At 41.4% G+C, this 55,851-nt stretch overlaps 2 protein-coding genes across 3 annotated transcripts; one reads left to right on the top strand and one right to left on the bottom strand.

Moving 5' to 3' along the window:
- The first annotated feature begins 2,544 nt into the window (after positions 1-2,544).
- On the top strand, positions 2,545-3,917 carry cdc26 (cell division cycle 26 homolog). 2 transcript variants are annotated; one of them, XM_060912231.1, is made up of 3 exons: positions 2,545-2,605; positions 2,947-3,083; positions 3,522-3,917. In XM_060912231.1, the coding sequence occupies exons 2-3, from the start codon at positions 3,003-3,005 to the stop codon at positions 3,699-3,701; spliced, it is 261 nt and encodes an 86-aa protein (XP_060768214.1). In that variant the 5' UTR covers positions 2,545-2,605; positions 2,947-3,002; the 3' UTR covers positions 3,702-3,917. The 2 variants fall into 2 exon arrangements, with proteins under 2 accessions (XP_060768214.1, XP_060768213.1); XM_060912230.1 differs by lacking the exon at positions 2,545-2,605 and adding an exon at positions 2,624-2,799.
- Positions 3,918-9,089: 5,172 nt separating this feature from the next.
- On the bottom strand, positions 9,090-52,746 carry slc31a1 (solute carrier family 31 member 1). Its single transcript, XM_060912238.1, has 5 exons — positions 52,607-52,746; positions 19,347-19,452; positions 17,461-17,533; positions 10,258-10,426; positions 9,090-10,063 (listed from the first exon to the last, which is right to left on the bottom strand). The coding sequence occupies exons 2-5, from the start codon at positions 19,446-19,448 to the stop codon at positions 9,862-9,864; spliced, it is 546 nt and encodes a 181-aa protein (XP_060768221.1). The 5' UTR covers positions 19,449-19,452; positions 52,607-52,746; the 3' UTR covers positions 9,090-9,861.
- Between the last annotated feature and the right edge of the window lie 3,105 nt (positions 52,747-55,851).

Below are 55,851 nucleotides of genomic sequence, written 5' to 3'. Positions count from 1 at the left end.
AATTAAAAAACATATAAAAAGGAATCATTTCGACTGTCATGAATGAGTGACCTGTCAGAAATAGGGGTACAGTAGGGGTCCATTATTTCTGTTCCCCAAGGTGCAGTCTATAGTAATGTACCTCCTAGGGCTTATTATTGGACCTCAAGGTAACTATATGTGTACCTTTTTAGGGATATATATATATATATATATATATATATATATATATATATATATATATATATCACACAAGAAACTATCTCATCCGTTTGCACATCACACTACAAACATTTGCATTGCTGCTGTATCTGCTGCTATTGCTCATTTGCACTACTGTTCATATACACCTCATAAGCTACTCTTCTAAGCATCTCCTTCGTTAGATATTGTACTGTATTTGCACTACTGCTATTTTGTACATTGATTTTAGAGTGTATTTTTATCTATATTATCTATATATATTGTTTTTCTTATTTTTTTTGGTAATATTTATCTGTTTTTACAAGTAAGGTGAGAGAGAAACGGCATTTCAATTGTCCTGGAATTTGTGAATTGACAATAAAATTCATCTCATCTCATCTCATTATCTCTAGCCGCTTTATCCTTCTACAGGGTCGCAGGCAAGCTGGAGCCTATCCCAGCTGACTATGGGCGAAAGGCGGGGTATACACCCTGGACAAGTCGCCAGGTCATCACAGGGCTGACACATAGACACAGACAACCATTCACACTCACATTCACACCTACGGTCAATTTAGGGTCACCAGTTAACCTAACCTGCATGTCTTTGGACTGTGGGGGAAACCGGAGCACCCGGAGGAAACCCACGCGGACACGGGGAGAACATGCAAACTCCACACAGAAAGGCCCTCACCGGCCCCGGGGCTCGAACCCAGGACCTTCTTGCTGTGAGGCGACAGCGCTAACCACTACACCACCGTGCCGCCCGGACAATAAAATTGACAATAAAAAATATTTGAATCTTTGGATCTTGAATATATTTTGAATATATTAATATTAACTTTGAAACTAAAAAGCTCCTAGTGTCTGCTCTCATCCAGAGCCATTTTGATTATGCCAGCGCATCTTGGTACACTGGCCTTACTCAGAAGCACAAGAACAGGCTGCAGTGTACCCAGAACAAAATCATTCGGTATCTTTTGAATGCACCAGCTAGAACCCATATTGGGGCACAGGAATTTGAACAGGTCCGTATGCTGCCAGTTGAGCTAAGAGTCCATCAACTAAAGTTAAATATGGTCCATAGCATCATCCATCATCAGGCACCAGACTATCTCAATGATAATTTTATCAATATTAACCAGGTTCACAATATCAATACCAGATCCAGTAACAATGCTCTGCTCGTTCCACATGTAAAATCATTTGGAAAAACATCATTTTATTACTCAGCAATCAAAATTTGGAATCAACTCCCCAACAATATTAAAAGTATTCAGAACAAGTCCAGTTTCAAACTGTCAGTGAAGAATCACCTTTTTAATGGTCTTAGACAGCAAGAAAATAACACTTTTTTATTTTACTAATTTTTTAAATTATTATTTTATTATTATTATGGGCGGCACGGTGGTGTAGTGGTTAGCGCTGTCGCCTCACAGCAAGAAGGTCCTGGGTTCGAGCCCCGGGGCCGGCGAGGGCCTTTCTGTGTGGAGTTTGCATGTTCTCCCCGTGTCCGCGTGGGTTTCCTCCGGGTGCTCCGGTTTCCCCCACAGTCCAAAGACATGCAGGTTAGGTTAACTGGTGACTCTAAATTGACCGTAGGTGTGAATGTGAGTGTGAATGGTTGTCTGTGTCTATGTGTCAGCCCTGTGATGACCTGGCGACTTGTCCAGGGTGTACCCCGCCTTTCGCCCGTAGTCAGCTGGGATAGGCTCCAGCTTGCCTGCGACCCTGTAGAAGGATAAAGCGGCTAGAGATGATGAGATTATTATTATTATTATTATTATTATTGTGGTTATTATTATTATTATTATTATTATTATTATTATTATTATTTTCACCATTTACATAGTACAGTGAGTCAATATTAAGTCAAATCATAACGTTGTCATTGCTGTTTTATGTGTTTTAATGGGACCACAATGGAAATAAGTGCTTGCGCTTTCTTGTGTAATCCTGATTTTAATGTATTTTGTACTTCATTTTACATTGTGATCGAATCAAATCAAATTCCTTTTTTTTTTTTTTGCCCTAAAAAGGTAAACATAGTTACCTCGAGGTCCAATAATAAGCCCTAGGAGGTACATTACTTTTTATATATATTTTTTTAAATTAAGGTATAGGTCTTGCAAAAAATATTAATTTGTATCACAGATTATTATTATTATTATTATTATTATTATTATTATTATTTCTGTCATTATATATATGTGTGTGTGTGTGTGTGTGTGTGTGTGTGTGTGTGTGTTACCAAGCAGTATATAAAGGATACTGCCTCAGTGACAAGTCATTGTACCCCTAAAGGTATAATAATGTACTTTATTTTCTGAGAGTATGACCTGTTTATGTTCACAATTTTGTCCGGAAGTTTACAAAACAAGAAACTACATTTCCCAGAAATCCAGTGTAAACTTCCGGTTGAGGAAACAACCGCTAATCTGGGGTGTGTGTGCGCAAAAATGCAAGATGTTTATAACATTATATTAGATATATTAATCAACTGAAATATTTTAATTTGTTTCAGAACATTGGTATTTCTACTTCTACTATTGTTTTTTTTATGGTCAACACAGAGCTACATGTACAGTTAAAGCTGGAGAGCTAAGCTAAGCTAGCTAACTTGCTATGTCACAAACGGCACGTTGGAGTTGTTCTTATTCAGATGATGTGCTTTAATTATTCTGCTTCAAATAACACAATTACGACTGGACAAGGTAAAGCTGTGTTCCGTAATATTACTGTAACGTTAGTAATGATTTCCCCTCCTGATATTTGTATTTATAGGAGTTATGGGCTGTATTTCGTCATTTTAATATTTATCAAGTCGCCAAAACAAAACAATGCTTCGCCGAAAACCAACTCGTCTGGAGCTGAAGCTGGATGATACCGAGGAATTTGAGAGTGTGAAGAAAGAGCTGGAGGTTTGTGTTTGCTTTCTTGCATAGTATTATTACTGTATTGTTTTTAAAATGCACTCTAGTTCCTCATCCTGAAGAAATGTCGTACATAGTACTAAATAACCTGAACTAGATTTGAAGTTTCATGTTCCTACTATATCTGTCTGCTTGGGGTTTCATCTGGGTTTTCCAGTTTCCTCCCACCTTTGAAAAGAATGCTGGTAGGTCGATTGGCAACTCTAAACTGACCCTTATGTCTATATGTGCGTGCCTCACATACTGTTTTTGTGATAGACTCCGTATCCTGACCAGGACAAAGTGTTTACGAAATGAATGACGACTACACATGGTTCACGAAATCTGCATGATTTGCACAGAGTAACAGACCTGTCACAGATGAACATGGCAGCTGCCACCCCTATGGCCTTTACTCATAATGACACTCTTATTTGCTTCTTGCAGAGCAGAAAGAAACAACGAGATGAAGTGGACGTGGTTGGAGTTACACCGAGTGAGATGAGCAGCTCTGTCGGAGGTTCTGATGGGAAAACCAGAGAGCAAACCATACACGAGCGAATCGGGTACAAACCTCACCCAAAGTCAAACACACTTCCATCTTTCTTTGGGAACCTCCAGTTTTGAGCAATTAATGACCCCAGTAAAATGACAGTGACCTTCAACACTGAAAGTTTTGCACTGATGTCATTTTGACTGGGAACTGTTTTTAGCGTTCATCCAAACCGAAGAGGATGGAACCCAGAGACACTCCACGCTGAAGTTTTCACATGGAAAACTGTTCTTAATATGTGTTTTGTAATCAGAGCTATAATTATTATAAATAAAAGGAATGTACATACATCATTGCCTCATATAGCTTCTTGGGAACAGGAATTAATGTGGTCTTGACTGAGAAATGATTACTGACGTGGTTATTAAAGACAGGTGTGTGACCTCTAGCTTCAGGAATCCATGATACAGTATATAGTACTAGTCAAAAGTTTGGACACACTTGCTCATTACTATGAGCGTGTCCAAACATTTGACTGGTACTTATATGCACCCCTTGTAAGGATTAGGGGGGGAAAAAATCCACCTTTTGATGAATTTGCTTCATCTCACACTGGAAAAAAATGAGAAAAATCCAACCTTTAATTGAAATAAATGTATTCAGAGAAAAAAACAAATCCCTTCTCAAGAAATAATTATTTACAACAAAAACACATGTGGCACTATGATTGTCAGCCCTGCGTTTATTATTTTGTACAACCTCTCTTTGGCAGTGAAACAGCACTGAGTCTCTCCTACAACATTTTATAAGGTTGGAGATACAGAGCAGGGCATCTGAGCCCATCTCTTTATGTAATCTCTCCAGGTCATCCAGGGTCCTCGGCCCTCTCTTGTGCTCTGTCCTCTTCAGCTCAGCCCACAGGTTTTCACTGGGGTTCAGATCAGGGGACTGAGATGGCCATGGCAGAAGCTTGATTCTGTGCTCACTAACCATTTCTGTGTTGATTTGGACATATGCTTTGGATCATTGTCCTGCTGGAAGATCCAATGACGACCCAGTTTTAATTTCCTGGCAGAGGCGGCCGGATTTTTATTTAAAATGTCCTGGTATTTCATGGAGTCCATGATGCCATGTACCCTAACAAGGTTTCCAGGACCTTTGGAGGAAAAACAGCCCTAAAACATCACAGAGCCTCCATCATATTTTACAGTTGGGATCGGGTTCTTTTCATTATAGTCATCCTTCTTTTTACACCAAATCCACCTTGCCAAAAAGCTCCATATTTGTTCTATCAGACCAAAGAACACCGTTCCAGTTAAAGTTGTAGTCGTGTTTTTGCAAACTTCAGGTGCTTACGTTTGTGGTTAACTGACAGAAAAGGCTTTTTTTTTTCCTGGCATACCTTCCAAATAACCTGTTAGCATGGAGGTGGAGTCTGATGGTGGTTTTGGAGATTTGGAAACCCCAAGGTTTTACTTTTTCTTGTAATTCACCAAGTGATCCTTTGCCTCTCTTACCCTCCTCCTCACTGTATGTAGGGGGAAAAAATTAAACTTGGGTCCTCTTCCAGACAATTTTGTAACAGTTCTTGTTGGTGTCCACTTTTTTTTTTAATATTATTGCCCTAACAGTAGAAATGGGCGAGTCACTTTTTTTTTTTCTCCAATATAACCATTCCATGACTTATGAAGCTCAACACACTTCTCCCTCATTTGGTTTGTGTGTTCTCTTATCTTTCACATGTTGATGGATGACTAAAGGAATTTGGCCTGTCACCTCATATTGTAGCCCAGTTAAACAGGAAGTTATAGATTACAGCTTGAAAATTCCTGCATGCTCCAATCAACTCAAAAAATGTACATTTTAAATGGGAATTTTTTTTAATTAATGCTTTATTACATTTTTCAATTTTTGATTTTTCTAATTTTTTCAGTGTGAGATGAAGCGCCTTAACCAAAAAGGTGGATTTTTTTCTTACCCTTTTTTTTTTACTAATCTTCATGAAGGGCTAACAATAACCACAGAGGGCACTCTCTCTCTCTCTCTCTCTCTATATATATATATATATATTAGGGTGCATCAGTTGCCCCCTAAAAATGAAAAGTTCCTCCAATCATGATGCATTTTTGTTTTTGTGTTCCTTTTGGTAAGAAAACACACTGGGTGAAATATTTTGACAAAATGCAAAAGTTTAATGGTGGCACCAGGAGCTCAAAGTTATGGAAAAAGCTGCTGTTTTATGACAATTTCGATCACTTTTCATGAAACATTATGGCACCTTCTAGAGTATACCAAATATCTTAGATACACATTTTTAGTACATATTCTAAATATATTCTCAAGCAGTTTGAGTTTTAGCTGTTCATTGAATCATTGTTCAACTACTTTTAAACAATACAAATGTATTATGAATCACATTAATGCTTCTCAATCCCTTGCAAAGGTTCTTAACATGATCTCTGGGTCACAAGAAATCAATAAATGGAGTCCAACATTGTGATCCAAACCTTACGCGAAAACATAAAATAAGCGGTTTTTGGCAAAAAATGAACCTCATGGTGCCACCATTAGACTTTTGAATATGGTCAAAAATTTTTACAGGATGTCTTTATTGGTGAAAAGGAACACCCAAACAAAAATGCATCAGATTTTATGAAAGTGACGGCAACTGATGCACCCTAATATATAAAATGTGTGTGTCAGGCGTGGCTAAAGTGATTGTCTTAAATTAGGTCTATGGGAAATAAATTAAATAGAATTGGAAATTGTGGTCAAAAGTACTCATCCAGTGCTTGTGCATTTGTGTGATATATGTAAACGAAAACAAAAGAGCAATGATAAAGGAATGTGTAGTGTAGTATGATTTAAATAATCACCTGGGTATTTTTACTAAAACAGTTATCTGCATCAGGCTCAGTAAATATCGGTGAATGATAACCTCGACTTTGTCTCAGTTATTATTCACCGATATTCACTGAGACTTCGGCAAATAATTGTTAGTTAATAAAAATCTGTTATTTAGCAAAGGAAACCTTATAATTGTTGACGTAATGAAGTTTTCTGTAATGGGATGTTTATGTTGCATTTATGGAAGATGTCTCCAGTGGTAGTATAACAGTCAGGAAGTTTTCCACCATGGGTACATTTTCAGGATCAAAGTTCTCTGCTTTCAAATAAATTATTCCTCATTTATTATTATTATGGCTGGGTTCTTGCCCGAACTGATACCGCATTATCAGGTTGGGTTTTTTTTGAGCTACTCCGACACAAAGTACGCCACCACACTTGCCGGAGCCGTTGGGTGTTAGGTGCCCTGCTTAAGGGCACTTGAGCCAATCCTGCTGGTTTAGGGAATCAAACCAGCTACCTTTTGGTCCCAACACTGTTTCTCTAACCATTTGGCCATGGTTTCCCCTCATTAGATGATACAATTCTGTGTAATTTCTCAGGTCTTCCTCTCAGAAGCAGTTCTGACAAAATCTAACTTGACCTTTACCTGCTGTCGACACCTGATACGTGAGTTGGTCAGGATAAACGTGAAGACATGCAGCACAGACAATTGAGAAACCGTGACCTGATAAAACCTGCTTTCATGTCCAAGCATTTACTGCCTGTAAATTATGTTTTATGACTGTGCCCTTTACCAGCTGATGAGAGATAATCAGGGTACGTGCATTGTGATGAGTATACCTCAGCAGAAAAGGAACAAGGCTCAGTTTCATGCAGGATGAAAAACAGCCAATTTAAATTAAATTTAATTTAATTCTATTTCATCTAAAGAGCATAATTACATTTGCTGAATACATACATGTTACATAAAAGCTAATGTCAGTCACTAAAATAACAATAGACTTTATGTAGTTGACAGTAATAGAATATTTCAAATACAAATTATAAAAAAAAAAGTCTTCATGGAGACACTGTAGACTGGTACCAAAATCCAGAATTGTGACACCCAAAAGCATTTTTGAGACAAAGTCAGCAAACAGTCTTATTTTGTCAATTTGGGTGTGCCGAATTCAAATCTGCAATATGCAGAGCTCTATCTGACCTCTGTTGACCTCTAGAGGTCATTGAACTTTGGGCCTGTAAACGTCTCAGCTGAACCGTTTCTCAGCTTTCTCATCTCATTATCTCTAGCCGCTTTATCCTTCTACAGGGTCGCAGGCAAGCTGGAGCCTATCCCAGCTGACTACGGGCGAAAGGCGGGGTACACCCTGGACAAGTCGCCAGGTCATCACAGGGCTGACGCATAGACACAGACAACCATTCACACTCACATTCACACCTACGGTCAATTTAGAGTCACCAGTTAACCTAACCTGCATGTCTTTGGACTGTGGGGGAAACCGGAGCACCCGGAGGAAACCCACGCGGACACGGGGAGAACATGCAAACTCCGCACAGAAAGGCCCTCGCCGGCCCCAGGGCTCGAACCCGGACCTTCTTGCTGTGAGGCGACAGCGCTAACCACTACACCACCGTGCCGCCCTCTCAGCTTTCTAAGGAATGAAATGTACTAAAATGATTAATGAAGTTAGCAAATGGCCTTGTTTGTTAAACGTTTGGGTGCTGAATTCATTTTTCATTTGTAAAACGACATATGACCTCTGATAACCTCAAGGTCATTAAACTTGGCCTATAGGCCTATGCATTTAACGGCATTTTTAAACTGACTTTACTCCCCCAAAAAGAATATGAACAGACAAAAAACAAATAGAAAGGAACAAATACAACATTAAATGCCAGTCCATGTACATGTGACTTACTTTTCACAATGCGAATGCCTAGGCATGTTTTGTTTTAAACGGGGTAAAGCCTTTACAAAAAACAAACAAAGAAAAAAACTCTCATATATACTAACCCTGATTAACCTGTATACCCTGTACGCCCCCACATTTTGTATGCTGCTGAATCTGTCCTTTTTTCAGTAGCTTTGTATAAACAATAACCGCTAAATGTAATGCAATGTTATGCAAGGTGATCGCCTAGGCATTCTCATTGTGAAAAGTAAGTCACATGTACATGGACTGGCATTTAATGTTGTATTTGTTCCTTTCTATTTGTTTTTTGTCTGTTCATATTCTTTTTGGGGGTTGTAAAGTCAGTTTAAAAATGCCGTTAAATGCATAGGCCTATAGGCCAAGTTTAATGACCTTGAGGTTATCAGAGGTCATATGTCGTTTTACAAATGAAAAATGAATTCAGCACCCAAACGTTTAACAAACAAGGCCATTTGCTAACTTCATTAATCATTTTAGTACAATTCTTAGAAAGCTGAGAAACTGGGTTCAGCTGAGACGTTTACAGGCCCAAAGTTCAATGACCTCTAGAGGTCAACAGAGGTCAGATAGAGCTCGGCATATTGCAGATTTGAATTCGGCACACCCAAATTGACAAAATAAGACTGTTTGCCGACTTTGTCTCAAAAATGCCTTTAACTCCTTAAATAAGCACTTTTTTAATTTTGGTACCAGTCTACTGGCATCAGATAGTCTCCGTTTCATGGACCGTTCTGTGTGTTTATTTATAAAAAAAAAAACTCCACACGGAGTAAACTTCAGTTTCAGCTTTGTAAACAGAGCGCCAAAACTGGGCAGCTAGCATGCTCCCTTTTCCTCTCCCTTTCTTAATGTGAGCATTTGATAATTCATCAATACACTGCAGTATTCTGTCCGAGCTGGTCACTGATTAGCGTTTTTGATATCCTGACAGTAAAGATTAACATGTCTGCTATTTCAGTTATGATGATTTAAAAAAAAAAAAAGACACCATGTGTTTTCAATCAGATCTCATAACAGCAACGCAGATCCATCATAATTACTTTGTACTGTTTTTTTTTTTTTTTGGATTGTCAGTAAATCCTGTAGTATGTCACCATGTATGTTCCCTCCTCGTAAATATTTCCGTTTTAAGGCAAAAGGTTTACTTGGGTATCCCTTTATCAGCCATAGATGTGATCATTTTACAAATTAAGAGGTAGAATATAAGGCTGTGCATATTATACTTCCTGTGATTGAACGAGATCATGAGGATTGTGAACACGTCCACGTTGATAGCAACTGGGTGGGGTAAAATTGGCTAAAAATTCATACTACAGGAGTAACAAAAACTTTAAAATGATACTCATTTGAGCAGCCTGACACTACTTTTATGAAGAGTGATATACATATTTAAGAAATATAATAATTTCCGTGTATTTGTCTGGTATGTTTTGTGTTGTTTTGCTTTTTTCCCCCCCCCACGCGTGTATGTGCGTGGGGAGAAAGAGCGAGGATGTGGCCGATTAGAGGCTTAATGACAGTGTTCTGTAATGTCCACAACGACTGCCTTCTTCCAGCTGAACAGGAAGTAACCTACGCCGGCTCCCAGTGCCACGGCTATGCACAGGTAACCATTGTAGGTCATGAACACCAGCATGAGGAAGTAACTGATCACCACCTGGATGATGTGAAGTATCGTTTGGAAACCGTGTGCCAGACTCAGCATCCGCTGTCTGAGAGAAACACAAACAGAGAAGACAAGTGTCTCTTATTACACACTTTACACTCTATTGTATTTTGGCAGTTGCTTGCCAGCTGCTGAGATTAAAGCAGGAGTTACAGAAAATCGTTAAGGGAGCATCTTGAGGATTTTAGTCCGGCCCAGATTCACTGTCACGATGATTACGCTGTGTGAAAAGCATCTCACCCGACTGTTTTGTGCGTCTCCATGAGCACTGTTCCATCAGTGCCAGGAACTGGCATGGAGTTGTAGCGTACGCTGATTTGGTTCCTCCTCAGCAGGACCTCACGTCCGATCTTCAGTCCTTCATAGAACGCAGCCAATAGAAACACTCCGATACAGGCACCTACCATCTCTGAGATGAGGATACGAGCAGTTCAGAATTTGATCATCATCAAGGATAATATAGCTGAAGATCTTGATCAAGTATTGAGGTTTTTCACCCACGTGACCAAGTCATGTGATGCATCGTTAGGCTGCCATTTTGTACGTCACGGCTCGAATCAGTTTGAATGCGAGGAAGGCGACAAACGAAAAACACAAAAGAAAAAGGAGCGAGATGCAGAAAACACCTTCACTATCCAGCGACGTAGGGCATTTACAGGGCGAGCAGAGGGAGAGGTATTTGCAAAAATTGAGGTTAGCAGGCTTAGAGAACGACGTTTACCTGCTTCCACCAGGATTGTTCACTGACGTACGGAAGTACACGAAGCCCTCGTCTTTACCTGACTTCGGCCCACATGATCTGTATACCTATGTCGTTAAAAACCCATCGCCATACACAGGTATTGATCTGAAAGCGTATAAGAGTTTAGATGCCTACAAATATTTTGTGTCAGGCTGGGTAACATGCCTACATCAGCGGGTCGTCCCTGGAGCCGGTGGTCGCCATCTTATTACAGCTAAGGTTTGTTCACATTTTCATTTACTTTCGGTCCTCAGGATAAACAAAATGTTATTAAATGTCATTGAAATAACTTCTTAGTCTGTTGAGACATGGCCCGTTATAAATTTGCTGTTACCAGGCAATGACCAAGAACTGTATTATTAGGGTCGGTGTCTGTGTTGTAGCAGTGTACTAGCAGCTAGCTGTTAGCACTAGCTAATGTCAACAACATAGCTGGTATGTTACTGTAGCAATGTTTACGTTCAGTCATTTGGATGACTGTTAAAACCTTTCAGTCTCAAGTTTTTCCTTTACTGTATTTACTAGTTTACTGTAATTATGATCCGGCAGCTATTTACACCGGATCCAGTGTAAATAGCTGCCGGAGCGCGCTCCGGAACCTTGGCCGGAGCACTCCGGGAGCAAGCCGGAGCGCGCTGCTTAATTTGAGGGGGAGCAAGCCGGAGCGCGCTCCGGCAGCTATTTACACTGGATCCGGTGTAAATAGCTGCCGGATCATAATTACAGTAAACTAGTAAATACAGTAAAGGAAAAACTTGAGACTGAAAGGTTTTAACAGTCATTCAAATGACTGAACGTAAACATTGCTACAGTAACATACTAGCTACTATGTTGTTGACATTAGCTAGCTTGACCTTCAAAATGGCGGACACCGGGGCGTCACGTGACCCTGTGACGTCAGGTGAAATACCTCAATTCTGCTCTGTTCTAACGGCATTGTTCATTTTAGCGTTGATTAATGTGCAACCTGAGATTCTCATCCCTCCTGGCAGTTTTCTCATGAGAAAATACACTCTGTGACCACAATATAGATTCTTCATGTATGTAAACAACTGTATCTACTGACTATCTTTAAACCACTGTGTGGTGACATGGTAATGTGTGTCGCACTGGTACAGCAGCGCGGCTTGGGTTTCAAACACCGTGTGTACTTTACTGCACCTTATCTTGTCAGTCATTGTGTACAGTTAGAAAGTATCATGTTTGTGTGTTAGTTGCTTTCTCTTCATCAGTGTTTGTTTCTCTGCACAGCATGGGCTTGCTCGATGGTTTATTCTCACCTCAGCGTTCAGATTATACCTGGGGAGCTTTGGCCCTGTGATTGACGAGGTAAAGCGAAGCCGAGTGTGCACATCAAAATCTGCACTACAGTCACTAATTAGGTATAAAGTAGGTGATCTAACAACCTGGTAACTGAATCAAGAGACCAACGTTAAAGGGATAGTTCGGGATTTTTGACATGAATCTGTATGGCATCCCCATCAATAGTGTCGTGCAAACACACTGACTTACCCCTGACAGCATCCTGTGAGTCCAGTTTTGGTCCAGATGAAAAGTAGTCCGGCAAGTTTGTTGGGGTCACGAAAGTAAAACGTTTTTCGTCTCAAAACAGTATGTGTTCAAAAGAGTGATATATTTGCATCACAAAACCGTTGCCAAATAAAAAGTCAGACCTCGAAATCGCTTGGCACTATTTTCTCTCCCTCGGTATCACTGCGCGCTGTCATGTTGACATCTGCGCAGGAATCAACACCTTTCCCATTGTTTGGCAGTGATTAGGAGTTCAGATCAGCGGCGCTAACAAGCTAATTTGAGAGCAAGAACCGCGACAAATTTATCACCTTCTATATAATAATATATTTGTGAAAATGGTGCGCACTTGCGACTATCCAGGCTGTAGCAACAAAGATGTGGCTGAATCTCCGCACACATTTCACCATCGTAGTCAGACATGTTGTCGCTAACTTTGCTAGCAGTAAACAATGTAGTGATGTGTCGGTCACAAACGATCCGGTTCAAAGAGCCGGCTCTTTGAAGTGAACGACGGGAGCCGGCTCTTCGGTGGGAGCCGAGTTGGGGAGCCGAATTAGTTTTTTGTCCTTAGGTGCCTCAGAGACAGAGAGAGAGAGAGAGAGAGAGAGAGAGAGAGAGAGAGAGAGAGAGAGACAGAGTTCAGCTCAGCTCAGCTGAAGGATGATCGTCTGTTTGACAACCATGATCATTGTTTTGTTGCCGTGAATTCCTAAAGCTCATGATATAAATTGTCGCTCATAAATTGACAGGTTCGCTCGGCAACCGCCTTGGCATGGCCAGATTAATCTGCGGTATACAACGAGACAGCAGTCATTATAACAGGAGCATATTTGCTGTTCCAGCGGCTTCTCATTACTGGTGGAGCAGAGTGCGGCACTTTTTTCTCTTTTTACATGCGCTCAAGGTGTCACATTTTGTTGCACATTGTTCTGTGTTTGTTAAAATAATTTCCAACTTTGCTTCATAGTTTCTTAGGCCTGATTTATACTTCATAATTTATTTTGTGGCATTTTGTTCAAGGTCGAGTGTGAAATAAAGCCATAAAGGATAAACAGTTGATGTCTTCTGTGTATTTTATATTGGTAATATAGCACAGTTTTGCATTATGTTTGTGAAAAAAAAATTTATTAATTGGTAAGTTTTATTTCGATAGCTAGAACATTGTTACACTGCTATACTTTACAAAGCTTTACAATGGCTACAAAAACTAAAAAATAAAATGGAAAACATCCTATTGATAAAATATAAATAATAATGTAATTAATTAACTAGTTAATTGCAGCAATTAAATCAAAAATAAAATCTCAGGAGCCATTTGGGAGCCGAAAGAGCCGGCTCCTTATAGTAAGAAGAGCCAAAAGAGCCGGCTCCCGAAAAAGAGCCGAAATTCCCATCACTAAAACAATGAATGAAACAGCCGTGGCTGTCACCTGGCGGCAGCGCGCAGTGATAAGAAGGGAGAGAAAATAGTGCCAAGCGATTTCGAGGTCTGACTTTTTATTTGGCAACGGTTTTGTGATGCAAATATATCACTCTTTTGAACGCATACTGTTTTGAGATGAAAAACGTTTTACTTTCGTGACCCCAACAAACTTGCCGGACTACTTTCGTCTGGACCAAAACTGGACAAGAACTGGACTCACAGGATGCTGTCAGGGGTAAGTCAGTGTGTTTGCACGACACTATTGATGGGGATGCCATACAGATTCATGTCAAAAATCCCGAACTATCCTTTTAAAATGATAACTTGGAGGAGTGCACGTAGTGCGATATGATCAGGACACTTTTTTTTTCGATGGAATAAAAACGTGTTCTATTCCCTTCTAGCAGCTTTTGTTAATTTGGTTTGATAGCATGCAATATTGTTAGCGTATCATTTATCCTACGTGTATTACGTCACTCTACCCAGTGGAGAATGAGTGTTGAATATGGTTTATGATATTGCATGGTTGTCAAGACAACATGACGTCACACATCAGAGGCGTAAAACTTCCGCACTAGTGAGCGACTGACAATTTGTAAAAAACAAAACATGGCTGCCAGGTTTACTTTGTTAAATACGGAAGATTTTGAGAGAATTTTGAAAGAGAAAGACAAACACCTGAAAGGAATGTGTACGTATTATAATAATAATAATAATAATAATAATAATAATACATAATATTGGCTGGATTTTTTTCATGGTATTTCAGATATATTCCATTCAGCTAACATGATATTGAACTATTCTTCGATTCATTCAATATCATCCGAGCTGAATGAAACATATCCAATATGGCACGAAAAAAAGCCAGCCAATATCATTTAAATACAATACAGTGTTGTCTAGAATCGATACAGCAAAAATAAGAATTGCCTTACATTTTCATTTTCAACTGATTAAAACATTCAACATTATAAAAGTAGGTACATAACTGAAACTTAATAATGACAGCACGACGTTTTAGAAGCAGTAGTTCAGCTTTTGGAACAACTTTAGGACAGCAATTTCCCTTAAAAGCCTTTTAAGTGGACTTCTATGGATGTTTTGTCAACGAACAATAAAGTCATTTAAGAGGTCCACTAAGGCTACGTTTACATTACGTCGAATCAGCGGATCATCAGATTAACGTTCTTAAAACGATTCGCGTTTACACTAAAACCGTTAGCCGTGCACACAGCAACGCCAATACGCGGATACGCTAATCACATGACTTTAGACGGCGCGTAACATGATCCCAGTGCATTTCAGACGGCGCGTAACATGATCCCAGTGCATTTAGGGCATGCGCAAGGCTCACCACTTGCAAGTAGAAGGATGGCAAGCCGCGCAAGGCTCACCACTTGCAAGTAGAAGAATGGCAAGCCTAATACACGGATACGCTCGGCTCCGCAGGCATCCTGCGCTCCAAATCACTCCGCCCTGAACAGCGAGTGCCCTCTGGAGGGTGCGCACTCCGGCCCTGCGCAGCTCACACAGCACGCGAGTGAAGTGCACAAGCCACAATTCGGGACTGAGCCGCTGTGTGTGAGATCCCAGCGCATATCACTTATTACTTGCAAGTGGAAGGATGGCAAGCCTAAAGACAATCATAACTACACAATGGGCAGTATTTGCATCAGTATTTGCAGCACACACGGACTGGCCAGCGGGAGTTTTCCCGGTGGGCCGGTGGTTCAGTGTGGGCCGGCGGAGAAAAAAAAAAAAAGTTGCGCGCTGGCCTTTAATATGATAAGCAATGTTAAGTTTCTTTAAGAAACTGTTAACATTGCTTGTCATATTAAAGGCCAGCGCGCAACTGTAATAAGCAATGTTAACTGTTTCTTAAAGAAACTGTTAACATTGCTTATCATATTAAAGGCCAGCGCGCAACTGTTTTTTTTTTTTTTTCTCCGCCGGCCCACGCTGAACCACCGGGAAAACTCCCGCTACTCCCGATGGCCAGTCCGTGTGTGATTTGCAGTATTTTCATACTTTTATACTCTTTAATGAAAGGTGATACAAGGCGGAAGTCCGCGCCGTTTTTCAGCAGTCGCCTCACATGACCAACGCCAGCGAATCAGGAAGGTGGATGTCACAGTGACGTTGTCCAATGAGACGCCAGCTAGAGCTCAGCACAGCGTATCCGCGTATTCTCAATGTTTACACAGCACCGGAGCTGACACGATCTGGATTGAATACGTGGATGCTGGCGGATTCCCGTTTCCTGGCTTTTCCAGGGGGTTTAATGTAAACGGACAGTGCATCCGCGAAGAAAATGAGACAGATACGGTCTAATGTAAATGTAGCCTAAGGTGACAGTCAATTTTTTTCACTATACATCTGAAATAGTGCATTAATGAGCTGCAACCCTGACTAACGGACAAACCCAAACTCTACCTGTAAAACGAGGCTGAAACTATACGTTATATCACACTTGCACGGAAAAAGGCGGAAATATCGCCGGAAACACCTGAGCTGCTTTCCGAAGGGTTTCTGTAAAGTGTGACGTCACTCACAGTACGCGGCCATATTCGAGAAAAGAAAGAACAGTGAGGATCATTTGCGTCCGTATTTTTTAAAGATTATTTGAGGTGATGGTTGGATTCAGGTGTTGTGTGGGAGTGTAGCGTAGAATATCCCAGCCAGGTTAAAGTTATTTAAGTTTTTGTTTTCTTTTACGTTCGTTAATCCAGGGCTGCCACCATTTCCTACCACTACGCTCTCGACACATTCATCAAAAACTTCATCAAGACATCACCAGGCTAGCCTACTGTAATTACCGTGGTAGACAGGTCAACCCCCGCGGCAACGCAGAAAGAGGGTAAACAAACACTGAGGATAGGATAGTGTTTGTTTACTCTCTTTCTGTACTGTGTGTACTGTGAGTACCCTCTTTTTACCTGTCGTCACTCACAATACAGAAAGAGGGTAAACAAACATTGAGGACAGAATAGTGTTTGTTTACCCTCTTTCTGTGTTGCCGCGGGGGGCTGGGATATTCTACGCTACACTCCAATACAACACCTGGCTCCAACCATTACCTCAAATAATCTTAAAAAATACGGATGCAAATGATCCTCACTGTTCTCTGGGCGGCACGGCATGGTCGCCTCACAGCAAGAGGTTCTGGGTTTGAGCCCAGCGGCTAGCGAGGGCCTTTCTGTGTGGAGTTTGCATGTTCTCCCCGTGTCTGCGTGGGTTTCCTCCGGGTGCTCCGGTTTCCACCACAGTCCAAAGACATGCGGTTAGGTTAATATGGGACGGCCTTGGGCTGAGGTGCCCTTGAGCGAGGCACCTAACTCCCAACTGCTCCCCGGGCGCTGTTAGCATGGCTGCCCACTGCTCTGGGTATGTGTGTGTGCTCATTGCTTATGTGTGTGTTCACTGCTTCAGATGGGTTAAATGCAGAGAGGAAATTTCACAAGTGTGTGATGAATAAAGTTGTGCTTCTTTCTTTCTCTCTCCTCTCAAATATGGCCGTGTGTACTGCGAGTGACGTCACCTGTCGGGAGCTTACAAACATTTCCGATCATCAACTGAGCATGTAAAATATGCGAAAGTAATTGGCTAACTAAAGTCGTTTACTATCGTAAACAGTCAGAAAATGGGCTCTTATGTGGTTGAAAACAACCATTTGTTTGCCTAAAATAAGAAAAACAGGTAGAGTAATTCTCATCTTAGTTGGCTTTTAAAAGTTTAGACTCACCCCCAGGTGTGTTGATAACCAGGCCAGCAAACAGCAACTCGACATTTTTGTAATCGAAGTAAAAGGTCATTTGCTGCACACAGAGAGAGAGAGAGAGAGAGAGAGAGAGAAATAAATACATTGTTTTATATGACCAATTTCTTAACACATCTATAAACTGCCAGTAGAACTTTTTCTAAATATCTGGAGTTTCTTACAGCTCATTACAATTTATACCACAACGATGTTGAATTCTCAGATGTGATTAGTCAGCATAATCTACAGCATAGATTTATTTTATGAAAATTAGTAAAAATAATAATTATTATTATTATTATATTTTTTGGAGCCATAGAACTTTCTATTCCTGAAATTTACACTGATAGAACAAATTAGGTTTGAGTTGACTTTGGTGCTTGGACCCCTAAATGTAAATTTTTTTCGCGGTCCGGTTTCCATCAAATCCTGTGCTCTGATTGGCTGGCGAGCGGGTCCGTATCCTAGGATACGGACCCCGGCTACGGGCCTCTGGTGATTCGCTCGTTCACAACAACAAACACACATAGTAGCAATTTTTGTCAACATTTATTTTCGCATTTCTCAGGAGAATAGCATTAATTTTACAGCATGGATAGCGATAACGACAGTGTTCACAGCGAAAGTGAGTTTTACTACCCTGAGGAAGATGAAATAAAAGAAAATATTTCTGGAGAGAGCTAAAAAAAAAAAAAAAAACCTGTAACTGTTGCTAACGCCGAGCAAAAACATGGCTGAATTCTGAATGACTCAATTTTGTATAAATAGGGGACTACATAGGCGGCAAAATGTAGTTTTTTTTTCCTGCCATGGAAGTGCACTTGTATACCGAGGAGGAAGCCATTTGCATTACAGCCGTGAATGAGGATTCAAAATGGCGGCTCGGCTCGGTTTTCCCTTTCGGGCGTTCTCGTTTTCTGTTAGAATTTGGTAAAGAAAAAAATAAATATATTATTTACCAGCTTAAGGTCGGTCCGTATGGTGAAATACCGTGACCTCGGCCTTGAATACTGACCTCGGCCCAGAAGGCCTCGCTCAGTACTTTCAAGACCTCGGTCATGGTATTTCACCATACAGACCTCCCAGCTGGTAAACAACATTTTTATATATATATATATATATATATATATATATATATATATATATATGATGCGACATTTCCACCAATGTTAAAACAAAACACAAAAAATTTAAATCAATTAAATCTTGGACCCTCTGGCTACGCTTCACAGGCTTGTATGCGTCACTGTGCCACTGTGATTTCCTTACATAACCACTATTTTGGTCAGACACCAAACAAAACACAGAATAGTAATTAAATAAGAAAAAATACATCTTTGTGAACTTATGAACTGTTATATTAAAGGAAGGGACACTTGGTAAGCAAACATGCACTTGGTATTAAGTGTAAGCTATAAATATGCGGTGTACCTAAAGTGCCTCATTAGAGTGGAAATGATTTTAAGCCTTTTTCCCCTTTACATTAGATATACAGTATATTGTTTCAATAAACTGAAGTCATTTCCAACGCCTTTTTCCAATTCACACATATGGATCCCTTGACTGGATTTTCAAATTTTAGTATATAAAATAAGCACGTTTAAAAACAAATGCCAAAACATACATTGTTCAAAAACCACACGATTGTCTATTTGGATTAGTGCATGAAAGAGCGGAGTCAATCCTGCCTAGTAAAGCTGCGACCAAAAAAAAAAAAAAATCAGGCAAATCATTGCTAATCCTATAGACTAGTTCTTTTCTTTATTTATTAAATATACCATCTGCACTGATCTATTGCATTCACTCTGTCACCATGAGCACTAACCAACTAAATAAATGAATAAAATAATAATAATAATAATTTCACTGACCATCATCATGTGTGATCCAGAGCCAGGCTCCATGGTGTGAGGTCCTGTAGAGTGAGTGCTGCCTGGGGAAGCCATGACGTGGGTATGGTTATGATGTGACATCGTCCTGCGCATGTAAAAACAAAAATGATATTGGTAAACCACTTTTGACTTCACCTCATAATATCTGCAATGTACGTAACAGGCAAGTCTGGTGAAAAATTGCTGGCAGAGTTCAGCATCAACAGCCAAACCATTTCTGCTGTTATAATAAACTGTTCTGTAGTTATCAGTTCTATGGCTTCACTGTCAAAGATCAGACTGGGAAGTTGGCTAATCAGTATGACCTGCCCTTACATCTGATCACCGGGTGCAGCGTGATCACACGTGCAAAGTGAAATTGAGAAATAACAAATCGCTTAACCTTTACTCGTCGAATCCCATCGTCAACCTCAGGCTATGCAACATTCAAACACTTTGCTCTCTAATAATCTAATATGTGGCCATTTAAAGCAAATGGAGCCCAAATGGAAGAATAATACACTTTTCTAAAGGCCAGATCTCGCCTGAGGAGAAAATAAAGGGGGGGAAAACAAAACCAGCCCTGACAGAGAGGGCAGATAATGAAATTATAAAAATCCAGGCTCTTTTTCTGAGAAAACTATGGTACCATGTCAGTCTCAGTTGGCTTCCTTTCCCGAGTGGACTAATGCCGCTTTTCCACTACCAACGCGGCTGAGTGGGCTGAGCCGTGCCGTGCTGAGTCGAGCTGAGTGGGGCTGTTGGAGTTGCATTTCGACTACAACCGCGCTGAACCGTGCTGGCTGGAAGTGGGTGGGCACATTGGGTGGAGTTAGCGAAAGTGGGTGGACGTCAGGTGATGTCGTTAGGCGGCGCAAACAGTGACATCAGTGACCTTTTAAGCGGTAGTCTCACGACCCGGAGAGTAAACAAACATGGAGGACATGGAGTCGTTAGTGTTGCTGGTCTTGGTGCTGTGGCTTGTTGTCACCGACAACGCCAACAGATACTGGCAAGAGCGTATAGATGAGGCGAGGCGCATAAGGCTTCATAATTGTCGTAATTCGTAATTCTCCTTCTTCCGGGTTTACGGTGTTTACAGATCCCAGCGTGCTCGCGGGGCGTGTGTGGGCGTGTGAGGACACTCCTCCTCACCAATCAGTGTACAGGGGAGTGTCTGCTCACGCCCCCAGCCTCACTCAGCTCGGTTTGGCTCGCTTCAGCCCCACTCCAAAACCGTGCAAGTTTTAGGGGCTAAGCAGGGCTGAAGTGAGCTGAGTCGTGCTGTTTTTAGATAGTCGAAACGCGAGCCGTGTCGGGCTGAAGTGAGCTGAAGCGAGCTGAAAAAGGGTAGTGGAAAAGGGCCATAAATGTACATTTTCAAACAATGATATTAGCCTTGTAAGTTAAACACAATTGATGGAGACAGAAGTGATGTTGTACAGTGTGTATATCAGGGGGTATTCTATGGTTCAGTATGGGGCTTTTCATAAAATAGCGTTTATATTACGAGGCGTAATAAACATTTCGGCTTAATCAAGTCCCTTGCGTTCTCTCAGACAGCGTTTCCTTGTTGATTAAGTCCGGGCTGAAGAAATGAGCGTGGTGATTGAGAAGTTCCTAGCTGCAGATATGATAATGTAGTCAGTGTTGCTGAGAATCTACAATTTTAAAGAAATCCCTCCTTATGCCTCGGTCACAACCGTCCATACGTGCTCCTACGGCCGGTCTACGTGCAAAAAACGCAAGAAACGCACGGAGGGCGCACGTGTGACGTGCTGATTTTCGAGCCGTAGACTGGCCGCAGAGGTTCTTTGTCATGTCAAACAAACTCTACGGGCGCTTACGTTTTTTTCAGGTTGCAAGACAAACTTACGGCCAACGTGCGTCTTTCTCCATGAACAAAAAAAAACGCAGCGATTTGGGAAACGCCAAAAATTGCACGGCCAAAAAAAAATCATATGTCCGGTTGTGACCTAGGCTTTAAGTGTCACACTAGCAAGATTACCAGGGTTGTGTTTTTTCATGCCAAATTAGCTTGGTATAGCTTAAGATTATCTTAGTTATGGTACAAAAGCTTAGAAAAACAAGACCACATATCTGTTTTTTTCTGCTGGAATCATTTCAAGTCCTTTTGAGTTGTAGGCCTGAGAGCTCATATTTAATTAGTCATGTTTCATTCTCTTTCTAATGCTATTCTGTTATATGCTGCCGAGAGTCTGAATGGATCACAAACTGTCTCACTGTGTGTCATTATTACCTTATTGTACTTTTATAACGTTGAATGTTTGTTCACTTGAAAATGGTAAATGGTGTGGTAAAGCGCACATTTACGCAATGCTTAATTTTGCTGTATAAAAATGTCCTGCATCAAGACTCCAGTGTATAGATAGTTTTCACATGACATCACAGAGTCGGGGATTCCCTAGTGGCGGCCATCTTGCTGGTCAAGCTTACCATACGGGTGACTGGGCACACATTGTAACACGCGAGTACAAAGTCTGCAAAAGAACCCAAGCAGGCTATTTAAAGCTAGCAATGGTGCACACCTGTTGTATTCACGGCTGTCGTAATAGGTCAAATGATGAAGTCAAGCGGAGCTTTTATGAAATTCCCACTGTACGGGAGCACGAAGGCGAGCAAACAAAAACTCAGCATACAAAGGAGAAATCTATGGCTTGCGAGAATCAACCGCAAGGATTATCAGCCTTCCAAACACAGCAAAGTCTGCTCCGATCATTTTATAAGTGGTAAGTTGTTTAAATAAATAATCAATTGTGTTTAAGTTTGTTTTTGGAAACCAAAACATCATGTGAACAATCTCTGGAGAATGCCTAACTGGAACTGCTGAGTGTACGTTTACATTGTAATGTACACTTAATATCGCTCGTTTGTCACGTTTCTATTTGAAACTTGTCACTTCACTCACGCAAGGGTCATTTTTGAAAAACATTTTAGGTCTATTCTGTATGATTTGATTTGTGTTTGGGATGCAAACAGCGCGCCTTTTGGTGGATGCCGCCTGAATCGCGCAGATCCGATTTTTTTTTTTTTAGGGGGGGGCGTTGGAGTGTCTGATTATAATTTCAAAGTAAATTCTGTATTAAAATTACTAAATAAGCAAATCCGTTACAGTACATGAAACAGGAAGTATAAGGATGAGAAAAAACAGTTTAAATCAGAAAGCTGCGCACATTTGCGCAGCCCGAGTGGTGTGCAGGACTGCGCAAATGTGCGCAGCTTTGCGATTTAAACTGTTTTTTTCTCATCCTTATGCTTCCTGTTTCATGGACTGTAACGGATTTGCTTATTTAGTAATTTTAATACAGAATTTACTTTGAAATTATAATCAGACACTCCAACGCCCCCCCCCCCCCCCCCAAAAAAAATAAAAAAATCGGATCTGCACGATTCAGCCGTGAAAAAGGCGGCATCCGCCAAAAGGCGCGCTGTGAATATATAAAAGTTGTATACATCAGACAGCCTTTAAAGTTTGATGAAGTCAGTTTCAGGCTTTGGAGCAGGCTTTGGCAGTTTCAGGCTTTGGCAGCCCTGCATAGTCACTTGAAAATGCATCTTTGTCCACTTCGTAGGGGTCAATTCCCCCAATCAAGGCCAGTTTGGCTGCATACCGTTGTCGTGAGATGTCGTCTAATGTATCTATATACTTCTGTTTGCTTGATTTTGCCGACATTGATCTTTATTTTAGAAAACTGACTATATAACTTCATAAATTCGTCCGAGATAACGTAGCCGGTAATGGCGATGGTCCGTTTTGTTTGCCCCACAAGATGGCGGCTGGAGGGCGTTCCCCGGAATGCCGTGACGTCAGTGAAAACTATCTATTCTGTGTGTCATTACACTCCGAGTGAATATGGATCATCTCCGATAGGCGATGGCAGTTTTATTCTCTATTTAACTAGAGACCTGTACAGGTCTGAGCTCAGCCTTTTACATTCGAACCAACATTGCAAAATCTGTTTCTTTCCTGGACAGTGGTCTAGACCGCTCAGCCACAGAAGATTACATCATGAACTGAGACTGAAAGCAATTCTCGAAATCTACGATGACACCTTTGAAAACAGAAACAATGGCTTTCAATGTCAGTGAAGATGTTAAAGGACAGGAGAGCCTTGTCTCTCTCAGTGGTAATAAGATCAAGAACGTGCGCAATTTTAAATATCTTAGACACATCATCAGTAACTCAAATGCAGAAACCTCTCACTTTTTTGGCACAAGGATTGGTATGGCGTTTCAGAAATGGAACAAACTAAAGCATGTTCTAACAGACCACCGCGTCCTACTGTCAACTCCTTGTAGCTTGTATTCGATCCCGCCTGTTATACAGTGTACAAGCATGGTGGATGTCTGCTGATGATGTCAACAAAATTGAGGTCATATGGCACGGCTTCCTGCGTTGAATGGTAAAGGGTGGCTTCAAGCGAAAGAATGCTCCTGACTCACGAGACGTTAATGTCGAGGGGGACGTGGACTGGAGCTTCAGACTATCAAATGCAGATCTACGTGAGATGACCAACACCCCACCTATTAAGCTGACGTTACGAACAGCGACTTAAATATATAGCGCACATCTGTAGGATGGGCAATGACTGCTTGCAAAAACAACTTCTCTTTGAGGTCAGATCACCAAGATGGACTAAGGTTGAGAATCTGTTGGGTATGGATGCCCAGCAGATAAGACGGACAATGATGGATAAAACGGACTTCTTGCGACTGTTGGAAAAAGTGATAACAGGAGCACCCTAAGGGTTTTTTTAAACCCAAATGGGGAAGATGATAATGATGATAAGGTTACGTAACATGGCACTTACATAGTCAGTACACAGTGACGACACACCGCGACTGTGAAATCGTTACCTGAGGCTGGCACGCCAATGGAGCACTTGCATGTGACGTCACAGCCGATCCAGATTGTGACAGACGCCATTTTGTCGGTCAAACGCCATATTTCCACCTTCTACTTCTGGTTCTACCTTTTCTTCTGGAAAACCCTACTATATACAATTCTACTACAACGGCTGCGGCTACAAGCTCTCCCTACCTGTGCACGTTTATGTTTTTTGTGTGTATTTTTGCGTGTTGTTCGTCTGTATCGGACTTCAATATCCACTACAACCGTATGGACTTACTGGACATTGGTTTCCAGCAGAAAATGACGGTTTGTAGCGATTTCCATCGCATGCACAACATTCCGGACGAGATAGCGAGACCAGCGGGGTCTCCGTGGATTGTTATCAGAAGCAAAGCGAAGGAGGTGGCGCCGGGAGCGGAAGCAAAAGCGAGGCTGCAGGCAGAGCCTGCCTGTTGACTAAGCTCAGAAAACAGCCACTCAAATCTCCACTGTCAAGCCTCTATCTCTCCAACGCCAGATCCATGGTAAACAAGACGGACGATTTGGAATTACAGCTGGAATTACCTTATTCTATTCTATAATCGGCTGGTCAGTGCTATACTCAATACTTAAGTGACTTACCCGTCCAATGAGGATTGTTATTTTCTTGTTTACAAGATGCCACATCTGAGTCGCTGACAAATCCTGAATTTCTGTAAAGATAACTGTCCAGAGATTTATAAGCACGCAGTGCTTCACCACTGAACAGCGAGGGAAAGTTGATGAGGTAATTATACACGTCTGGGTATTCCACCTCTGGCAGGTCAATATCCACTGACACGGTCGTGAAAACTACGTCCGGTAAGCCATAAGGGTCACTAAACTGTAGATCGTTTATTTTAGACATATATCTAGTTATCTGTTCATTAGAAAAATGAGCCGTGTAGTCCGTCGGTTGAAATTGATCCATTCTGTACACGAGTGCAGCAGTATTCAGCTGTGTTTTTTACCGACAAGATGGCGGCTGTTAACTTTCCGGTCACGTGACTGCAAGATCTCTATTACATTCTTAAACATGCTCTAACTTGGTTAAACATATGCATACAGACAGGTGCCTCTACAGGCTTCAGCCAAAGGCTGAGCCAATAAGCTTAACAGTTCTTAACAGTCAGTGCATTTCTCTATAATTCTGTAGAGATATCCTATCAAAATTATAAAAATGGCCCAGAAACATTTTAACATTTCTATCCTGACGGACTATCCACAATTCATTCAAACTACTCTGTGTAAAGATCACAACCTTTATTAAAGTATGCGTTTACCGTACCGTATAACCGCTAATATTTTGGGAAAAAAAAAAACAAAAAACTAACAGTCTGAAAAGTTTTACATATCCCAGGTTTTCTATCCAAGTCCAGTATCCAAATCGAATATGAATTCAATGTCCTGAGCCGCACTGCCTCCATTTTCAGCGCCTTGCCTGTGACCCTTACCCCAGCTTCCTTCCTTTGAAAGAACCACTCAAGAAGTTTTTTTTCAATGGCCGCATACTGCAGAGGCCGACCTGCACCACTAGCCTTTTTCTGCCTGGCTGCCAAAGTTTCAATTTTGCATTTTTGTTGGCACCATGCCCTGTGATGACCTGGCGACTTGTCCGGGGTGTACCCCGCCTTTCGACCGTAGTCAGCTGGGATAGGCTCCAGCTTGCCTGTGACCCTGTAGAAGGATAAAGCGGCTAGAGATAATGAGATGAGATGTTGGCACCATTCACGGACTCGTTTACGATCGATCTTGTAAAGTTTAGAAGCAAAGTGCTTTCCTTTCTCCTCCGCCGTTTTTACGACTTTAAGCTTAAAACTCGCAGTGTAGGATTTGTGTTTTTAGAAACAGAATGATCAGATCAAATTATCTGGGAGGCGCGTGACTTCTGCAAAAAGGGAGCTTTATGCAAAGTGAGTGACGTAACAGTGGTCGGCGAAAAGATCAAAGGTGTTAAGCCAGCTGACATGCGAGCTATATCTGGGCTGTTTCCTTGCAGAATGAACACCTGCATTACCGTATACACTCCAGTAAGCGCCCCAAATAATAAAAAAAATCAATTTTTACCCCTAATAAACGCCCCCATTTTGAAAAATGTAACACCCCCGGGGGCGTTCATTAGAGGTTATACGGTATATGTATCCTTATATATGTATCCTGGCAGCAGAATTTGGGCTTTTTCCATCGTGATACAGGGTAATTTGGGTGGCACGATGGTGTAAGTGGTTAGCACGGTTGCCTCACAGCAAGAAGGTTCTGGGTTTGAGCCCAGTGGCCGACGGGGGCCTTTCTGTGTGGAGTTTACATGTTCTCCCCGTGTCTGCGTGGTTTCCCCCACAGTTCAAAGATATGCAATTAGGTTAACGTGGGACAGCGTTGGGCTGAAGTGGCGGCGTGCGTATGCGGCGGCTTTGCTCTTCTATGATGAACTAAATTTCGTTGTACGTTTGTGCAGTGACAAAGCTATTCTATGGAGCACTTGCATGTGACATCACAGCCGATCCAGATTGTGACAGACGCCATCGTGTCGGTCAAACGCCATATTCCGCCTTCTACTTCTGGTTCTACTTCTGCTTTTACTTCTACCTTTTCTTCTGGAAAACCCTACTATATACAATTCTACTACAACGGCTGCGGCTACAAGCTCTCCCTACCTGTGCACGTTTTTTATGTTTTTTGTGTGTATTTTTGCGTGTTGTTCGTCTGTACCGGACTTCAATATCCACTACAACCGTATGGACTTACTGGACATTGGTTTCCAGCAGAAAATGACGGTTTGTAGCGATTTCCATCGCATGCACAACATTCCGGACGAGAAAAAAAAAAAAAATAACATTCCGGACGAGACAGCGAGGTCTCCGTGGATTGTTATTGGAAGCAAAGCGAAGGAGGCGGCGCCGGGAGCAGAAGCAAAAGCGAGGCTACAGGCAGAGCCGGCCTGTTGACTAAGCTCAGAAAACAGCTACTCAAACCTCCACTGCCAAGCCTCTACCTCTCCAATGCCAGATCCATGTAAACAAGACGGACGATTTGGAATTAGCTGGAATTACCTTATTCTATTCTATAATCGGCTGGTCAGTGCTATACTCAATACTTAAGTGACTTACCCATCCAATGAGGATAGTTATTTTCTTGTTTACAAGATGCCACATCTGAGTCGCTGACAAATCCTGAATTTCTGTAAAGAAAACTGTCCAGAGATTTATAAGCACGCAGTGCTTCACCACTGAACAGCGAGGGAAAGTTGATGAGGTAATCATACACGTCCGGGTATTCCGCTGGCAGTTCAAAATCCGGTCGTGAAAACTCCGTCCGGAAAGCCATAAGGGTCACTAATCTGTAGATCGTTTATTTTAGACATATATCTAGTTATCTGTTCATTAGAAAAATGAGCCGTGTAGTCCGTCGCTTGAAATTGATCCATTCTGTACACGAGTGCAGCAGTATTCAGCGGTGTTTTTGACCGACAAGATGGGGGTTGTGTACTTTCCGGTCAAGTGACTGCAAGATCTCTATAGTATAGCACCCTTATAGTTTCCTCAATAAATCACCAAAAAAAAAAAAAAAAAAGACAATACAGGTTTAATATTGTGTACAAGAGAAATCTTATGATAAAAAAAAAAAAGATTGGTTGCTTCAATAACAGCACACTTACTCTCCCTACAAACTAGCCTTGTCTAATTAGGACTAACCAAAACCAATTTTTTTTCGACATCCTCTCTCCTTTTTTTTTTGTACGTTTACATGTTTGTCTTTGTAAATATGTTCTGAAAACCCCAATAAAAAAAAAAGTCGTTTAAAAAAAATAAATGATGACTTTGTCGTGCTGCCATCAGACTGCAGAAACAGAAACAGATGATTAGCATCACACAAAAACAATCCTGGTCAGGAAATCTACTCCTCTATATTATTTTTACTTCTATAATTACATCTAGCCTGCAGTTGTATTTGACATTTCGATCAATTTTTCTTTTTAGAAAGCTGTTTTTCTTCCCCACAATAACGTCCTTTGGAAAAATAAGGAACTGAATGCAGTCACACTTTCACATCACATCTAACAGGCATTACACAACAGTTTCCTACCTGACCACTAGGAATGAACATGTTATAGTATTAGTGTAGTTTAGATAACAATATTGTAAATTTTTAAACCCTAAAGAAACACATCTGTTCCAAAAAATCCAGGCTCTTACCTCAGTAACGGGCTCGACTCACCCTGACACTGCTCTGTCTCTCCTGTACGACTTGCACAGCGATCAGCGTGCACATGAAACAGGACTTTAGATCGAGAAATTAAACTTCGCTCTTGGGTCTATGCAGATGGAGAGTGAATGGCATGTCAGCGACCTTTAAGGAACGATCCCTCGTGACTAATCTTATCACATGATCTTTCTCCTACCACTGATTTCTTATGGCAGATACTAAGCCAATCAGAAGCCTTTGTTCACTTTTATAACACAATCAGCAGAAAAAGGCTCATCCTCCAAAAACAAATTCATTTCACTGCAGTTTGAAGCCAAGAGAATTTTATATCGAGTATATAATCCATTGATGTACTCATTTTTAAACTCTAGCTATCCAGAACAAAAAAAAAATGGTTTTGATTAACCACACACTTAGGGAAGGAAAAAGCCTGCATTTCTTAAGATATAGACACTTGAGTGGGGAAAAAAAAAAAAACCTTTATGTTAATTAAATTTGTTTTCAATATTTCTAGCAGGCCAATAACATGAAGAAATCAAATTCTGTAGCGACTGTAACATAATAGAATACGTTTTCGTATCTGCCAATGTTCCACTGTTTGAAAAACAATCCGACGACATCCTAAGCCACAGCTCATAAATGAAACTCAAGATATTTCTCATCTCATCTCATCTCATCATCTCTAGCCGCTTTATCCTTCTACAGGGTCGCAGGCAAGCTGGAGCCTATCCCAGCTGACTACGGGCGAAAGGCGGGGTACACCCTGGACAAGTCGCCAGGTCATCACAGGGCTGACACATAGACACAGACAACCATTCACACTCACATTCACACCTACGCTCAATTTAGAGTCACCAGTTAACCTAACCTGCATGTCTTTGGACTGTGGGGGAAACTGGAGCACCCGGAGAAAACCCACGCGGACACGGGGAGAACATGCAAACTCCGCACAGAAAGGCCCTCGCCGGCCCCGGGGCTCGAACCCAGGACCTTCTTGCTGTGAGGCGACAGCGCTAACCACTACACCACCGTGCCGCCTCAAGATATTTTTTCAAAGCAATTATATTTTATATTATTCTTTCCACATTTACTGGATATGAGAAACGCGTGCTCTGATTGGCTACTCTACTACTAGGACATCAGCTCATATTGCTGGGTTTCACATGACGTCACATCCGCCTCATTAGTTATTCAAAACTTTAGCTGGTGGTCTACCAAAACTCAGCTGACAAAGCGTTTGTACGGAGAAGGTCCATCACTCGCATGAAAAATGCCTTACGCTTGCGTTGTTTTAGGTTGTTTGAATCGATCAAACCGTGAAACTGATAAAAGTTTCTTCAGGGTTCCCCGTGAACTAATAAAAAAAGGGTGAACGAACACAGGATTTCACAAAAAGACGTCGAGAAAGGTGGCTTTTGAACCTCTCAGTGAAATCGAAGGGAGTCGAGTCGAAGCGCGCTCGAGTTTGCAGTGATCACTTGGTGAAAGGTTTGTATTTCCCTCTCAGCTCTGTCCTTAGTGTTTTCCAAGTACTTTTCTTGCTATGTGTCGTTATTTTACGGTACTTTTTTTAGTCACGAAGCGCTAAAGTCCCCAGATGTTTCTTTGTTTACTCCTCACAAAGTCCATATGCATGAAGGTCGCAACAGAATTCTTCCCCAGCCGTACAGTTACAATGCGCCGTGATCACTTCTCCGTCTTGTTTAACTAAGATCCAGGTCTTTAAAGGGGTTTCTGATGATCTTTGTGAATGATTTACCTGAGAGATAAGAGCCAACACAAGTGACAGTCAAGCGAACTGTTTGTTTACACTTCAACTTGCAGCGCTTCGTTGTAAAGACGCGAACGAAAAGCTTAAATTTTTTTTTTTTTAAATACACGGGCAAAAACAATCCAGGATTCATTCGGGAGCGACTTGATCCCGAGGTCCTTTACCCAGCCACATACAAAAAAGTTGTAAGCCTCCATACTCTTCCACGCTTTCATTTGTTTTGCGGTGTAGAAGGACGTCTGCAACACCAGATAGTTTGAGATGTCGGGGAACTCGACTGAAGGGTAGTTTTCGAGATTGTATGACAAATCCTTCTTTCCCAGACTGTAGGGGTCGATTCCATTGCACGTAGCGATCTTCTGAGTATATAAAGCGACCAGTGGCTTCTAGATTATGAGCGTACTCTGATAAGTTATTGCTAGTTGTTTGCACTATGGCAGCTGTTTAGACCACCAGCTATTTCACTTCCGGTAAAACCGCGAAGAAAAGTAACGTGACTGAAACCCAGCAATACCGTGAGCAGAGAAAAACAAAATGGCGGAGTGCGTTGCTGAACCATCTGGGGACAAAATAAAAACTCTACTCAAAAACAAAACTCAAAAAAAAGGGGATAAAAGTATTTGATGGTAAGAACACTTTTTTATATTTTTCAAAAATTATTATAGCATTTTTCACAAATTGCTACTGTCATTTCGCTGGTTTATTTACATTTTTCATCTTGAAGCATGAAAACTTAATTTTTTTTTTTGAGACTGGTTCAAATGTTCAAAGAAGTTTGAAAATTACAGAACTGAAAATGTCCAAAAGAAGAATTAGACTGCATTTCCGCAAAGAAAATGCAAAGTGTGCTTGCTATGCTGTAGCAGAACAGAAGAAAAAAAGAAGGAAAAAAAAGGAAAAGACGAGTGCAGTTCAGACCCAATTGCATGAATGTGTCAGGGGAGTTGGTCTGAAGTATCACATGAAGTTTAGTGCATCTCCGATGGAGTGTGTCTGAGTAGGACGACTCGATTCGTGAGTCCTATTCATTTTCTATGGGAAAAAAACAACAGAAAAACGACAAGGACGACAGAACGGGTGCATCGATCCAAAAGCTGTATACAAGCACACTACACCAGTGGATATGTGGTGACGTGTTACTGAGCAAAACTCCATTCATTTGAATGGGGCCAAAAATCAATGGAAGCCTATGGAGGGGAAAAAAGGATGCGTGAAAGCCAAGAAAAAGACGAGTGAAGGTCTCAGATGAGGGGATGGATATGTGTGGGGACTTGCCCTAAGGCATCATATGAAGTCTCTTGAAGTTTGGTCACTCAGTTAAAAAAAATTTGACGGAGAGTGAAAGCTTTTTTCCCCGAAACGCCATTCATTTTCAATAGGGCCAAAAATGAATGGAAGTGAATGGATGAAAAAGTGGGGCATGAAAAGAAAGGAAAAAATGAGTGCGGGTCAGAACCGATTGCATATGTGTGTCTGGGGAGTTGGCCTGAGGTATCACATGAGGTTTGGTGCGTCTGCGATGAAGCGTGTCCGAGCAGGATAATTCAATTCGTGAGCCCTATTCATTCTCTATGGGAAAAAATGACAGAAAAACGACAAGAACGAGAGAACAGGTGTATCGATCCAAAAGCTGAAAACAAGCACGCCATTCCAGATCGGGCCCTACATTTCAGCGTTGGAACGGTGTCTCTATCTCGAAAGCCCAAGGAGGAGTAGTGGATCCAAAAAACAGGTGAAACGGAATAATAACAGACATGCCAACCCTGTATGATAGCAAACTGTAATGGTTGTTTTGAGATATTTGTCCATGTCTGCCAACAGCAGACATAATGCACGCAGAGCGTGCATGGGGGGGGGGTTCGAAAGGGGTGTGTGCCTTTTTTTATTTATATATATATATATATATATATATATATATATATATATATATATATATATTAGTGCTGTCAAAAATGTCGCGTTATTAACTTGACTCAATTTTAACAGCGATAATTTTTTTTATCGCGAGATTAACGCTCTGTGACATGATGTAGGTTTTTCATAAGCTTTTGAAACTGCCAGGAACTTGGAACAGAGACTTTGCTTAGAAAACCGATAGCAGCTAGACTGTAATGCCACGCCCCGCACAGCCAGAGTCCTCTGCCCTCCTCCCCCCAAAGAATCAGCGCAGGCAGGGCGCGCTAGTAGAGATGGGATTTATGGCTCTTTGATGGGATCCGCATCTTTGTGATCCGTTCTTTGAAAAGAGCCGTTCAAAAGACTGGCTCATTTGGCTCTTTTTAAATATTTATTCAGTTTTAAGAAGACAGCGTCTAAAGAAGCCAGATCCCTCTGAACTGTAAACTCAATGCTATCCCAGAAATCCTTCCTGTAATATGCAAATTTGGCCGCCTCTGATTGGACAGCGCGACGCATCAACAGGCAGAAAGTGTAAAAGTACAAAATGTGTTAAGTGAGCTGAAACAGTAAAGATCAGATTCAATGCAATATTTATCAACGAACAACTTAAACTTAATATAATAGTGTACTTTATATTATAATCAAGCATGTCAAGGCTACCATCACTGTGTAATCTATCTCTCTGATTAGAGTTGTAGACACTCAAGCAGTAGATCACTTCACTCATGGTTCTCTTGCTAGCCCCGCGCTGGTGCTCGGCTTAGGTTTCACTTTGTAGTGGCTGTGTCAAGACGTGTTATGTTTTGCAATAAAAAAAAAAAAGCATTGGTACAAAGCAAGCCCATTCACTTTTTTTATGCTGATAAGAGAATTAAAAAATTTTTTTATGTGACAAAAATGTGCAATTAAATTGCGATTAATCGAGAGTTAACTATGACAGTCGCGACATTAATCGCGATTAAATATTTTAATCGCTTGACAGCACTAATATATGTGTATATATGTGTGTGTGCGTGTGTGTGTATGTATGTATGGAGAGAGAGAGTTTTGATTAATTTTCAACAATTTACACAAAAGAAAAAAAAATTAAAAACGTGATATTGTTTCTTTAATATTCATACATCTTGTAAGTTGTAGGCAAATACTAAGAATTTTGCTAAAGCAACGAAAATACGAGTCGCTAACAACTGATTTACTATTCCATAACTTGATCACATAATAGACTAGAGATCTACAGACTTACCTTCGAAGCGATTTTGGAGTCGGGAAACATGGCTTTAAAGAGAGGCCCACTGTGATCAGCTGCGGCGATTGGCAGGTTGTGTTCCACGAGAAAATTTGTGAATAAAACTTCAGCTTTTGTCACGCTGTCAATCGAGGATCGATCAACGAACATCGAGGTGATCGTCCGGTTAGCACTTCCAGATTTGGCCAAAGTTTGATGCGAGACAGAACTCATGTGTTGTCTGACATCGTAAACACCGGAATGTGCTACAGAGAAATGGACATTACATACGGTGCACAACGCATGACTCGCGGATTTTCCTGATTTTGTGATAACTGGATACAAGGTACTGTATTCCTCTTTAAATTTTTGATACACGGTCTCAGTTTTGCCGATCGTTTTTCTTGCTTTTCTCGGCGGTGGGTCAGACGGATCGGCTGAACTGTCAGCCATTTTTTGCTTCTTCTAAAGTACAAAATGTGCGCGGGGCTCTTATTGGTCAAAATTTGATAAAATTGCTGAGGTTAACCAATCAGAGACCGTCAGGGGCGGATCTAGAAAAATATTTATGGGGTGGCAAGAGGGGGGCAGGAATTTTTGAGGGGTGGCAACGTATTACAGACGTGTATATATACTGAATTTAATCACAGTTATCACAGTTTGATGACAAATAGTATGTACACACTACAAAAGGGCGCGGGCTGCCATTTACAAATTCATACAGACAAACTTAATCTCATGCTTTTATTGTTCACGAAGAACACACATTCTCAGATGAGGTCTATACCGTTTCTGGACAGTTTTATACTGTATATGCAAAAGAACAGACACTAAAAAACAACAACACTGCTTCAAGTTCAGCATGATTTAAACCATTTACACCAGTGTCACATTTTATAGTTTTATTTTCTCGCGCTTTGTAAAAGCTCACCAGTGAGCATAACATGAACTCGTCATGCCTACAACAGCTGAATGCGGCGATTTCCATGTTGCTCAGCAAAACGCTTCACAAATGTATCAAGATCTAATGCTTTTGTGCGCTTTGATTCAATGCTGAGTACAGCCAAACTTGATAGTCTCTTTTCTGTCATAGTCGACCGCAAATAAGTCTTTATGAGCCTGAGAGATGAAAAACTTCGTTCACAGGATGCACTGCTCACAGGCAAGACAACCGCTATTTTACACAACCTGAACAACTCAAAAAAAAAAAAAACATCTTGGTATGGGTCCAAAAACTGAGTGAACTCCATGAGAGTGGTAGGACTCTCCTGTTCCCCCTTTTTTCTGTCTAGTACTCTCCTCGTCTGATGTAACTCATGTTTAAGATCCTCAATATTTGAATCATAAGCTTCAGCCAATAGCAATGTTTTCCTTGACAGACGGTGAATCAATATTAACTTTTGTGGCCGACTTTACACAAAACTAATGTCAGACCTAGCTAACATTAGGCCAAAAAAAAAAAAAAAAAAAGTGTGTTTCAGGTAACATGAAATACTAAAATAAAGGTCGATAGGTAGGAAAAAGTTTTTTTTTCTTATTTTTTTTTTTTTTTTAATTTTGTTCGAAAAAATTAACACAAGTAAACATCTTACAAAATAGTATTTTGGCACAGAATCCTTTATACCACACATCATAATAAAATAAAAGTGTTTTAAATCTTTAAACGAATTAAAAAAATATCGCGAGAGTTCGAGTTATGATCTACGAAAGCGTATTGCTGCCACACTCAAAAAAAACTGGCTTAGAATCAAGTAATTACGTGAAAAGATATTGTTAACAAAGTTATCACGTTTTTACAATATATTTATCATGTAATAACATAACATCACGTAATTTCATGATACGAAATTATCACGTTATTTCATGATATTTTCATGTAATAACGTGAAAACACCTTATCAAGAAATAACGTGAAAATAACGTCCTAGGCTAGGCTACTTCCATTAAAAGCAGACGGCCTAGCCTAGCCTACTGTAGAACTTGGGTCGAGCAAAAACACCGAGCAAAAACATGGCTGAATCCTGAATGACTCCTATTTGTATAAATAGGGGACTACATAGGCGGCAAAACGTAGTGTTTTTCCCTGCCGTGGAAGTGCACTTGTATACTGAAGAGGAAGCAATTTGCATTACAGCCTTGAATGAGGATTCAAAATGGCGGCTTGGCTCAGTTTTCCCTTCCTCCTTCAGTATACAAGTGCGCTTCCATGTTTATGCAGGAGGGCTGACAGAAGTGGCGAAACATTTTACTTTTTATCGTTTCTTTCACAACTTGAATGCATTGAAACAAAAAATTATGACAAACTAACGCCGCTTACACTAAAATATCGAGGGAAATTTGTAATAACTTTACGGTCGGCAATTTCGACGCGGAAATTTTCGATCGGTCGGGTTACCGGAAACACACTTTTTTTTTTTTTTGGCCTTACATGTATAGTTAGCTAAATGACCTTCTCCAACCTGATTTTTATCCTCTCAAAATCAGCATCGCAACTATGCTAGCACTGTTCATTCATTATAATTTCATTTCTTGATAGTTAATCAGCTTTTACCTCTGTCCTCCCGTGTCTCCTTTCCTCGCGACTCCTGGCTCCCTCGCTTCGTGCCTCTCAATTTTCCAAAACAACCAATCTCTGGCTGCATTCGCCGCAGTCGGACATTGGAAATTCGCGCACGTAAATGTCAAATTGGCCATAATTTTTCTTTGAATTCGTCGCTGCCAACTGGGGTGGCAGCAGGGGTGGCAAGACTTTCTCCTATGCCACCCCGGTAGATCCGCCCATGGAGACCGTGTTTCTAAAGCATTGGCTGACATTCTAGTAATAGCGCCCTCTGCCGGGAGACTGGGAAATCGCAAGTGTGGGAATTCTGGCGGCAAATTTGAAAATATCAATTATGAGCAAAAACCGTAATAATCGACTTCAAAGTCGTAATAGCGTAATTGGACCACCGAAACCGTAATGATTACGGGCAAACCGTAATGGTTGGCATTAGGGCTGCACGATATCAGAAAAATATGCGATATTCGATAACATGACTGAATATCTTGATATCGATATGTATCACGATAATTAAATATATACTGTTTTTTCTTACCTCTACTCACCGTTCTGCCCTGTATCTAGCATTTAAAAAAAAACACCCAACGCATCGCTTCCATTCCAACATTATTTTTTATTGGAAAAACATGGCTACACCTGCAATGGTGTCCATCAATCATCTTTAAATCTCTTAATTTTTGTGAGCGCAGCAGAAAATGTCTTAAGTTGAAGTAAACAAAAAACTGAAAACTACATTAACATAAAGCATTCAAAATGGCAATTTCAGCGGCTCCCGGGAGATGAAGGTGAGCGACACAGATTCACCATAAACTCAAACACAATCTGTTAATAACACATGCGGGTGAGAGAGCAGTGGTGTGTGTGTGTGAGTGAGCGAGACAGAGTGAGAGAGAGCGCGGTTTTATGTTTTTATGCTGCTGTACATCAGTGTTTGTCCCAGTGAGCCGCCCCACCACTGTTTTACAGGTACATGTCTTGCAAAGTACCTGAGTTTGCAGTACGTCATCCCTCCTGAATCCAAAGTACTTCCAAATAGCAGACGTGCATTTTTTTTTGGAAACCAGTTCCTCCTCACACAAGTTTGTCTCACCACACTTGCTACCGCTTCCGCCATCATCACGAGGCTTTTACTTGTTTTGCAATAGGGGGCGGAGTTATCCCGCGGCGCTTGTTGACATTCAAATGTGATTGGACGGCACAGAAAAATGTGCCTTTTATCGAAATTTAAGTAATTTTTGCGGTATGTGTATCGCAAACTATGATAGCGCGATATCGATACTTTTTCGATATATTGTGCAGCCCTAGTTGGCATGTCTGTAATAATCATAAAAACAAAACTTAAGAACAACAATAGTGTGCTTTTGCAAGCACACTAATTAAATAAATGTCTAAAGCTGTTCTATACCTCGGCACGACAGTAAGACAGCACTTTCTACAAAAAAAACCAACACTACTAAAGTCGGCCTAAGTGGAACGTATTTTGTCGGACATTTTGTATAAAGTTTTTATTTATTGAATTTGCAAAAAATTAAAATGTTCTGTTTCTTAAAATCCAGTGAATGTGGCTATTAAAAAAAAAAAAGTTATTCCACTCAATCTTGTCGTACATAGCTTATAGCAGGGGTCATCAAACTACGGCCCGTGGGCCAGATCCGGCCCGCCACCCCCCTTTGACCGGCCCCCCAGCCCCTCTGCCCCCCATCACTTGAACCGGCCCTATGAGGCAATCCCCAAAAGTGGTCATGGCCTATTTTTTTAAATTGCTTTTTGGCAAATAATAACATGTCTGCATCTTGTATTTTGTTGATTTTATCAATTAAAATTGATATTTAGTTATAAAATGAACTATTCATATTTTCCGAATTTTCGTCATATGCTCGCGATCAAGCAGTGACAGGCAGCGCACGCGCAGAGAACTGTCAGTGTTCAGGACAGCAAAATGGCGAGCGGTCAGCGAAAAGCTGACAGAGAGTGCAGAGTTTTTAAAGAACAGCGGACCACCGATTATTTTTTCGTTCAGTGTAAGGACCGTGCAGTTTGTCTTGTATGTAAAGAAAGTGTGCCGGTTTTCAAAGAATATAATCTGCGTCGTCACTACGAAACCCGCCACAAAGAGTATGCTAGTTTGCGAGGGCAAACAAGAGAAGACAGGATTCGGAGGATGAAATGCGGACTGGCTGCACAACAGAATGTATTCCTTCACCAAACCCAGATCAACCAGGCTGCTGTCTGAGCTAGCTATAAGGTAGCTCACCTACTAGCTACCCACGGAAAGCCGTTTACTGATGGGGACTTTGTTAAAGTATCCATGCTTGCTGTGGCCGAGGAGGTGTGTCCCGACAAGAAGGATGCGCTCAACGCGGTGAGTCTCTCCACACCTACTATGACCAGGCGAACCGAAGATTTGGGGGACAACGTTACTGACCAGCTGAATGAGAAAGCGTCAGAATTCGAGTTTTTTGCTTTGGCCATGGATGAGAGCAATGACGTGCAGGACACAGCACAACTGCTGTGATCTATTGATCATATTATTATAATTTCACTGTTTTTTAAAATGTATTTATTTTCTAGGCCTATTTATTTGACCTTTATTAAGTGCTGCATACAATTATTTATATTATTAATAATATCAACAGGCCTACCTACAATTTATAATTTTCCATTCACCTTTGCCAGTGTCAATCACCTCAACTAGGCAGATGTTTCTTACCTTGACAGCTTTGATGTTATTTTTATTAGAAAATAAATAAATGGAATATCTGTGGTATTTCAAATTAAAACAAAGTGTGAAGACTTGATTACTACTTTTGCAAACCACTAGTAAAGATAAACAAATATGTGCCAGGAATCAAGTGTTGATATAGTAGTGGGGGATATAGTAGCGTGGATATAGTAGTGTTGATATAGTAGCGTGGGTATAGTAGCGTGGGTATAGCAGTGGGGGATATAGTAGCGGGGGATATAGTAGCGGGGGATATAGTAGTGGGGGATATAGTAGTGGGGGATATAGTAGTGGGCGATATAGTAGTGTTGATATAGTAGCGTGGGTATAGTAGTGGGGGATATAGTAGCGGGGGATATAGTAGCGGGGGATATAGTAGTGGGGATGGCCGTGCCAGGCTAGTAATATCTACTACACAATGAGGCCTGCTGGTGGTCATATTTGTCTGGGTCATACATCACAGTCAGGAACGACAATGTGGCCCCCAGAGAAAAAAGTTTGGTGACCCCTGGCTTATAGCTTTCAGCTCATGTACGAATCGATTTTGCGGAATAATTGTTAATTATTTTGACCGATCTATTTCATTTTCATATGGTTATTACACTGTAATGGACCAGAACTAGCCTTGGTCGTCTCACCGGCAGCCATGAAGGAAAGAAAATCTCATCTCATCTCATTATCTCTAGCCGCTTTATCCTGTTCTACAGGGTCGCAGGCAAGCTGGAGCCTATCCCAGCTGACTACGGGCGAAAGGCGGGGTACACCCTGGACAAGTCGCCAGGTCATCACAGGGCTGACACATAGACACAGACAACCATTCACACTCACATTCACACCTACGGTCAATTTAGAGTCACCAGTTAACCTAACCTGCATGTCTTTGGACTGTGGGGGAAACCGGAGCACCCGGAGGAAACCCACGCGGACACGGGGAGAACATGCAAACTCCACACAGAAAGGCCCTCGCTGGCCATGGGGCTCGAACCCAGGACCTTCTTGCTGTGAGGCGACAGCGCTAACCACTACACCACCGTGCCGCCCCAGGCAAGAAAATATCAGGCATATTCTATTCAAAACTTCCACATGTGACACATAGATGAAGAAAAAGTTCAGGATGGATTTCAAAAGGATCCCCAACAGTGACTTTGCACAGGTTTTGCTGCACAGAAAGCTAACAGAGTAGTGGTCACGTGATGTCAAAACAAAAACAACTGGATTCTGGGAAAGGCAAGTCGGCCCCTTTAAGCACTCTAATCCACTGGTTATTAAATAGTTTCTAAGGTTTGCATTGCTTGTGAGTTTTCTGCATGGAGAATGTTCATTACCTATTTATTAAAGCGACTCGAGTTTCAGAACTTTTGTAAAGTCAAATGTACAGCTGATCCTTTAAATTCAAGAGAGAGAAAGAGAAGCAAGTTTTGATTAACCACACACTTAGGGAAGGAAAAAGCCTGCATTTCTTATGCCGCTTTTCCACTACAAACGCGGCTGAGTCGGGCTGAGCCGTGCCGTGCTGAGTCGAGCTGAGCGGGGCTGTTGGAGTTGCATTTCGACTACAACTGCGCTGAACCGTGCTGGCTGGAAGTGGGTGGACACATTGGGTGGAGTTAGCAAAAGTGGGTGGACGTCAGGTGATGTCGTTAAGCAGCGCAAACAGTGACATCAGTGACCTTTTAAGCGGTAGTCTCACGACCCGAATAGTAAACAATAAACATGGAGGACATGGAGTCGTTAGTGTTGCTGGTCTTGGTGCTGTGGCTTGTTGTCACCGACAACGCGGACAGATACTGGCAAGAGCGTATAGATGAGGCGAGGCGCATAAGGCTTCAGAATTCTCGTAATTCGTAATTCTTCCGGGTTTACGGTGTTTACAGATCCCAGCGCGCTCGCGGGGCGTGTGTGGGCATGTGAGGACACTCCTCCTCACCAATCAGTGCACAGGGGAGTGTCTGCTCACGCCCCCAGCCTCACTCGGCACGGTTTGGCTCGCTTCAGCCCCACTCCAAAACGGTGCGAGTTTTAGGGGCTAAGCAGGGCTGAAGCGAGCCGAGTCATGCTGGTTTTTGGTAGTCGAAACGCGAGCCGTGTCGGGCTGAAGTGAGCTGAAGCGAGCTGAAGTGAGCTGAAAAAGGGTAGTGGAAAAGGGCCATTAGACACTAGGCAGGAGAAAAAACAGACAAAAAAAACCTTTTTATTTTAATTAAATTTGTTTTCGGTATTTCTAGCAGGCCAATAACATGAAGAAATCAATCCAATTCTGTAGCGAATGTAACATAACAGAATATAATGTCATGTTTTCGTATCCACCAATGTTCCACTGTTTGAAAAACAATCCGCCAACATCCTAAGCTGACCAGCTAGTGGCCTAGTGGTTAGCGTGTCCACCTCTCGATCGGGAGATCGTGAGTTCTATTCACAGTCGGGTCATACCAAAGACCATCATAAAAATGGTACTGACTACCATCTGGCAAGGCACGCTGCAATACAGATGTGAGTGGGGAGTTAAACTCTCGTGGTTACCAGAGGACTAGCCCCCCACTGTAACCCTAGCTATGTAATAGGCGAGAGGCCGAGGGCTATGGAAATGGAGATTGGCGCCGCCCGATGCGCCACATGGCATGGGAAGGACTTTACCAGCCTATGCCATAGCTTGTACATGAAACTGAAAATATTTTTTCAAAAGCAATTATATTTTATATTATCCTATTCACATTCACTAGATATGAGCAATCGCGCGCTCTGATTGGCTACTCTACTACAAGGACATCAGCTCATATACCATGAGTAGAAGAAAAACAAAATGACAGAGCGTGCTGTTGAACCAACCGAGGATGAAATAAAAACTTGACTCAAAAACAAAACCCCAAAAATGATCAAACCCCCCCCCCCAATATCTCCTGTTCCACACTCCAGCCCAGACGGTGGCGATAATGTACCTTTAAGTGGGTTTGCCAACCGCCAAAAAAAAGCAACAAAATATGGAATAAAAGTATTTGATTGTAAGAACGTATCTTTTTTTTTTTGAAGAATTATTATTATCGCATTTTTCACAAATTGCTCCTGTCATTTTGCTGGTTTGTTTCCATTCTAAGCAGAAATTATTTTGTTGGGCATTTTGTATAAAGTTTTTATTTATTTATTGAATTTGCAAAAAATAATAAAAATGCTCTGTTGCTCAAAATCCAGTCAGTCAATCTCGTCGTACATGGCTTATAGCCAACTCGCCTCGTCGGCTATCAGCTCATGTACAACTCGATTTCGTGGAATAACTTAAATATAAAGCTCTTTATGTAATTTTTTTTTTTTTAAGATTTTTTTTGGGCTTTTTTCACCTTTATTGGATAGGACAGTGTAGAGACAGGAAATGAGTGGGAGAGAGAGAGACGGGGAGGGATTGGGAAATGACCTCGGGCCGGAATCGAACCCGGGTCCCCAGATTTATGGTATGGCGCCTTATCCACCTGAGCCACGACGCCCCTATGTAATATATTTATGATTACCGATCATACATGCCATTGTTTGTCTGAAGATCCATACTTATCACCAGATAAACTCAATAAACGTGTCAGACTACTTCTGTCTTAAGTGTTCATGAACAATTTCCGACCAACCGGTGCGTGTCACACTTTTTACCACGATCAGAGAAAACCACCCATCAGAGCTTTTCACATTTCTTGACCAGCTTCTGAGAAGAAAGAATGTGCAGAACATTATGTGCCAGAGTGATTATTTTGATAACACAACCCTGATAAGCTGCTGTCCAGGTTCAACTGTTCAACATTACAGTCAGAGACACCACGTAACCTGGACTGTGTGCGTTGAACTGCGTCGTTAAAGAATTGTCATATCGTTCAGTTTAATAAAACTGATGCGGATTAATTATACCTGCTCTACCACCTCACAGTTGTTTTTTTTTCTTCAGAACACATCCAAACAGTGTGAAAACTGGAATAACTTAAATTACACCAAAGTGCTGTTGAATTCCTGATTCTGACTAACTACTTTGTGGTTTCTCAGCAACATGATGTACTGCATTCTCACACCGTGTTCCCACAACTTTACACGTAACGATAAACTCTTTTAACATGCGTCAATCTGTATGGTTTATGAGCAATTCCAGCGTTATGGACGTGACACTTGAACTCAAAATGGCAACAAATGACCCAGTGCATGTTTTGTCGTCTCCCAGTATTTAAACAGGTGTTGCATATTTTAAGGCTGTACCATACTGGAGAAGTGATAGAACAAGAACAATTCCCATAGTACATCTAGGGCATGCCAGAAAACGCCAATAAAAGGTGCGTTATGGATGTGACAGAAAAAGTATCACTTTTCTTGGGTGACTGTACATTTTTATCAAACTCTGTGAAATTGTAAACCTAATGTCGAAATGGAGATATCCATTTGATAGAGGGGTCCAAGGTGAATATTAAAAAATCTTTGTTTAAAATATTTTGTATTTCATGCAGAGTTTCGGAAGGAAAAGTCAGCGTTATGGATGTGACGAAATTCCGTTATGGATGTGACGCGTCTGAAATAGACATGGCATATGTTTAGAAAATCAGCAATTTAACCACCATAACCCTTTGAAAAACTCTCTAAATATCAGCTAAAACTATCAAAGTTCTTAAATAATATTTAGGATGGCTATTGTTTTGCTGTTTTGTGGATTTTAGCATACATTTCTGTGGCTTGTGGCAATAATATAGAATTGTACATGATCAAAGTGGATTTTAGCTTGGGTTTTACATTATAAGAAAGAAAGACTGACAGTGACATATTAGGTTGGTTACAAATTGGTTCAACTTATTCACATCTGTAAAATACAGGCCTAGGTGATATCTCTGGGAGTGGTTTTGATGTATTACATGTTGCTTTATTTTTGCATGGTGAGGTTGACATTTACATGGAATTGCCCTTATCCGTATTTATTACGGATTTTGGGCGTTTGAAATCAATACGGGTGTATTGGTAAAATACTACAGAAATTATGCTTTTCCCCTAAAAAAAAAATTAAAAGTTTTAGTACACAAACAGTGCAGAAGACGCATTCATTTACATACGGAATTACTCGATCTACATTTACGGAATAACACGAATCGATCCGAATGTCCACACGCGCAGTTGCGCGAGAAGTCACCTTCCGGCTGAGCACGAATTTTTCAAGCACATGAGGCGAGTCACGGCGGAGGTTCCACCAAAGAAACGACTGCAGACAAAGGTGGTGTTTACATTAGACCGTATCAGTGGATCATCAGATTAACGTTTTTAAAACGATTTGCGTGCACACAGCAACGCCAATACACGGATACGCTAATCACATGACTAATTAGACGGCACGTCACATGATCCCAGTGCATATCGGGCATGCGCAAGTCACTCACCACTTGCAAGTGGAAGGATGGCAAGTGAACACCTTCTCCAGCAGATAAACACACCTGGCTGTGATGTTCATGTTCTCACTGAGTTTAAGCGCCTGAAGGAGGTAAATAAGTTGAAATGTGTAAATAAACCTCAGTGCGGCTCAGCGCTTCCTCCTGCGCTCCAAATCACTCCGCCCTGAACAGCGAGTGCCCTCTGGAGGGTGCGCACTCCGGCCCTGCGCGGCTCACAGAGCGCGCGAGTGAAGCGCACGAGCAGTGATTCGGGACTGAGCCGCTGTGTGTCGTTTCCTGTAGTCCGCGCCGTTTTTCAGCAGTCGCGTCACATGACGAACGTGGCATGACCAACGCCAGCGAATCAGGAAGGTGGATGTCACAGTGACGTTGTCCAATGACGACGTCAGCTAGAGCTCAGCACTGCGTATCCTCGTTCCTCAATGTTTACACAGCACCGGATCAGATACGAACTGGGTTGAATACGTGGGCCCTGGCGGATTCAAGCTGTTCCGCCTGTGGAGTCGTTTCCCGGCGTTTTAATGTGCACAGACAGTGCATCTGCGACGGAAACGAGACGGATACGGTCTAATGTAAACACCACCAAAATCAGGGGGTCGTGTTCTCCCAGAATGGATGGAAACATTTGATGGCATTATTCTTCCATCGAAACTAGGAAGTGATTACGCCAATTGTTCACTTTGTAATTGGGAGGTTAAGTGTGGCATCGGGGTTGTATGACCTAAAAGAACATATGAAATTGAAGCTTCATCTGCGAAATGTAACAGAGAGAAGGAATCGGTGCCAATAATTTTTTTTTTTTTTGCTCAGAAACAACCAAGTAAACTTGGTAGTGACAATGTAGTAAAATCTGAAGTTGTGTTCTGCGATTTTATCGCACATCATTTTGGATTAAATGCAGTATGCAACGTATCACAGTTTAATAGTTATTGCTGAAACAAATGGAGGCAAGATTACCTTATTTTAGGCGTGGTTATGTTAATAGTTACTACAGATATTTTTTATAGAAAGTAAGGATTTTGAGACACTGTAGTACAGGTGACACCTATTTGGGGTTGACGTATGCTTTAATGAATAAAAAAAATCATAATAGTTGGTGAGTTGCAGTGGTATAAGAGGAATAAACATTAAAAAAAAAAAAAACTTCTTATTGGAAAATAATTAACTTCGGGGGCGGCATGGTGGTGTAGTGGTTAGCACTGTCGCCTCACAGCAAGAAGGTCCGGGTTCGAGCCCCGTGGCCGGCAAGGGCCTTTCTGTGCGGAGTTTGCATGTTCTCCCCGTGTCCGCGTGGGTTTCCTCCGAGTGCTCCGGTTTCCCCCACAGCCCAAAGACATGCAGGTTAGGTTAACTGGTGACTCTAAATTGACCGTAGGTGTGAATGTGAGTGTGAATGGTTGTCTGTGTCTATGTGTCAGCCCTGTGATGACCTGGCGACTTGTCCAGGGTGTACCCCGCCTTTCGCCCGTAGTCAGCTGGGATAGGCTCCAGCTTGCCTGCGACCCTGTAGAACAGGATAAAGCGGCTAGAGATAATGAGATGAGATAATAGTTGGTGAGTTGCAGTGGTATAAGAGGAATAAACATTAAAAAAAAAAAAATTGTTATTGGAAAATAATTAACTTCGGGGGCGGCATGGTGGTGTAGTGGTTAGCACTGTCGCCTCACAGCAAGAAGGTCCTGGGTTCGAGCCCAGCGGCCGGGAAGGGCCTTTCTGTGTGGAGTTTCCATGTTCTCCCCTCCGGGTGCTCCGGTTTCCCCCACAGTCCAAAGACATGCAGGTTAGGCTCTAAATTGACCGTAAATGTGAATGAGAATGTGAATGGCTGTTTGTCTCTGTGTTAGCCCTGCGATGACCTGGCGACTTGTCCAGGGTGCACCCCGCCTCTCACCCACAGTCAGCTGAGACAGGCTCCAGCTTGCTTGCGACCCTATAAAACAGGATAAGCGGCTACAGATAATGGATGGATGGAATTAACTTCAGAGTGGTAGCAGTAACACTGTCAGTCATTGTCACGTCAACCTGGAATCAGACTCCGTTTCCCAGAGAACACCACGGCCTAAAAATGTACTATAACTTTCATCATGTTCACAGTCACCTGATTACTGATCATGCATACCAGAGTTTAATCATGTGCACACACACACACATGCCCCTTTTCCACCAAAGCAGTTCCAGGACTGGTTCGGGGCCAGTGCTTAGTTTGGAACCGGGTTTTCTGTTTCCACTGACAAAGAACTGGCTCTGGGGCCAGAAAAACCGGTTCCAGGCTAGCACCAACTCTCTGCTGGGCCAGAGGAAAGAACCGCTTACATCGGGGGGGGGGGGGGGGGGGGGGGGGGGGAGTTGTTAAGACCAACAACAATAACAAGACCGCGAAAGATCGCCATTTTTAAGCGACGAGAAGCAGCAGCTGTACAAACATGAAGTCATCCATTATTATTGTTGTTGCTGCTGCTTCTTCCGTGTTGTTTTTGCTTCGATATTCGCGCCAAGGTTTATGCAAACGTAGCGACGTAACTGACGTATACAGCGACGTAACTGACGTGGCTCCCCTTAGCACCGAGAGCTATGGAAAAGCAAACTGGTTCTCAGCTGGCTCGCAAGTTGAACGAGTTGTGAACCAGCACCAGCACTGGCCCTGAACCAGCCCTGGAACTGATTTGGTGGAAAAGGGGTAATAGTCCCTCTCTATTTAAGCACTTTCTCAAATATCGTTTTTGAAGTACTGTCCTGTGTTTATTTGCCAGACAGACCAAGCCTTTGTTTATTGTACATGCTTTCCTGGTTTTTGATCCTATTCTCATTTCCCGGTTTTGTTATTCTGATTCTGATCTTTCCCTTGTGTTTTTTTTTTTTTGCTCATGTTGCTGATCTCCTGACCCTGTGCCTATTTTTAGCTCTGTTTTTGCTTCATGTTTTGGATTTCTCTGCCTGCCTTTCAAATAAAGAGTTCACCTGCAACTGCATCCGTCTCTTCTGCCCGACACTCACTGATTATTTTCCTACAACACCACACCCAGTCATGTTTTATTCCTTGCTTATTTATACGATTTTTTTTCCTTCAGATTTTTCACAGTTTGGCCATCTACCAATTCCCATCCTCTAACTAGTCTTTTATACGACCTCTGGCAACCGGGTAGGGTAAAGCCTAAAACCTAAAGCATGCTTCCTCTTAGGCCCTGTCCACACGGCAACGGATTCAGGTGAATCTGATAAAACTGTTTATCGTTTCGGCCTGGCGTCCACACGGCACCGGCATTTTGGGTGCCCCAAAACGAAATCTTTTGAGAACGGTTTCCAAGTGAAAAAATCTGGCAACGTTGCCGTTGCGAAGTCGTCTGGATGAGTAGAACAGATTTGTTTACGATGACGTCACAACCACATGACTGTCAGTGCTTCACGCCGGGTAGAAGTGTAACGAACTCGATGCGAGTTGTCAACAAATCCTATAACTTGGTTCATGAAACACACTTACAAAATATTTTCACTGTGAATATTTATTGTGTAATGGTGCAAAGTGAGAGAGAGAGTGAGAGAATAGCCCTTAGGGCAGAGTCTTTAGTCCAAACACTGCGGAAGCAGTACCAAACCGCGCACCGCCCGTGCGCTTTCCAAAAACAATCCCGCCAGCAAAAATAGGGGAAAAAAAAGGAGCGATCTCACCTCTTCAGATGTTGGTTTAAGTCCGACAATACATTCCTCAAAAAGGGCGTAGAAGAACAAAGTAATCCATCAATGTATAGCATTCAATTTATTCCGGACCATTAAAGAATTCTGGAGGATATCAGAATGTTGGCGTACCGGCTTCCATCTACCCCCGTTCATTCCTCTTTCCGCATCTTTCGTTTTACACTACTGATTAATAATCAAAACTTTATGTGGCTGTTGCTACAGAAGAAGGGGTTTATGCGCATGCGTCTACTTCTATTGTTCTGGTGTCTCCGATGGGACCGTCTGACAGCGCATGTAGAGGTGTGGCATGTGTATTGCATCGTTTTCAGCAAGCGTTCCGTTGCCATAAGTACCTGATATTTTACCGATCCGTTGCCCATGTGGACGCGATATTTTAAAAAAAAATCTCGTTGCCGTTGTCGTGTGGATGTAGCCTTAGACACTTTTCAAATTGCTGCTCATGCTTTATCAGGGGGCAGCGTAATACGCTCGTAGAAAAGCGCAATCTGCCCTCTTCCTCATACATGAGCTCACAAACTCTCATGATAGGCTCGTGCTGCTGTGATTAACAGGCAAGAGTGTAATCCCGCCCACCAAGATCATTACAATCTCCAATAATAGGGAAAATGCTTTTGTACAACAGAACACTAAGAAAAACAGATGCTGATGAACATAGAATACGAAAACCATCAACTCAATAAAAACGACACTTGGGTAAGAGACGGAATGAAAGGGATTTTGGATCATAATACAGATTGGCCTTCATTTTTTCCCGTTTTAAGAATGTTCTTTGCGTGGGAAATGCTCTATTTGAATCTATCGTGGTGCACAAACAAGTACAACGAGCAGCTGTTCTGGAATATGAGTAGGAACTCAAACAACACAGTCCATTGGTAAAAGCCTAAATTTTGCACAACTTGCTTATGTGGACTTAAGTCCCTTATGGCCCTTTTCCACTACCCTTTTTCAGCTCACTTCAGCCCGACACGGCTCGCATTTCGACTATCTAAGAATAGCATGACTCGGCTCGCTTCAGCCCTGCTCAGCCCCTAAAACTCGCACGGTTTTGGAGTGGGGCTGAAGCGAGCCAAACCGAGCTGAGTGAGGCTAGGGGCGTGAGCAGACACTCCCCTGTGCACTGATTGGTGAGGAGGAGTGTCCTCACATGCCCACACACGCCCCGCGAGCACGCTGGGATCTGTAAACACCGTAAACCCGGAAGAGGAAGAATTACGAATTACGAGAATTCTGAAGCCTTACGCGCCTCGCCTCATCTATACGCTCTTGCCAGTATCTGTTGGCATTGTCGGCGACAACAAGCCACAGCACCAAGACCAGCAACACTAACGACTCCATGTCCTCCATGTTTATTGTTTACTATCCGGGTCGTGAGACTACCGCTTAAAAGGTCACTGATGTCACTGTTTGCGCCGCCTAACGACATCACCTGACGTCCACCCACTTTCGCTAACTCCACCCAATGTGTCCACCCACTTCCAGCCAGCACGGTTCAGCGCGGTTGTAGTCGAAATGCAACCCCAACAGCCCCGCTCAGCCCGACTCAGCACGGCACGGCTCAGCCCGACTCAGCCGCGTTGGTAGTGGAAAAGCGGCAATAATCGACTTTTCATTTCTAGAACTGTAGTTTCGACTTGAGGAACATAGACGTAAGCATTTTTGCTCAACTAAAGAGTAATCTCTCTGTGGTCACGGTTTAAGATTTCAGGAGACCGCCACTGCAGGCTTGGTATCATATGGTTTAATCCTCCAACACCATAAAGCCTTAAAAACATTGTTAGCACTTTGAGTTATTTATAAAACCTCAATGACTTTTCATTCATGCAAGTGTGATAAATATGTCAAGTACCAGATATACAAAGTAAACAAGTAAACTGAGTGTGTCTGTATATAATTAAGTAAACATATCAGAAAGGAAATAGTAGGAGATGGTGTGACTTTTGAAGGCCGTCGAATAAAAATAAATAAATAAAAAAAGAGCTGCGTGTGAGATCCATGCTTTAAAAAAAAAACAAAAAAAACACACACAAAAAAAAAATCCTAAAATTATTATTTAAAGTACTCTTATCACAACATGGCTGACTTCTCTAATCAGCAGGAATGTGTTCATTTACTATCCCAGCAGCTCTCACAGTAAATCACAGGTTAAAAGTAATGCACAAATTCTATTACGTTGCTGTTGTTTCTATAGTAACAGCTCGTTTGCATGGGCTTGTACGGCAAACGCGACACATAATCTAAGACTAATAACAAACAGACATTAAAACAAGGTTGTTTAACAACAAACAATTATTCCATGAAATTGAGTCGTACATGAGCTGATAGCTATAAGCCATGTACGACGAGATTGAATGGAATAACGGTTTTATTCTATCCACGTTCACTGGATTTTGAGAAACGGAACATTAAAATTTTTTTTTGCAAATTCGATAAATAAAAAAAACTTTATACAAAATGTCCAACAAAATCATTTCTGCTTAGAATGTAAACAAACCGACGAAATGACAGGAGCCATTTGTGAAAAATGCAATAATAATAATTCTTGGGGAAAAAAAAAGTTTTTATCATGAAACACTTTAATTCCATATTTTGTTGCCCTTTTTCTCAGTTGATTCAGCAAAAAAAAAAAACTCCGCCCTTTTGTTTTTCTCTACTCACGGGATATGAGCTGATATCTTAGTAGTAGAGTAGCCAATCAGAGCGCACGATTGCTCATATCCAGTGAATGTGGATAGAATAATTGTTGACATACTGACTGATTAACAAGTTACTTCCTGTTCTCACTTACATTACAGCAGCTATAAACAGTCATTCCATCACCAACCTCTTAGTTCAAAAAGCAATTAGGAATAATAATAAATAATTATAATACATAGGGCCAAATTACTCAATTCTGATTGGTCAATCAAGGAGGGCTTTTTTCCTTAAAGTGCATATTCTGGACCAATTTTGGGGTTTTTTTTTTAATATATGAAAGTATGTCCCTTTACACACTCATCCAGAAGGGTAATTTTGCACAAGGCCATCTGTCTACAGCAGAACAAAATAAAATAACAAAACGCGTCTGGAAAAATCCCAAAGGAGTCTGGAGCCAGATTCGTGACGTTACCTGCGGAAGCGCCAGCAGGCTGCGCGAGCTTTGCACGGTTTCAGTGCACAGCCTGTGTAGACCAAGCGCTCCCATTTCTCTCTCATTGTCCGGTCTTTTGGAAAACGAGGAGTACTAATCCCATCAAGATTGGTGTTGCTACACCCTCCTACGATACATCTGTTCACCATTTTAATAATTACGTGATAACGTTGAAGAAATTTGCAGAAAACCACCAGGTCGTTTTCTCATAAACAAACCAGCGCTGACGTAGGATTCAGAGGGAGGCATCCTGCAGATGATGTCACGAAAATCAATGTTTGCCAGGAAATCCAAATGCAAAGTTTTTTCAGAGGCGGACCAACTCGCCTCAAATGGCTTGATTTCAACTGAATTTTTCCGGTATTGCGCAAGGTAAAAAAAACTGTAGAGAATGCAGAATGTTACAGATATTTGACCAAAGTTTAATATAACCTAGGAGAATTACATTGATCTTGCTCCCGAATTTACCCGTGATATGCATTTCAACGGGGCCGTATTTCTGAAATGCTATTGGCTAGTTCGTTGCTTAGTTACGGTTACAAAAATTAGCAAATTTTCCTTTTAGATCAAGCACAGAATTTTCTTGAATTTAGCAATCAGCTTTTGTAAAGAAGTTCCAATAAAATCTTTTAAACCACTTTCAAAATCCTCGTGTTGTGTCATCATGTCATGATGAAAGACGCTTTAGAAACTGATTCAAACATGCAAGATAGTCTTGCGCCCTGATTGGTTCAGAAAACGTGAATGACAAATGTTGTGAACTTGAATGGCTTCCGAAGTATGAATTTGGCCCTATTTATTATAGACAAGTAATCGTATGGTTCCTCGTAAAATTAAGGATCAATTTCACTCATGATTTCGAAGTTTTGAAATTGCCCTCGTCGGGAATTTTCAAAACTTCGAAATCAATCATGAAATTAATCCCTAATTTTACTTGGCTCCATACGATTACCTATACGAATAAATAATAATAATAATAATAATAATAATAAATTGCAGTGTGTCACTCCTCTGAACAGTTTCAGAAAAATTATTACCCATCACAAAAGCACTGACACTGGAGACTCCTTCCTTCAATAAAAGGTTAAATAAACTTGTCCTTACAGAAATATTCACGTTATCATATCAACTATGTTTTTTTTCTTTGTTAAAAACAACACACATTATTAGTCTTTATATAATGCATGGCGGATGAGCTGCATAAACAAATCTCAGTGAATGAGCTGTTACCATGGAAACACCCATAAGCGCATTAATATGAACCCGTGATTTGTAGCCGGATCTACTTTCAAAAGTTGCTTATTATAAAAAAAAAAAAAATGAATCAACAGCGGTAATAAAACTAAAATAAAATAAAAATACTTGTCACTAGCGTGAGTAAAACCTAGCAGTTATAAAAGTGTGCCAGGATTTGTCCCAGTGAGAAACTGATGGGAAAAAAATTATCATACAGAGGAAAAAACAAATAAACAAACAAACAAACAGTAAAATATGGACAGAAGTTGGAAAACGCATTAAATAAATAAATAAATAAACACACTAAAAAAGCTTCGAGTTGCCTTGATTCATAGATTGCATGATTTTATTAAAACTGTTTGTATTTTTGCCCTAAAATTAACCTAAACTGTCCAAAATTCCTTCCAACAGTAAGTTAGACTTTAATAATACGTTTAGAGGTCGAGCCACGGGAAGTCTGTAGGGAAAACACACACACACACACACACATACACAGAAACTAAAATAATATCAGTCAGATTAACGGTGACTTACTCTGCTTCAGTTCCTGGTCAACCCCTTGTTTATATCTTAATATAAAAATAAATTCTAACAAACAGCCCAATCTTTTCCTTCACTTTCCCCCCACTGTGCACAGAAAACCCTCACGACAGTTTCACCTATATTCAAATGGTTGAATTTTTTCTCTTCAATAATAAAAGTCCTTACATGTACAACAGGCTTGTATCGAAAGGTTTTTTTTTTTTAATGGTGGTGAGGGACCTAAACGGTGGCTACTTTGAAGAATCAAAAATATAATTTTTTAACCACTTTTTATTTATCACATAATTCCATATGTTGTTTCAGAGTTTTGGTGTCTTCAGTATTATTCTGCAGTGTAGAAAATGGTCAAAAGAGAGAAAAAAAACTACGAATGAGCAGGGGTGTACAAACTTTTGACTGGTACGGTGTATATATCTCATCTCTCATTATCTGTAGCCGCTTTATCCTGTTCTACAGGGTCGCAGGCAAGCTGGAGCCTATCCCAGCTGACTACGGGCGAAAGGCGGGGTACACCCTGGACAAGTCGCCAGGTCATCACAGGGCTGACACATAGACAACCATTCACACTCACATTCACACCTACGCTCAATTTAGAGTCACCAGTTAACCTAACCTGCATGTCTTTGGACTGTGGGGGAAACCGGAGCACCCGGAGGAAACCCACGCAGACACGGGGAGAACATGCAAACTCCACACAGAAAGGCCCTCGCCGGCCACGGGGCTCGAACCCAGAACCTTCTTGCTGTGAGGCGACAGCGCTAACCACTACACCACCGTGCCGCCACAGTGTGTGTGTGTGTATATATATATATATATATATATATATATATTACAAATCACTGATACTGCATCAATCATTCAAGGATTTAATTTGCACTTTAAAAATCTGCCTCTTCCGTTTGTTCATTACACAGCTTGTATTCACTGTCGATGCACTACTGTCCTTGTCTGTTGTCTTTTGTTTTGTTATATTGTACAGCCTTTGTGTTGGGATAGATAGATAGATAGATAGATAGATAGATAGATAGATAGATAGATAGATAGATAGATAGATAGAGTGGTGCTTGAAAGTTTGTGAACCCTTTAGAATTTTCTATATTTCTGCATAAGTATGACCAAAAACATCATCAGATTTTCACCCAAGTAGTAAAAGTAGATAAAGAGAACCCAGTTAAACAAAAATATTATACTCGGTCATTTATTTATTGAGGAAAATGATTCAATATTACATATCTGTGAGTGACAAAAGTATGTGAACCTCTAGGATTAGCAGTTAATTTGAAGGTGAAATTAGAGTCAGGTGTTTTCAATCAATGGGATGACAATCAGGTGTGAGTGGGCACCCTGTTTTATTAAAGAACAGGGATCTATCGAAGTCTGATCTTCACAACGCATGTTTGTGGAAGTGTATCATGGCACGAACATAGGAGATTCCTGAGGACCGCAGAAAAAGCGTTGTTGATGCTCATCAGGCTGGAAAAGGTTACAAAACCATCTCTAAAGAGTTTGGACTCCACCAATCCACAGTCAGACAGATTATGTACAAATGGAGGAAATTCAAGACCATTGTTACCCTCCCCAGGAGTGGTCCACCAACAAAGATCACTCCAAGAGCAAGGCGTGTAATAGTCAGCGAGGTCACAAAGGACCCCAGGGTAACTTCTAAGCAACTGAAGGCCTCTCTCACATTGGCTAATGTTCATGAGCCCACCATCAGGAGAACACTGAACAACAATGGTGTGCATGGCAGGGTTGCAAGGAGAAAGCCACTGCTCTCCAAAAAGAACATTGCTGCTCGTCTGCAGTTTGCTAAAGATCATGTGGACAAGCCAGAAGGCTATTGGGAAAAATGTTTTGTGGATGGATGAGACCAAAATAGAACTTTTTGGTTTAAATGAGAAGCGTTATGTTTGGAGAAAGGAAAACACTGCATTCCAGCATAAGAACCTTATCCCATCTGTAAAATGTGGTGGTGGTAGTATCATGGTTTGGGCCTGTTTTGCTGCATCTGGGCCAGGATGGTTTGCCATCGTTGATGGAATAATGAATTCTGAATTATACCAGCAAATTCTAAAGGAAAATGTTTGGACATCTGTCCATGAACTGAATCTCAAGAGAAGGTGGGTCATGCAGCAAGATGACCCTAAGCACACAAGTCGTTCTGCCAAAGAATGGTTAAAGAAGAATAAAGTGAATGTTTTCGAATGGCCAAGTCAAAGTCCTGACCTTAATCCAATCGAAATGTTGTGGAAGGACTTGAAGTGAGCAGTTCATGTGAGGAAACCCACCAACATTCCAGAGTTGAAGTTGTTCTGTACGGAGGAACGGGCTAAAATTCCTCCAAGCCGGTGTGCAGGACTGATCAACAGTTACCGGAAACGTTTAGTTGCAGTTATTGCTGCACAAGGGGGTCACACCAGATACTGAAAGCAAAGGTTCAAATACTTTTGCCATTCACAGATATGTAATATTGGATCATTTTCCCCAATAAATAAATGACCAAGTATAATATTTTTGTCTCTTTTGTTTAACTGGGTTCTTGTTATCTACGTTTAGAACTTGTGTGAAAATCTGATGATGTTTTAGGTCATATTTATGCAGAAATATAGAAAATTCTAAAGGGTTCACAAACTTTCAAGCACCACTGTAGGTAGATAAATATAATTTCTTTTGAAAAGAATCTCCCTCTGAATGAATCCAAAACTCGAGTCTAACTTTCCCTCCAAAGCCTTTCTTTCTTTTCTACCCAATGCCAAATAATATCAGGATCAGTATATAAATATAATTTCAGAGAAAGTTCATGTGTTTACTGTATAAAAGAGGGAAACTTGCTAAATTCTACAGCCTGAATTTCCAAACGTGTATATCAAGATTTATGTGTGAAATAAATCAGTCAAGGCTGTTCTCTTCTCTCTTTAGGGTTTGTCTGTAGCCGCTTATCCTGTTCTACAGGGTCGCAGGCAATCTGGAGCTGAGTATGGGTGAGAGGCAGGGTACACCCTGGACAAGTCGCCAGGTCATCGCAGGGCTGACACATAGACACAAACAACCATTCACACCTACGGTCAATTTAGAGCCACCAATTAACCTAATCTGCATGTCTTTGGACTGCAGAGAAACCGGAGCACCCGGAGGAAACCCACACAGACACGGGGAGAACATGCAAACTCCACGCAGAAAGGCCCTCGTCGGCCGCTGGGCTCTAACCCAGGACCTTCTTGCTGTGAGGCGACAGT

This window comes from Neoarius graeffei, chromosome 28 (assembly GCF_027579695.1).
Source record: "Neoarius graeffei isolate fNeoGra1 chromosome 28, fNeoGra1.pri, whole genome shotgun sequence".
NCBI classification, from domain to species: Eukaryota; Metazoa; Chordata; class Actinopteri; order Siluriformes; family Ariidae; genus Neoarius; species Neoarius graeffei.
This window is presented reverse-complemented; position numbering and strand designations above follow the sequence as displayed.

Bases quoted from the DNA above. Each gene is read 5' to 3' on its own strand.
- cdc26 (XM_060912231.1), top strand. From the start codon at position 3,003: ATGCTTCGCCGAAAACCAACTCGTCTGGAGCTGAAGCTGGATGATACC. The intron at 3,084-3,521 runs GTTTGTGTTTGC...TGCTTCTTGCAG, and splicing joins GTGTGAAGAAAGAGCTGGAG to AGCAGAAAGAAACAACGAGA.
- slc31a1 (XM_060912238.1), bottom strand. From the start codon at position 19,448: ATGTCACATCATAACCATACCCACGTCATGGCTTCCCCAGGCAGCACT. The intron at 17,534-19,346 runs GTCAGTGAAATT...CTCTGTGTGCAG, and splicing joins CTGGATCACACATGATGATG to CAAATGACCTTTTACTTCGA. The intron at 10,427-17,460 runs GTGAGTCTAAAC...TCCTCATCTCAG, and splicing joins GGTTATCAACACACCTGGGG to AGATGGTAGGTGCCTGTATC.